Consider the following 71,624-nt stretch of genomic DNA (forward strand, 5'->3'; position numbering starts at 1 on the left):
CTGAAGGAAACTCACGGCAGAGGATGGGAAAAGAAGTACAGTTGCATCATAAAAGCTGTCAGACAAGTGTGAAGGGAGCAGTGAATATTTTTGTAATACTTCTTTGGAGAAATAGGTTTACTAGGAGAACTTTCAAGAATGTCGATATGTTCACCAAGAAGCCAGCTTATACAAAGAGAGGCTTTTATTCTGCAGAACTTATGCATATGTTTAACTTGAAATGGAACAAGCCAAGAGCTTGAAATCAAGCACACATGCACAAGTCTTTGCAGGCAGTAGGACTTTGCAGATGGTATAAGCTAAGCACATACATGGAGTTTTACAGGATCAGTACCACAAGGATCACCATTTCAGTAAGAGTTCATTGCAATACACCACATCTAGTCAAAGACTTCACATATTGTGAAATGTTTTCTCTTTAGTCTATGCACTAATATCTAATGCAGATGCTGGATAATCACTGCATCTCTGCCCTGTTAGGCACATTTCTAGTTTCCGTTAGGAATGAAACCTCTTATAAAAAGAATATGATACGGGGAAAAAAATAAACTTCAGAAATGGCAAGGGAAATAATTGTTGTTGGATGCAGAAAAGGATTTTAGTCAACTTCCATTTGCCGTGTTATTTCCAAAAACAGTGCAGTGCTTTCAAAGCTTATGCCTCTCTGGACATTTCTCAGATGCTGAAGTACTGAAAAGCAAGACTGGGAGCCATGAAGGTACTTAAGTGGTTACAGTTTAAGTGAGAGTTGGTCAACTAAATACTTAATGCATCTGGGCATGCATATCCCACCCCCTTTTACATAAAGTCTGTGGCAAAACAGAAACTAGATATCAAATTTCTCAAATTTTAAGTTGCCTTATAAGTCAGCCTACCTTTCACACTTCGTTAAGGGAAATGTTTCCCCTTTTTTAATGGGCTTAGCTCAAGGTCTGAAGCTGTCTCTCAAGATGGGAATAATTTCAGTATAGAGGAATGGCACCAAATCACATTTCTGACTACGTCCAGGCATGCGTACTTCCCTCCGTGGAAATGAGATAAATGAATGCATGCTCTTATTGAAATCTGAATATCTGCCAGTAGTCCCATGTTAAATATTAAGAGTAACTCAATCAAAATCATTCTCTTACCCGTGTGTTCAAACTTGCCAGGTACTATCCTTGCAACATGTGTGAGTTTTGAACCAGGCACTTTGACAACAAATGACTCACAAGTGATCTTACTGAGCTACTCTCTATTGCTTGTGGCTATAATAATTCAGATCCTCCAGTGCTTGTTTTAAAGCTGCTTTTTTCAGATAACATTATCATTGAGTTCAACAATAAATAAAAAGTCATTTACATCATTCATGCTATTTCCTTACATTTTAGCACAACCTTCAGATTAGAGGGTGGAAACTAACCTGCCCGGCTCCCTCTGTCACTTTGACGGTAACAGCACCACGCTGTAGCCTGTGCGATGTAAACACGGCAGAGCTGGTGTCTGCACTCAAGCAACCAGTGATTTCTCATGCTGTTTCTACTATATTGCTTGGGGGAAAAAAAAAAAAAAAAAAACAAAATAGAACAAAACAAACTCTTCCATTCGTTTTTCCCTAAGCATTTTATATGGCTGCCTGTGACTATACTGTTTGGATGCGCTCCACGTTAAATAGACTGGCAGTAGTGGAGTCCATGGTGCCTGACTGCTAAGGACAGCTCTGCTTGAGGCAGAGATTCCTCTTCAAATGGATGGAAGGGGAAAAGATGAAGAAGGATGTTGCGGTTTTACTTACGGTGGAAAAGTCTGATCTGAGAAACTTTTCAGTCATTCTCAAAGTCAGATCTGGGTGCATTTAACCTCCTTTAAGGGATGTAAATTACTAATTTCATTGTGCCCTTTTTGGCCTACATGTTGACTAAACTTCGCAACGCCTAGTTTTGCAAAAACAGGTAGTATTCCCATAGATGAAAGTGTGTAAGGCAGAGCAGAGCTCTCAGGCAGCCAATTTACAACTATTTTGACAGGAAAAACTTCTGAAACAATGTACCTAACATCATAAAGCTTCTCAGACATTTCAGAGGGCTGTAATATTCTCTTCCCATAACAAAATCGAATCCTTCTATACCATAATCTTTCAAGATAGGAATGATATAACTGAATATACAAACTTCTGTTGACATCAGTGGGACTACTCACATTAAAGTACCTATATACATATTTTAAATCCAGAGTAAAGGAAAACTGTAGGGATGCTATGATGTAAAAAAGAGGTTTATACCCCAGCTGTCCTACGCTGTGGATCATAGGTTTGTCCCTGTCCTAATTACATACTCCATCTCCGTGCATTAGCATGGAGCCTAGGAAATCTGACTCATCAGTTTTAACAGTCCCGGCGACCCGAGGCAAACACACGCGCGCTGTTTCTCACACACACGCACACGCTCTCCAAACATCCCCAACTTCCCCTAAAGCAAATAGCTGATCCTATTCTGCCTGGCAGCAGAGCCGTCTTGTTCCTACATGTGCAAGCAACTGCCTCAAAGCCGCTGTTGTGTGTGTGTGTGTGTGTGGGGGGGGGGGGGTTGTTTTTTTTTTTTTTCCTCCAGAAAGCAATTTTTTCTCCAGATAAGCTGCCCGCTCCGTGCACCTTTCATCAGCACCAGCCGCATATCGTCCCTGTGCATTTCGGGGAGGGGGGCTACACTGCAGGAGGGCCTGCAGAAACCCGGGCGAGGATGCGCTGTGAGGGGCTCTGCGCCGCTCCTCGCCCAGGTCTGCAGCGCGGGGGGATGTGCGCCCCCCCCCCCCCCCCCCGCCGCGCGCCCAGCCCCTCCGCACCTCACCGCCCGCGGACCCGCGCTATTGGCCAGGGGAGGACACGCCCCGAAGGGCAGGACCCCGCCTCCGGCTCCAACGCTGCCCAGAGACGCGGCCGGCCCCGCCCCTCCGCGGCGGTGGCCCCGCCTCCCTGCCCGCCCCTGGCTCGGAGGCTGCCTGGAGATGGGAGCCGGCGACGGCGCTGGCGATTGGTCGGCGCCTCGCATTGGCCGGGCGGCGCGGTGGCGGGCGTGGCGGCGGCGCGCTGATTGGCGGAGAGCGGAGGGGTGTGCGCCGGGGGAGCCGGCCCCGGAGCGGGGTGCTGGGGCAGCGGCTGGAGGATGGGGGCGGCCGGCGGCGCGGGCTGCTGAGCGGCGCGGCGCAGCGCGGAGCGGAGCGGAGCCACTACCACCCCCCCCCCCGGCCGGCTCCTCCGCCGCTCCCGGCCCTTCCCCCCGGCGGAGCGCAGCGCTCCCAGCCGGCATGAACAGGCTCAGCGCCGGTCCCATTGGCAGCGGCAGCGCCGCCTCCGCCGCCGGCCAGTACCGGGTGTGCGGCAATTGCCGAAAGGTGCCGAGACAGGTACCTGGGGGTCCGGCCCGGGGGGGGCGGAGGGGCCGCGGGGGGGGGGCGTCGTGACGGGGTGCGGCGCTGCGGGAGGCCGGCGGGAGTGTGGGGAGCGGTGGGACGGGGGGCACTGGGGGGCTGTGGGGAGGCAGCGGGGGATCTGTGAGGAGAGGGACTGGGGCTATGGGGGGGGCAAGGGGGTGGAGGGGCTGCTGGGGGCTGCGGGGAGAAACCGGGGCTATGGGGAGGCAGTGGTGGAAGCAAGCTGTGGGGGGATTTGGGGGGAAGCTGGGGCTGTGGGGAGGCGGTGGGGTGGGGGGGGTCTATGGGGATATCTGTGGGTGTGGGACGGAGAAGAGGAACTGGGGCTGTGGGGAGGCAGTGGGGTGGGGGGGCTGAGGCAGTGGGGTGGGGGAAACAGGCTGTAGGGAGGCAGTGGGGCTGTGGGGAGGCAGTGCGGGGGCCACTGGGGCTGTGGGGTTGGGGCCTGTGGGGGGGGATCTGCGAGGAGAGGCACTGGGGCTGTGGGGGGGATGTGGGGCAGTGGCGGAGGAGCTGTGAGCGGGGGGGATGTGGGGCGGGGGACAGCAGGGGGGGTGGGAGGGCCCCCTGCAGAGGGGGAGTCATGTCCCGCAGCCCCTTGGCCACCATTGCCATGGGCTGGTGGTCACTTGCCCCAGCCATAGGGCTGCCCCCTGCACCGGCTTGGGGTGCGCCTGGCCTCTGCGTCGGCGTGGGGCTTGTCACGGGGCTGATCCTCGCCCAGGGGTGGTTGGAAAGTTTACCCACGTATCATCTCGGTAAAATTCAGCACTGCGATCTCCAGCAAGTCTTTGTGTTGGGGTCATCTAAAGCTTTAAAAAAAAAAAAAAAACCTAAACCCCAAACCATCGTGTTATTACCAGCCCCCTTGAGTGGGCTCTCTGTTCTTTAGGAGTAGTATAATCGGTTTACCACCTCCTTTCGACATCTGCTTAACTGGGAGCATTAGTTGAGGTGCTTTTTGTTTGTCCAGTGCAAATGAATTAAAATTGCTGAGCTGTGCAAATGCATCCAGTCAGAGAGACCAAGATGAATGCAATGCCGTTTTTTTTAATTCAATCTCTCCTGATACATTTTTCACCAGGTTTGTTCTTGTACATGCTAAGAAAGCCTGTAAGTCAATGAGCTCAAATATTTGCGCTCTTTGTCCAAAAACTGTTTTTCTTCCTCTGTGGGTCAGGCCAAGTGCCAATCAAAGTTGTTTTTCAAGCCTCTCTTCCCTGCAGTAGGACTGCTTTTTTTTTTTTTTTTCTCCTTTAAGGGTTTGGTTTTTGGAAAGGAGGTGTGTATTTAGAGGAGGGGGGAGGAGAAACATTAAAAATCGGTCAGAGAGAGAAGTAAATCTTAAAAATCATGTTTCTAGAATATTTTAATGGAAACAAAATCTTATTAAATGTGCATGCTTCGTATGTGCAGTTATTTTTTCCATAAACTCTTGGATCATATTACAGTTGATACTTGGTGCTCAGCTCTTAGCTCAGCTTGTGAGAAATGTAATGGATCAGAGAAGTGCACATCAGCACAGTCTGGTTTTAACCATTTCATTACGGGATCCTTTCTTGGCTGTAACTTACTAGTATTACTGCTTTAAGAAAAATACTTAAAGAGAAAAGTTCTGAGGGTTTAAAGCCTAAACAGCTTCGGACTTGACATGTGCCTGAAGACCTACAGATTAACCAGTGCCAAACATGTCTGTGGAGAAAGCAGGGAGGGAGCTTGCTTTGTTCTGCCAAATGATCAAAATGTTTTGTTGACGAATAAAGTGGTGCTTGGCAGCAGTTTTGTGATTAATATTAAGTTTAAATTTATTTAAATTTTTGAAGCTGTAGTCTTATCCTGCTAGGTAGGTCTTTTTTTGTATACCTCTTTAATATCAGCAGGGGGTGGGGGAGACGGTCTAGATGTTACTTTCCTGGTAATAGGAAACTTGCTGGATTAGGTGTTTTTCCAGTAATATAGGGAGAATGAGGATTGTATGGCAATACCTAGGAACCTGGTTGGCTATGTTGAAGAAGACAGCTCGGTACTGTCCTGGCTTGTCTGTGGTCGGTGAAGCTGAGGCAAACTCTTAACATACAGGTATCTTCTGTTTGCATTGATTGTAGGATGAGTTTATTGCATCTTTTCTTAGACTGGATAACAAATGTAGAAGTACAAAGCTTCTGACTACATCTGTAATCATTTAAAAGTTGGTATAATAAAATCACTGTGAATTTTAACCTTTAGCATTTCATTGGCAAGCATGCAAGTAGAAAATAGGAGGGGGAAAAAAAAAAAGCTTGGTGGAAGTGAGATGCAAATTTGACCTGAGTCTCAGTGTAATAATCTTCAGATAAGTGCTGACTCATCTGTTCTTTTGATGATATTTTTTTTTAATGCTCATGTGATAATATACTGGAAAAATGATTGGCTTTAAAGCGTTTTGAATCTCTTCTGCCCTCCTCAGTTTTAAGGCTTTATTTCAAACCACAAGAATGCTTGCTGTTTAGGTACTGCTGTCATTAGATGTTATAAGGAAGAAAAACAAGCCTTCAACCTGGTGGCATATAATGAAATTCAGAATCGTCTAGCAGATTTTGAATTCTCATGGGTGAGGGTAGAATTTCTCTTTCAACAATAAAAGAAATGCTAGATGCAGCACTCGAGGTTTCTGTTAATTTCAAATTAATCAAAGTTATGTTTTATTAAAGAAGCTCTGTTAGGGTAGTGTTAGAAAGTTGCTAAACATCCCCCTAGTTAAATTTGCCTATGAGGAAGATCTTTAATATTAAAAAGATAAGAAGTTTCCAGTTGTATTTATTGTTACAGAACACTTTAAATAATCAGATATACTTGCAGAACAATTACTGCTAATCATAAGGGCTTAGATATTCATAGATGAGAGAGCTGAATTATTATTTTTTATCAAATAATGACAACCGGTAATAGGTGATGCTACTTTAGATTTTGTGAACAAGCATCTTGAATAAGACAACCAACGGTAGTGTCTTGATTCAGTTTAAAATACATAGCAGAATGAACAAAACTAGACCTATAGTTATAATCCTTGGTATTGATGGGTAGACTTTAAGCTGTGGTGTTTTGATTGCTAGAAGTAGATGAAAGTACTTAAAATGGTACATGATTTCTGTAGCTAAGTTTTCCATAGAGGTAGCTGAGAGCTGTTGTCATTGCTCTAACAAATAGTAATTGCCTAGCTCTACACTTTAAAAATCCTGCGTGTGAGAGAATTCAGTAAGGAAGTCACCTGGGCTGGAGACCGTAGGGCCTTAAATCTGCAGGAAAGCGGGAGTGTGTTTGAAATCCAAGAGTCTTACAGCTGAAAGGAATCTATTTCCCAAGCAAGACAGGAAGAAAAAAAAAAAAAGCATAGGTAGAGCTCAGTATTTATTTGGGCAAATAACTCTCTTGGGAGGGATTTTAGGAATAAGCAAAGAGTCTTCAGAGGATGGAAAAAGTCTGATATTTCAGGAAATGTAGGAACAGGGGGAATGTGCCAAAATGTAAAGCTTAGTTGCATACTGTAAAGCACATGAAGCAAAAGGTTCTTTTGTATATAAATGCAGGTCATTGTTCAGTGACAGTAGGATAGAACACAAAATTAGTAGGAGAGTGGATCCAGAACGAAATATTTATTTTGTGTTGGATTTCAGTGAGAGGAATGTAAGGGAAACAGCTAAATGGATAATGGGGAAGCGTACTTTAGGAGCACCTCTTACTGTTGGCAAGGTGGAATTGCACCTGAATTAGCTGATCCTCCTGGTTTGCGTCTGTGTCTGTGTTAAAGTCCTGGAAAAAGCTGTATGAAATCCTAGATGTAATTCTTGCCTATAATAAACCTGACAAATCAGGGGGATCCTATGAGAAGGAAGTAGTACTGAATATGATTGACATAAACAATTTTTCAGTGCTCGCCAATCCCCGTGCCAGTTGCCTCCTTTAACACAAATCTCAACACGGCACGAGCAATTAGAACCAACTTTGAAGGAAAAGCATTCCACGTGAGGAAAAAATGACATGGTGCCACCAAAAATACGTCTATGCTAGACTAATGTGGTAGTCTTCTGCTGATAAGATATCTCCTCTAGTGTCTTCTTTTAAAAGCTTTAGAACAGTTAAATCTAGACTTATTTCAGATGCTTAATGAATGAATGTCGAATATTGAATTATTTGTTTCACTAGCAAGTCAACCGATATTAAACTTTGAGACTTACTAAGACAAAGTGTTCTACGTATGAAAAATTGAAATAAGTTTAAGAAGTAATTGGGCAAATTCATAAAGGAAAAATTAAGAGACCTGTAAATAGGAGATGGTGCCTATTGGAAATGCGTTGCTGCATGCTTTCCTGTTACACTTCTGTTATGGCCCCCTGTCAGTGATAGGTTACTGGACTATATGGACCTTTGATCTGACACATTATGTCTGTTGTTATGCTCTTGTTAATTAGTAAAGGAATGGTAGAGAACTGATTGAAGTGGAGATGACAATGGGCCCTGCTGAAAGGGGAAGTCATTGGACTGAAAGCAGGCGATCTGTGGCTTTTTAAAGGATCGGTTTTGAAACTATTTTAACTTAACACTTTCGTGAATCGTGATGAGAATGACTATTATGGAATATGTTCATGAGACAGATGTGGTAGATATTGTCAGTCCAGGGAAAGACTGGAATATTTCTTAGAAAACTGGGAGACGTTGAGCACTGGAGTGGTTGGAATTGGGGTGAAATCCAGGGACATGAAATGTAGAGTTATAGTCTAACTATTTGTTACTCATAGCTTTTGGTAAAATCAACTCTTTGTAAAGGCCCATTAAGAGCAGCTTAATGTCAGCCTGCAAGGCAACTTAGCTGGAGGGGAAGGAAGAGAAAAAAAGTCAGGAAAGATGGATCCAAACTAAACAGGCGCGGAGGTGAGCTAATTGGATGCTTGGACAAATAGACCAGCTATTTTGCAGGAAACTAAAAAGAGTTTGCTCTTTTAATTCAGCAAAACCAGAAATGTCTAGAGTTGTGAGGCTGTGGAAGAGTTTGCACTAGGTCTACTGCTGTCAAAAACCCACCTACTTCTAAGATAGAAAAGTATGTGAAGGTTGTTAAATAAAGCAGTGCCTACAATAGCATGAGCCTGGACTCGGTGAGGTCATGTCCAAAAAAAAAAAAAAAAAATTGCTTTATTGTGTTCTGTGTAGGTGAGTAAGCAAGTAGCCCAAAAGTGAACCAACAACATTTGATGTCAGGTCTCATAAATTTGTGTAAGTTAAAATATGTCACCATGAGTCATGAAGGTGAACGGAGATGCCGATACCAGTTCTGCAGAATTCAAGAGCCCTTTCAAGGATGTCTCAGCTACTTGAAGAAAACTAAACTTGGTAACTTGGTTCAACCTATTCTGAACATATGCAAATTAAACTAGCAATATCTGCTTGAAAAGTACCCCAAATTTTCCACAATATCTTTGTGTTGTCAAGTTGCAAAGTATATTTTGCTTTAAAAATCTGAGTATCAAACTGACTGCCACAGAGAATGTTTTTTTGTAAAATTAAGTAATATCTTCCATCCTTTTGACCACTTTCGTTAATAAGTCTCGTCACTCTGTAGTTTTAATTTACGATTGCCTAGATCACTTAGTCTCTGAGATGCCTCTTTCTAAAGGATTTCTAAAAATGATTTGCATTATTTAACATGAAAACCTACCTCTATTTGTATCAGTTCTAATTCTACCAACTTTCTATTTTATTAAACATGGTATACATTCAATATTTTTGTATTCTGATCCCTTGGAATTCTGCCGCAATGAAACTTCACTCCGGCCATTTCTACTACACAGCTAGTGTGCACGGCTCGGGGCAAAAGATTGGAAATGCTAACTCTGAGGGGTCCAAATTGTAAACGTAAAAACAAACCCAGCCTTTTTAAGGCAATTTAAGATTCTCAGCAACAGGCCCCTCACTGCCATCATTTATTTATGTTTTTCTGGAGATATTTGTAGGGGAGGGGGAAAAAAAATAAAACAGAACAATGTTCCTCTCATGAAATAAGTGCAGTGAAAGTCCAGTAGTGATTCTGATTTCTCTCCTTGCGCATCCTCACAAGTCTAGCAGTAATCTGTATCTTTTAGATTCTGACCCTTTCCAATAATTGTTCTCCCAGCTCTGTTTTTGTCGTCTGCAATCAGAGAGAATGATTATTCTTTTAACGTATGCGCTAATATTGAATGTTCCCATGTTCTTCCACTGTTATCTTAAATTAATGTAAAAGATTTTCCTCATCCTTTTCTAGTCTGAACTGCTGAAGATGAAAACGTAACTATTACATTTTCAGTAATGAGAGTGACATGAGTGAAATGAATCTCGAGGGAAATATTTTGAAATGAAAAGCTGTAACAGTTGGCCTTGTAGGAACAGCACTCATTTACAATAGTCACATTTTCTAGGTCTTCCCTGAATTACAGGAAATGAATAGAGGTGGAAAAGAATAGAAAGTGGGGAGGAGGATTCTCTTCAAAAGAAACCTTGAGGTTTAGTGTTTAGAGTGGGTTAGTCAAGCGTGGAGGTTGTCCTCTATCACTGCTTACTGTCGCCAGTTGGCGCGGTGCGTTCCATCAGCCACATCACAGGCTGTGGTTAGGAGATCAGGGTTTTGTGAGCATTTACTTTAAATTTATGCATATTACTTAATGCTTCAAATTTCTCATCTTTATAAGTGAAATCTAAAAAATACATATGTATGTGATTCATTAAGCATCCTTGGTTCTTTTCCTCTCTTCCATGTTGGTGATGGAGCTGTTAGTACTCGTTCAGTTCTTTCTTTTAAACATTTTTTACTGGCTTTGGAATATTTGAGGCAGAGAAGATAGGAATGTAATTCCCCACGTCTTTGCTTAGCTAAGGGAGTTGGTCTAGAGGTTTCATTATCAGATTTCCAATTCCAGCACTGGATAGTAAGTAGATCAGAAGCATAGTTTGCTTGATTTTTTTGAATATTTGCTCTTGCCTAAGTGGGTCAGGATAGACTTGGGAGGAGGGGACACTTTTAGTAGAAAAGAGATTCAAATTATCAGGAGGGATACTTGGTTAATGAGAAATTGCACATCATCAACTGTACAAAAACCTACGTGGAAATAATCTTTGTACTTGATTTTTCTGTTCTTTACAGGTATTCCTGTTTGTATGCAGAGGTCCTTTCCATTGTTTTCTCTGCAACCCAACCTAGTTGTCTGTGCACTTTAATAGAAGTTATAGGAAGCGTTTTGCAGATAACTGACAGACTTTATTGAATCCCATTACAGGGAGGCAGGAATATTCCCCACAAACAATTTTTGCTGATCGTTTATCGGTCAGTACATTGAATGTGCTAGGCATACTTCAGGAAATTCTACAGTGTTCTCAGTATGCTACCCTGGGCAAAGTAGTGTTACTGATAGTAGGAGAGGCTGTGATCAAGGGATATTAATTTTAAATGTCTCCACTAAACATTAATTTCAAATTCTTTATTATAGAGTACTTCTCACGTATCAGACTTTGAATAACTATCAGTTGGGGCAAAATACCAGTGCAGACGAGTTACTATTGCATGTTTAGGATGCTGAGAAACTTTGTTGTTCTTATAGAGTAATATCAGGCATTGGTTTATTAAAGTATCTTTGTTCTCACCTGTTATTGAAGTGGAAAGAAAGATATTTTGAAGCACAGACTTTTGGGGGAGGCAGGGGGTGGAGTGCTTTAGACAACTGTGGACTTAAACAGATGCAAATTGGGAGGGGGTGCTGAAAGAATATAAATGATAGTATTTTAAGTAAGAGCACTTACTTAGAATAAATCGATGTTCTTCATCTAGATAGATGTCTTAAATCTTAGTTCTGAACTTCCCCAGTTGCGTGAATTAGAGTAAGAAAAGTAATTGATACAACCTCCTGACTGAACATCTATTTTATCTTGTTGATGACTCCCTTGCATTTCTCTCAAGATAAGCATCTTGTTTTGATAGACCAGCAATGGATTTGTATGTCATTTTGAACTCAGCAGCCAACGTAGTGATTTTGGTAGTATAGTGTGAGGATACCTACAATCCCCTTCCTCAGACGATAAGGTGAAAAAAATTATTGAAATGGAGAGAAAAACAAAATATTTCTAGTTTGGTTTGTTGTAAGCAAGCTGAATCTGAATGGGTAAGCCTGCATCACATAAGTTGCTCATGGACTTATTCCATACGGTGCTGTTGAAGAATGGACCACCATTAGAGTTGTGGCTTGAATCTTCCTGCATGCGCAAATGTTAGGTTAACACACATTAAGGTCAGGAGATGTCCAGGAGAAATTACCTTCTTGAGAATTTTGTGGAACCATAGCTTTCTATTATCTCTTCAAGTACCAAAGACTTCTGAAGATGACTTTAAACTCAGCGTTTTCACCTGCTCAGAATGAGCAATTAATTCATAAATAACAATCAATATAGCTCAGTTACTGCACTTTGCAATCAACATGCGTAACTATATGTGTTTTCAAGTGTATTAAATGTGAACTTCCTTTTGACGTGAAACTAGAGAGATCCGTAAGCTCTTCTAAAGTGAATTGATCCTTAGGAAGGAGGAATGGCTACAAAGATGACTTCTTGCTTAACATTTTCACACACAAAGGAACATTTTGTGTGACTTGTAGGTAACCTGGGAATAAAGAATTTGTGCTTCTTAGCAATTCCACGCAGGCAGAGTAAAACAGAGCTATGCTGATGACACTGAAGAAGTGCTACCTCTCTTGTTCTAAACCATTTTCAGAGCAGTACAGAGCTGCTTACTTAAAATCATCTTTTATATATCCCTGGGCTATTACTGCGTGGAATTTGCTCTGGCTGATGTCGACAGAACAGAATTCCAAGCCAGGATGTGTCCTCTCTTCTGTATGACTTGTGCAGTTAAAAATTGTTTAATAAGACAGTATCTTAACAGCATTGAACTTAATTTAATAGCCTGTGCTTGTAAATATGTCTAATATCTCCTGCTTTAGCATGTGGTGAAGGGAATATAGTTATATTATTTGCTAAATATATCTGGAGGAGTTTTGGCCATATGGTTCTAAATCTGTTTTAATATAATTATCCCCATTAACTTAAAAAATAAAAAATATTCCATCAGAGTTGATTGACAGTCTTCTCAGTAAAGCACCCTCATTGCTGATTAAAGGTGTGGAAATATTAATATGTTCTAGCATTTAGAAGTCTGATTAGACCTCTAATGAAATGGAGTGCCTACACACTGTCTAAATAGTCTACCTGACACCAGTTGGATCTCATCCAGCGTGGAAGAACATTTGAAATGTTGCTTTACTATAACATGTTTTGTGTCTTGAAGTCAGCGGTGCTGCCTGCGTGCAAATACCCACTGGCTGTTCAGCAAGCAAGAGTGAACCTTGACCCTTTCTGGAAGTCAGCATCGGGATTTGATTATTCTGCTGAGCATTCACTACCTTACTGCAATAACTAGATTAGAATTAGAAAATTAAGGCGTTTGTTTATGTAGAAACACCCATAGTACATAGCTCTGTAAGTTAGACTTCAGAATTGTTCTGTACATATGTTACATGTCGTATAAAGTATAAATAAAGTAAAAGCATGCTGGTAAGACTCAGAAGCTGCCGCTGTTCTTGTATACTAATAACTTGATAAAAACACAATATAAGTTAAAATTAAAGTTTTGCAACTACCACATCTCTTTCCTTTTCATGAGTTGGCTTGTTCTATTTCCTCCAAAGGTTAACCGAAACAAGTGGTGGGTGTCTTGACAGCTGTTCCAGCACCCGTGTTTTATGTCCTCTTTAACTCAGGTACACGTGATTTTTGTTCCAGGACTCTACTGCTGGAATACTGTGAACTGGGGATCTTCCTTAGCATCCTGTAATAGAAGCGTTCAGTCCTCAGTGGCCGAAAACACCTTAAAACAGCACTTCTAATGCATGATATTCACTAGTCCACAGTTCATTTTGATTGATTCGCTTCCCACTCTGTGGTACAGCAGATCGACTCTAATGCATCTGGACTGGAATTCTATATAGCTTTTGTCTCCTTCTCTGTAGCCTTTTCCTCCGTTTTCTCTGCCACTGGGCACTTTAATATTTTTATTCTTTGCAATCTCCATATTTAAAGAACCAAAGTAGAGGAGTGCTGAACCGAAAGAACAACTGATTTATGCCAACTTAATGCTTCAGGAGACTCCAGAAACTATTTTCCTCTTCCTTTCCTTCCAGAAACCCCAAGCAACCTGTTCAATTACATTGGCAGTTTAAAACTTGCCCGCGTGATCTTATTGAGAGGATAGAGGATGACAGCTGTTTAGGCAGTGTCATCAGACATCATGCAAATAGAACCTACTTGGAGATAAGTGATTTTTATTCTAGCACTTTAAAGCTCATTGCTTCACTCGAGTGTAAGTGCTGCACAAGTCCTCGGAAGAGGAAGTGTGTTAGCTGAAAAGGTTAGCTGTTAATTAAAGGCTGAAGGAACCTGCAGTCCGGGTTGCAGCTCTTCAGGGGAGTCAGTGTGTGAAGTTACTTGTTACACCTAATCCAAGAACATGTGGAAAGAGAGCACCCTTCAAGGAGAAGGGATAGTATGCTCAAGCTGTCTTTCACTTACAACTTAAAAGAACAAAATAGGAATGGAGGTCTCCCTCCATGTCCCTGTTATAGGTCACCTATGCAAAGCATATTAGATAAAGCTTTAGTTACTTGACCTACTTATCCAGCAGAACCTTGCAGTACAAGCAAAAGCAGTTTGACTATGCAGTGCTGTTGCTGTTCTGCATGGGACACTCCTTGGGTTAGGCTGTGCCCTGTGAATGTGTATAGGTGGCATGCAGCCATCCAACACGAGTAATTTGTCTTATTTTAGAAGCTAGGTCTATGGCTTTGGTTCGTATGTCCCAGGACTCTTGGAATACGCATTGCATGGTCTAACTTCTGTCAGGGTAAAGCTAACCTGGGTAAAAATAAAGGCTGTCAATTTGTGTCTTGGGAGTTGGGCTTACTCTGATGCATAGTTTTGATTTGGTTTCTTCATACAGAATAAGATCAAGTATTTCTACAGAACAGGTTAGCCAGGCAGGATATAAAATAAGTGGTTTTATTATCTCTGTATCATGGTAGTTTTGTTGCTGGTAGGGTTTTTTGGTTTAGGGGGGAGTTTTTGGAGAGTCATTAAGTCACTAAAATGTAGTCAGAAGTTTTTTTAGTAAAAGAGTAGACGGTAGTCTGAGTTAGACAGCAGAGTCTGTGAAATCTAAAGTTGGAGGTAAATTTAAGTTCTGACAAAAATAACTGCATATAACTGCAAATAACACTTCCTACAGAAATAACTGCTCTGTCTCTGGACATGTCTCTATATTTACATGCAATAAGTTTTCTATATCGCTTGTGAATTTTTGTTTTTGGAAAATCAGCATTTCTTTTGAGCTTTGGCAGGAAAAAGTATGAAGTTTTTATCTTAGGTCGTTACTTTTATCAGCTCAGCCAAATTAAGTCAGTGTATTTGGGAGATTATATCTCAGTAATGACTCACATAGGTAAAACCTAGGTTAAGATGTAAACATGCTTCTTAAAAAGAAAAAAAGAAAAGAGAATAAAGAATTCTGCCTGACTGTCAGTATTATTATGGCAGTTCTAGCGAGTGGATGGCTTTAGGAAGCGCTGCTGAGAATGAAGCCTTTCGTTTGTTGTTCTCTTGTCCGAACCTATCTCAGACCGAACAAACATAAAACAGTTTGTCAGCTCCTTGTTCTCTGTGGAAGAATCTCTCCAGTCTTTGCAAACAAGACTCCTCGGTGAAATAATTTGCCCTAATTGGTATCTCCCTGAGGAGTTCCCATCATGTAAAGAATGGAGAGGGCTTGCCCCTGCGCGGCTTTCCCTCTGCGGCCCTGTACCTGTAAGAGCTGTGTGCGTTCCTTCTAAGGAGACTGTGGAAAGCTACGTAAGAACACTTATTTCAGTAAATGCATATGCATGGTGTGGATATCACCTCCTTCTGAAAAGTGCTTTGGAGTCAACTAATCAAGAGACTAAAATGCCTGGCTCAGCCAGTAAGGCACTTGCTCTTAGAAACTGTACCTTTAGGCTAGAGTTAAAGCATATTAGTCAAGGAGACTTTATTTGTTTTGCACATTCTTTCTGTTCGAGTTGACAACCAATTGAAAATGGCAAAAAGCACACTCCTCTTAAAGTAGGAGAATATTGTTCCTTTTGGCTCTCTGTGGGGACTATTCCTTTCCAAGCAAAGCTGGGAGAAGAGCATCAGAGTTTCTTACGCTGTTGGAACTGTAACAAGGATGCAGAACATCCCTCAATTGTGAATGAGCATTTGGCTGAGAAACTTGTGCTAATGGGGTTTCTCATTTTTCAGAAAAGCTTTTCAATGGATTAACTTGTAAAATTCCATGGGTCATGTTAACATTGACTAAATGGAGTTCTAAGGCACTCTGGAGTTTTAGGCCTCAGACTGAGTTTTAATGTGAATAGCTTAGCTGCAGACCTTCATTATGAGATAGCATAGCCAACATCTGTTATATTCTTCTAAGTAGATGTCAGTCTAAATAAATATCTTCTATCTCTCAGTGGGGTAGGGACAGTACATACGTATATTGTCTACATTTTTTAACTCCTCAGAGATTTTTTCCTTGTTTGTTTTTTTTTTCCTTTTTCTCTGGTGTAAATTGATGTAAATTCTGATGAAGGGCATTCAGAAAAGGGAAAAACAGCATTTACTGTATAAGAACAGTATTATTAAACAACTAAAGCGTAATGTGGATGTAACAGTACTGAAGATTACGAAGTAAACGATCTGGTACCATTTATGTTGAATAGATAGTGCAATAATGTGCTCACTCGGGTAACTAAGGAGCTGTGTATAATGTGGACTGCGTCTTTTAGACTGGATTAGCACAATGTTTATTTTTACAACAGTCCCATTTAACTAAAATGTCTCTCCATTTTCAGGTGATGCCAATTCATATCTATGTTAGAAAATACATTCGATTTGTATAATAGCCTTTGTAGAATGAATAATAAATTTATTTAAATAATAATAATATTTATTTATTTTAAATTTGAATTGTTGCTGTAGCTAATACAAGAACATTAGAGCAGCTCTAGGAGGTGAAATCAAAGCCCAGTGTCCTGTGTCTGACATTGGCCAGGAGAAGGTGCCAAAACAGGATGAGTTTATCATGGTGCTTCTTCTGAGCTGTCTTTGAGTCTCCAAGCATTTGTAGCTTGAGGACTTCCTGAACTGGAGGTTATTTTCTCCATGTTTAATAAATGTTCATGCATTTCTTTTCCATGAACTTGAGCAATCTACTTTGAACACATGCAAACTTCAGGTGTCCGTGGCATCTTGCGACAAGGATTTCTGCAGCTGGTTGCATGTTGTGGAAAAGATTTACAACCTTTGTTTGAGCTTGCCACCTACTAGTCAGTCCTAATCCTTCTATTGGAAGTAGTAACAGCACAGTGTACATGGACTGTGACAGCCAGGAGGCTGAGGCAATCAATTAAAATATCTTGACAGGTTTGTGACAGCAAGCTCAGCAGTTCAGAGTCACTTTCCAAGACACAAGCTACTGCAGTCCTCTGTGAAAAATATGTCAGGAAGCTAGCTGTAGGAACTCCAGTACTGAACTGAACACGTTGCCCTCTGAATGAGAAGATTTGTTCTTCTGAATTTTGGCAAGTTGCTTTCATAACTCCTAAGATAGTTCTTGCACGTAGATCTAAAATAACTGGTATGATCGTTTTGTACATAAAGTCTGTGGAGAAAGCATGATTCTGCCATCTGCATGATTTTCCTGTGTCTTGGAATAGAACTTGGTTTTATATAGAACCTAGTAAACGAAGGATGCTTGAAAGCTTTTTTTTCTCCTGCAGCACTGTATGCTGGGGCAGTATTCATTTGTTCAGTAGTCATTTTTATCAAGCTGAAAATGCTAGACAGACACACCAAGAGGGAACGTTGGCTGGGACACATGATGAATTTACTTCTTGAATGTGGGGCTTTGGGAATTTTACCTTTTCCTTCAGATGCAGTAAAAAAGCATCTGTTTGATACCTTCTAAATAATCAAATATTTCCTGTGTAGCAGATATACTACTGTTCTAGCAGGACTCAAACATTCTGGTTAAACATCTTGGTTAGATGGTTTTCTTCAGTTGGCTGAACACTGGAAGCAGCGGTTCGCATTGCCTTCTGCGTTTTAAGGGAACAACTAGAAGAAGCAAGAGCTGTAATTGGACAGCGACTATGGTGACCTGCCTTGTAGTGAAATATTTGGTGAAAAGTAGTTGGAAGTGACTGGGAAGCAGGACAGCATAGTCTGACGTCTCATAATTACAGTTCAAACAGATCTCCTGTCTTTTCGCATTAGAAAGATAGTCAGCCTTTGCCTTCTTGTGTTAAACTCCATGGTGGATTTCCACGCTTCACTTGTTAAGATTTTTCTGTATTTGATAGTAGACATTATGCAGTGTTTGACAATAGTCATGAGCACTATTTGACTTCAGCCAGTAAAATGCTTTGTATAGCCAGGACATCGGTGCAGCTTTGTTACTTCCGATTATCTCTTATGCAAGTAGTTGAAACTAGGAAGGAAACAATTTTCGTGAGGTGGTACAGAGGTCAGAGCCCAGTTTCCTCCCTGCAACTGCATGGGGATTGAGATGCTAATCAGAGGAGGGGATAATTTTTTTCATTAAATTGCAAAGATATGACTTTGTATACTTGCTGTGAACAGACCTCTTTATGACACTGTTGCATCTAAACTGTCTAGCTTTGTCATGTCGACTGAAAACGCAGCAGCAACTGAATTAGCATTTGCCTAGTTTCTCAAGCAGGTTGTGCAGACAAGGTCCATGAGCCTGCTGGACTTAAGTGCTGTTAGCCAAGGACCTATTTAAAGCTAGCTTTAAGTATTTCTGGAAGAGCTGCAGCTGTGCTAGTGACCGCAGTGCAGACTAAACCTTAAGAGTCTTATCTTTGTTGAAATCTAAACCTTAATGTTTTAAGGCACACCTTGCCTGAATTATATCTCTCTGTGCTCTCTGTTGTAATCAGTGCGATGGCAGTGCCAAAGAGGAAAGGCGAGAGAATGCAGCCTTGATGCCAGTCTCTGTTTAAACAGTCTATCTGCTTTTATAGCAACTTAGAGCTAAGTGCATCTTGCTATAAATCCTTGATAATGCTGATGATTGCTGGAATAGCATAAGAGTTGAAGATGTTTCCATGTGAACTGCAGTGAAGTCTGTTAAAGATTTTCCTTAAAATACGTCGTTGAGTATTTTGCTGTTTACTGCTCTTATATTAATCTCACATTTTGAACATTTAGCATATTGGAAATACATTAAAAAAAAATTCACCTTTCTTCATAGTAGAAGGATGCCATTATGTATTTACAGTATGGATGAATACCATTCAAATTTGCTTGCTTACGAGGCATGTAACAATGCTTCTGTTAAAAATTCAGTTGAGCACTCTTAGGAAACAGTTCTGCCAGAGATACGTGATGGATTTGCATAACCCTAGGGGTCTGTCTTTTTGTTGTTGTTGTTGTTGTTGTAATATATCCACCAGTTATGCCTCTCTGATTGGCAGTATGCCCATTAAATGTGTGTATTTATGAACTGAAGTATTTAACCATTCCGGTGCTGTATGGTAAAGAGACTTTGCTATCAGTGGTTAATTTAGGTATTAATTCAGGCCTGTCAGAGCAGCTTCTGTTTTATCTGTATGTTCTATCAAATGTTTGCTCTGCCTGCTGGCACTGGTTTGCGGCATGGATGGGACAAGGAAGTCTGTGCATTCTCTCTTTGCAGGACAGCTGCGACCGCATGCGTGACCACAGCGCTGTCCTTGCCCACTCTGAACATGCAGCTTCCAAAGCGTGCGGGACCCGGCTGGCAGAGCGAAACCAGGCTTGATTAGATGGAGTGTGCACAGGCAGCGTGAGGCAGCCCTGGTGCGCGGGAGGCAGGTTAAAGGATATGCCTGGCTGCTTCAGAGGCTGTGCTTTAGCAGCACTGATGTCCTTACTGATGAGACAGATGAACTTGATGCAATTTTGCCAATGTAGTGGCTAAAAGCTACATTCTCCAAACTAGCTAACGTTAGTCTGTCTCAGGATGTCGGACTTGGGCTAAATTTGAAGGTGTAAGTGAGCCAGTGTACAGATAAAACAAGTCCCAGTTTAAACCACTGAAGTTTTTCTCTGTAACTTTTGCCCTTGATATCTGATGCTATTGAAACATAGAAGATGCTCCTCTGCTGTGATCTTAGGATTTTGAGCCGTCTTCACAATCACTAGGTCATCTTCTGTCCAGAGGGCGTTTTTGGGGCAGCCTACAAACCTATAGTGCTGACGATTTACTGTTGGGTGGTGTTACGCATCTTGCCTAGCTTTAGATCGTTCCATCTGACGTGATTACCCCAGCTTCCTGTAGAGTCTATGGACGAAAAACAGGCCTTTCTCTGGGACAATTGATCTCATCCTGAACTAGACATGAGCTTTCTTTTTCAGTTATACGCAGTGCCTAGCTGACTAACACTGATTTGGATACGTGCCTTTTAGATGTCTATCTGATCAGTTGACTTTCACCCTTGGTATCAGATGATGACTGGGGCATGGATACAAACTAATATTTTGAGATTTGGCTCACATTAGATGGAAGTGAATCTCTAGCAACAAGTAAATTGAAGAAGTGGCTGTGGTTATATCTCTCATCCTTTCCATGTGTTAATAACTGATGTTTTGGCTTGACTGTTAGCACATTTAAGTTGAGCAAATCTTAACATGAAGATTTTTCTATCTGTCTGCTCAGGAGTCTGAGCCTTACTTTCTCAGATGTGTAAAGATGCAGCTGTCTTTTACGTGACATGCTCAGGTCTATTCTGACAAAAAAGCAGAATGCAGTTTGACTTCTTCAATAAGGAAGTGTTTTGCAGTAAACCCATTACTCTGATGTTTGACTTGCACTCCTTGCCTGTCTGCTTCCAGATGCAGTTGAATGTTGGCTTTCGTTAAGAGCTGTAAATAACTTGGAAATTACCTCCAGGACAGAGAGAGTGATACAACCCAAGTATGACAGAAAGCGGATGTAGATGTAGGTTTTATTTATGTAAAAAAGAAGACAGGCTTTTCTGCCAGTAGCTGTGTGTTCACGTCTGAGCTCTTCTCCTTTAGGTTGAACGCGTCAGATACCTTTCAAAGACTGAGAAACTCCTGTTGGTCTTCTGCTGCCTGGCCATCCATCGCAGGCTGGGTAGAATTTGCTGCCCTTTGGTTTGTAGCTAGTGTGGACTGTGTTTAATAGCGGGTAGAGGGATGGGAACGTGGGATAGGCTTCCTTTTATTGTGTGAAATCCAAAAGCCCTGTAACCTGTTACCATAACAAACCTTCCACACTGATTGTGCTTCACTGGCTCTCTTCCCAGCTCCCTGCACCACTTCGTCAGATGTCAGCTACAAAGATGCCAATTTCTTATGTTAAAAGTGGCCGTTTTAACTGTTTTGAAATGCTGTTCCATAAAAACAGTCCTACAGTTTGACTTCCTCCGATAATTTTCATCTTATCGCTTAGTTTGCATTTTTGGAGTCTGTTAAGAGGAAGAAAACATTGCAAAATCACACGAAATACCGTTAACAAATGACTATATGCCAGGGCTTCTACTTTGTGAACTCTAACATTTTGACATTGTTTGCTCTGAACATGTCTTTTATTGCTTCTAGAGATATGTCCTAGGTTTATTTATAGGAGTGGGTTAGTCTTAAAGAGGAGTTCATACACTGTCAGATAAAATGTTGTGTCTCACTTGAATAATTCCTTTTTTTTTTTTTTGCATGTGTTTTGAAGAACAGGACACTGGCGTTTATGCTTTTAATGTGTATTCAAATTTTTTGAAGTTGCAGCACAAACCTTAATTTGAGGTGAATTGCAGATACGTATGCTGAAGCTGTAAATCTTTTTTTTATGAAATACCATAAACACTTTTCTTAAAACTGATACATCGACAATTATTTCCTAATAAATTTCAAAATTTTACAGCTTTGTATCTTCTTTTTTGTTCTTGTTAATTAGTACCTCCCAGTAATACTCAGTTATGAAGACAAGTGGGTTTGTTTTTCTTTCTTAGTGAGCAGGGCTGTTTGTAGCTTTAAATCTTATACTAATCCTCTATAGATTTAGGAAAAGTATTGAATTTTCCTCTTAAAATGAACTGAATGCTTCATAAACTTCTGCCAAATTCCTGAAACTGTTCTTCATTTGATGAAGTTGGATGGATAAATTAAAAAGCAGCTTGATATATGTAGAAATCAAAAAAAAAAAAAAATCCTCTCTCATCCCAAGAAAGGATTTGAGTAATAATAGAAGTTATGACACAGTCAGTGTTCAGATAACAAAAAAAAACCATTTTATCTTCCTTTCTGCCCTCTTCCATGAGAGTAAAATAAGCAGGCAGTATAGGATAATTCTATAGGTGCTCCTGAAAACCAGAGCATTTGACTGCAATCAGAATAAGTGGAGATATCCTGTTCTCAAGCTCTAAGAACAGACACTGGAAAGGTATATACTAAGCAATAACAAGGGTAGTAGAAGCCATTTTGGAGGTAGGTTTTAACCAGAAGCAGCAAATTATCTTGTCGGTGCCATATGAACTAAAAAGCAAAGCGTTTGTGTGTGTCAAAACCGAACGCAGGGATCTAGAGCAATGAGTACATGAGATAGAGTTGGTACATTTGGATTTTGAAGAGCTGTAAGAGCTGCCCAACATGGGCTTTAAGTACCATTTGAGATGCACAAGTTATCCAAGACATCTTGGGGACCGGCAGATGCTCTGCAGACCTATGGAAAGCCCCTTCCCTCCTGGTGCAGTGGCTGGGAGCCCAGCAGATGCTCTAGGGTGTCTCAAAGGGCACCAAATTCATGTTTGTGCTACTGAGCCCTGTGCTCGCTCCCTGTTGTGAAAGGGGTTTAAGCACCTAGCTTAAATGTAGACATCAACATTTAGGTGTCTTAATCTGAACTGAGTCTTTCCATTATTTCCTAAGATAATAATGTGCATCATAAAGTTACAGATCACTGAATTTAGATAACCAAGATCCTTAGAAGTGCTAGATGGTAGCAAAATTACTAGTACATTGCAATGTAAGAGAAGGTAGAAACCTTCAAGAAAGGTCAAGAAAGGAACCTTCCCCTGTCAAGAAAGAGGGGAATATGAAGTTTGTGGCTGCATAATATTTTTGCAAGAGTACATTACAGGCCTCTCAGAGTAGTTAGTAATAAAAATTTGAACATAGAAGACTGCTAGAAAACCCTTATTTTTCAAAATTTGAGCTGGCTGAACTTCTTCAAGCCCTGACCAAGAGCTAAAGCATTTTATTAATACCATAAAGTATTACTTTTTAGAGCAGCATGTCTTGGTAGTTGGAAGATGCAACTAGCATTACTGGGAAACTATCAACTAGATTAAGTATTTTTTTTTCACAGAAAAACCTTCTGAATAGTACGTATTGAGACTGAGTAATGAGAAAGTATATTGCTCCCTCTTTAAAGGTCTTCTTGGAGGGAAACCAAGAGACACAGTTACTGGCTGGACGATGTCAAATTGTCAAAATTAGCAGCAAAGCCTTATTATAAAAAAAAAAGTCACTTCACTAATTATCAAATGTATTTGATTCTTTTTTTTAGTTGAATATCTCTTTTAAGTAGCAATCAGAAGCTAATACAGGATATAGGTACAGGAACATAACTGAGCAACAGTGACAGCAGTACACGCTTTGTTGTAACTGAGCATTCACGGCATAGAGTACTTTTGGGAAATTTTTAAAGGGCAGATGTTTACTATCTAAGGAAAATGTTTCTCAGCATGCTTAATCACAAAGATTTGTGTGTGTGTGTGTGTGTGTGTGTATGCACATTTTTATGAAGTGTAGAGTGACTTAAGAGGCAATTTAGTAAATTGCATTAAAATACAGACGCTTTTAGTGCTTTTCTAGTGGGAAGACAATAAAGCATGAATAGGTAAATACCCTTAAACCAGGAACTTCTGTAAGATCCTATGCTGGGAACTTTCAGGTATGCAGAAATGACTTACAGAAAGTACCAGGAAAACGCAAAAGATAAATCAGAAGTGGGAGCAAAATCCATAAATGTAGTAAAATGCTTGAAATATGGTAGATGTGAAGGGAGTAGATGGAGTCTGCTGAACTAATAGAGATTTAATTTAATCTTTGTCCTTCAGCGCAATAGCAAACTGTAAAGACTTTACTATTCCAAAGGTACTTTCTACGCAAGGTCAGAGAATGGCCTTGGCAGAGGTAGAAATATCTGAGGAAGAAGTATCATAAAGCAACAGAAAAACAGGGTAATAAACCAGAGGGTGGATTGTATTTATCCCTTGGAAACCTCAGAGGGAAAGCCTAAAAGAGAACGTCAGGAAATCTGGATATGAAACAGCAGACTGACTCTTGGAAATTGGAGAGCTTTTAATGATTATTTTATTATTATTTTTAATAAATAATGATTACCTGGATGCCAGAGGGGATCCTAAAAGTCAGGTGGAGAAATACAACCTCAGGCCTAGTATGGCGTAAAGGCAGAAATAAAACCTGACAGGGCCAAGCTACCATAGCGTATGTGGGGTGGGGGTGGGGGTGGGGGGGACAGAAAATAAGTAAATATAATAAATAGGAAACGCACATTCATAACTTTTCCAAAAAAACCCTCTTTCTTATTAAACAGAAACTTTAAAAGGTGTCTGTGGCTCCTGAGGAGAAGCTGATTTGGGGATGCTATTAGGATTTATATTTGAGTGCTATTTATTAGACTAACATCTTCATTGTGGTTGTATTTCAGTTGAAGTAATGAATCTGAGCCATATTACCAATATTTGTGCGCCATTTGCGCTGCTCAGGTAGAGTAAAGGGACGTGCAGCTGAATGTGCTGCAGCTCACAAATTTCGCTCTTGAGGTACCAAATGTTTCCCTACAGTGATGTTTTTTTCTTTTTCTTTTTTAAGTCACAGCGTGACCATCTTGACGTCCAGTTCAGGATGAATTCGCTTTTATACCCTACTTAAGTGAGAAGTCTCCATACGTAAGGATCAGTGCAACAGCTTTCTTCTCACCCGTGCTTTTCATATTCATGGGTATTAAAGCCCTTTCTCAACCAGCTGTTTGATCCGCTCCACCAGATAACAGCTCCGTTTTGTTCTGCCTCAAATAAAATTAGCCTCCTTTTTACAGCATTTGCTAAAAATAGCCGTTTCTTTTAAAGTCTCAGAACAGAGTGACTCATGTGCTCGAGAAGAGGAAGAAAGCTGTATTTCTCTGCACCGAAGGCTTTGGAGAGGAAGCTCGCGGGACGCCCCGCGAGGCGGCTCGGGCTTGCTGTTCCCGCTCGCGAGACCACCTTCCAGTTGTGATTCACGATGACTTTTCCAGCCAAGGGCTTCTGACTTTCCTCCCTTTACTGGCACCGGCCGCCAGCTCTTTGAAATGCAGATACCATCTTCCTCTGGCTCTTGACAGAAGGTGCACAGTCACTGCTGTAACTAAAAATAAAACTTGGAGATGGCATGTCGCAACTTTTGGCTCGGGGACGCGTTGGCAGGGCTTGTCAAGGATGGAGATGTTCCTTGCGGCATGGTGCAAATTAGCCGCTCCAAGGGGAAATCGTTCTGCTTTGCAATTGTTAAATTCACGATATTGGGCTTGCGACACTATTTGAAGTTTAGCTGAAGGACAGAAAGCAAGGCACAGGGAAAATATACCCAGATCTGTTTTTTGTGCCTGCTTGCAGTGGCTCTTCTGTGGTCTGTAGGGCCATAGCTCCGTCCTGCCTTGAGGGTGCTGCATTACGGCAAAGGTCACTTTCTGGGCCCATCTCTGGGCAACCCTTCCCTGACTCTGTTTTCTCTGCTTCTCTTTGAAGCTCTTCACTGTCTATCTCCTTTCAAAGAAGCACCCCCCAAAGGCTCTAATTTTAATGTAAATGGAGCTGATTGCAAACCTTTTAAGATAACTTATTCGTTCAACAACAATGTATTTATGGAGGAACATGAAGCAGAAAATGGCTTATGTATGTGCATGTGGTGTTTTGGTTGCTGAGCAACCTTTTTCTTGGTTCAGTCACTTAGCATAAGAATACAGTTTCAAATAAGATATTTGTGGACCCTGCTTAACTTAGCATGCAGTAGCGAGCTTAACCTGTAAAGACGAGTCAGACAGGAAATTGAATCAGCTTTCTTGGGAAACAATAAGCTTTGCGAGAAGAACTTTTGTTACGAAGGACCATATATCTGAAATGTTGCTTTCTATCCAATTCCCACATGCATTTTTTCATATTTGAGTTCCTGGGTAGATCTTAAATCACTGCTCTAGATAATGGGTGCCCAGAAGCAGTGGCTGTTATCTAAAGTCTGAGAAAGCCAACGTTATCTTACTTAATGCTTGTAAACTTCCCATGTTTTTATTAATAGTAGCCTGAGAACTTGTATAACTAGATTGTGTTTGCTCCTGTCCTTTTGACAAGCTTGTTTTAACCAGTTTTACTAAAGTACATGCTTTGGCATGAAGGGAGAATAATCTTCTGTGTTGAGGGAACGAAAGAGTATACCCTTCTAATATATATGTATATATTTGTATATGTTTATGTGTGTGTGTGTGTACACCAAAGATATATTAAAAAAACTTCTTAAAAGCATACCATGATTCAACTCATTAGCTTAGATTATCTTTTTCTTTCCCCCTCAGAATTCATCTTTTTCTTTTAGAGTTGCCAGTACCCAACAGGAGCTAGGTTTTGTCCTTTACGGAGTATATTTAATTCAGCTCATTTTTCATCTTTTGACTATCTATCTCCTTTACTTTCTGTTAGCGTTCACATAAATTAATTGGAGAACCCTGTATACGTTCATTTACCCGAGTACTCTTTCAGCTCCATTCATTCTCAGCAGTAGCCTGTCTAAGGTTCAACGGAATAACAGTCACGTTGAATGGGGAAAGTGGGCAATGAAGCCCAAAACCTGCTAAACAGAGTATATGCAATTTTTTGCCCAGCCTAGCCTAGCTGACCAGCTTACAGAGCCTGAAAAAGCAGGATATAGGTCAGACAGCAAAATGGATAAAGCAGTGGTTCAGCTCTATTTTAGACCTGAGCTTCAGCCAAAGGCCAAAGACGTGCAGCTCTCCAAGTTGTCTCAGTCGCGCAAGCTGTTTCCTCCAGATTACTCAACGTGAAATGAAGGTTTTAAAAATCTATTATTGAGATAACCTTCATAAAACACGTAACATAAAATGTTAATAGAAATCTTGGAAAAACTTCTTTTTAGATGTTGACAAAAATAGCTTACTGCTAGCAAAAATTTGTGTTTAAAGTTAAGAGATATCTTCCTGTGCCTTGTGTAGCTGTATGAAAAACAGGTTGCATGTGCATATGCCCAGTCTCCATACTTTAGTTTAGATTGCATACGTTTGATTTTATGTGTTTTATAGTATTAGGTATAGATGTATTTTATAGTATTGTAGGACTGTGACAGTAGGCAGTTGTTACTGTAAGTCAACTTCTGACTACTTGATTTCACACAATGGATTCAGATTATTTTAGAAAATGAGTAAAACACGCATGAGTACATTCTTCATCTTTTAACAGCTAATTATTCCAAAGTAACAAATGTAACGGTCAAGTGAGAGTTTGTTTTGAGGTATCTTTCCTGAATAATCTGTGCTGACTTTTGCCTGTTTTCTCGTACACTAATTTTGAAAGGAGAGGATGTTTTTTGAAGAAGTAGGACAGTAGTTATGTCTTTCTAGTGTCATATTTTCCTGAGTGGAAGTCTGTGGCACACTCACGCTCAGAGCAGTGCAGTTATTTGTATACATGGCTGTTAAACTTAAGCCCCTCTGGTAGAATTATTGAGATATTTCAGGGTCAATTGGTATGGAAAAGCTTAGGCTTTTTATGTTAAGGGCATGAAATATTTGGTATGCAAATGTGATACGGTTTCTGATGGATAACTTATTAAAAGTCACTAGCACTGCAGTGTAATTAGTGACTTCAGAAAACGCGCAGCCAGAGTTTCCCAGAGCGTGGAATACGACTGTAAAGAGAAAAAGAATAAAGACAAGCGGTGCCGGTTTTATATTACTGCGAGGGAGATTTAGGTTAGACGTTAGGAAAGACTTTCTAATGATCAGAGGAGTTAGTCACTGAACGAAGTGACCTGGGAAACTGAGGAATTGCTGCCGTGTGAGGTCTTTAAGAACAGGTTGGACAGACGTTCGTCGGGAATGCTGCAGAAAGTGCTGATCTTGCCTTTGGGCGAGTCAAAGAGCCAGACAGCCTCTCAAGGTCCCTTTCAGCCCTCTTTCCGTGAGAGGCAACTGTATTAAGACCTCCAGAGTTTATCTTAGCTCAGTCTCTTTTTTCTAATAAATTAAAGAATCCTCTACTCCTGGTTCCTGCTGTCTGCTTATTGTATACGAAATATATCATCATCAAAGGGAGTTTAGTTTTTTTTCTTTCTTTCTTTTAGGCCCTGGTTCTTCTTTTAGCTATAGTTTGTGCCCAGAGGCTTGTCTCCCATGTTTTGTTCTCTTCTGGACTTGACAGCTAAACACATAGTCTTTTTGTTGTTTTTCCAGAACAAGGTTTTTAATTGGTTCTTGCTGTTTTGGGGGGAGGTGGGGGAGTGAGAGTGCTTTTCATGCAAATATTTGGCACATAAAGTGCTTATAATCTTCCACACGCTTAGAACCTAATTAGATTGTGATACTAAAGAAAGCTGCTTCTTGATTTCATTTCCCGAGTGTGGCCTTTGCACATATAGTGATAGATCTTTTTTTTCTCCTCTTTGCTCTCAGTACTTTTGTTCAATCCAGTAAATTGCTAATTTCAGCCTGGTGGCAAATTTTTGATTGCTATTGCTTACGTACCATCAACCTGGTCTATAAAGCAATCACAATAAGATCTTTTTTTTTTTATCTTGCCAAAATTCATGCAATTCATTAGAGCAAAAGATGGGGAACGCTAAACTAATCTAACTAATGTGGTGTGATAGCCTCACCTGCTCAGTGAGCTGTAAAACATGCAGGTGGCCTTGTGAAGAGAACTACTAAGTCAAGGCCTTTCAGATCTAATCTGGTAAGATAAAGCAAGTTAATATGTTATTCTTGATGCTGATAGAATTACGTGACTGTTTTGCAGGAAAAAAGAGTGCAAGTCTCTCCACCTTTAACAAGAGGACCAAGTGCCTTTATACCAGAGAACGAAGTAAGTGTGCAGTTAGCTGGGCTGGGTGTGCGGTAGTTTTTAGCAAGGAAATGCTGAAGGATATTCTGATGATGGAGCCTTTTTGCCCAAAACGGTCCCCAAATGAGTCCCATTGTGAGCAAAAGGGACGGTTTAGCAGGAGCAGGCTCCCGGGGCTGAGAGCGAGCCTGTCCTTTCATACAAGTGGTACTATTTGACTTACTCTCCGTTGTCAGTGCTCCCCTGAGACACACACACATGCTGCGTGTGCTCTTTTGATTGAGGGTGATCAGTTATTACTCTTAATGTCAGGCCTACGGGGAGGCCTATCCAGTATTACAGCATTATGATTATATAACTCTCAGAGCAGCGTCTGACCTTCAGTTTGAGAGAACCTGAAAATATGGCTGACTTCATAGATCACATCTGTGGCTCTTAAGAGAATTTATGGTTGAAAGGTACAGTCTGACTTCAAACTCAAGATTTCTGTGTATGATTTAATGTTCAATTTAAACCTTGATTTGCAGCTTGCTACAGTAAATAGAAACTTTCCTGCAGCCTCGTTCTTTTCCCATGATATTAATCTCTACAGAGTATCATTTACTGATGAATTATTTGGGGTTGCAGACTATAAAAACAGGTCCTTTTTCTGTTCTGCTTTTGAGTAGTTGCTAAAGCCAGACGATTCATGTGCTAGAACAACAGGGCCAAAAAGAAATTTTTGAAAGACAAAAGGTATTTGCTGTTCTCTGAATCTCTCTCTCCATTTCTACATAGGGAAATTATGAACCTAAAAACAGGACAAGTGTAAAGCCTGGAAACAAGAAAACATAAGCAAAACATAAGCAAAAAGGGGCAGAGTTTAAAATGAGTCTTCTAGACTTGGGAAGAGGGGTGGAGGAAAAGAATGAGTTCCAGCTAGCTGAACTTGTGAAAAGGACTTCCCTTACTTTGTGAAATATGTACCTGAGATGCCAAACTGCATAATGACTTAAATTTTCTCATTAAGATGAGAATTGTGTAAAGAGCAGAAAAATAAATGTAATGAGAAAGATTGTGTATAAGGTTTTGAGAGAATTGTTAATGAATTTACTGCACAAATGATACGCTTGGTAATTGGTGGCAGCTGAGGATGCAGAAGGAAAGCGCTGTATGGCCTTTAGAAAGCAGTAAGCCCAGTAGCTGCCCCAGTAGAAAAATGGAACCTCTAGCTGTGTTGATGAAACAGCTATCTGATACCAAGAATAAGCGTTGAATACTGTTTGTTAAGCAAATGACTAGTTTTTTTCCCCTGTTCCTTGGCCGTTAAACAATACAGTTGATAGACAGGATGTAATTGTAAATTAGTAACACATTTAATGTCTCACAAATCTTGATAAGGTAATAACATAACATTGCTCTTATCAAAGCCTACTCTATTTTAATAACGGAAAGATTTTGATATGGACAGAGTAATAACAACTTAATTGTAAAGGTTTCTGTTAAGGTGTCATAAGGCTTTACCAGGAGAATTAAAAAGCATGCTTGTGAATCCATGGATGGTGATAAATCAGGAGGAGGTACACATACAGCATGAAGAAAATACTAATATAAGTGGAGAAATTTCAGAAGGAATAGTGCTGCATGTTGCTGTGCCTAACATAGCAACCATGCAGTTCTACAGGATTGTATTTCAACTTTGTCAGCATAATTTCTTCTCTATAACTTGTACTAAGTTACAAGGAAAGCTCCTGACAAACCGGAGAAATCAGAAATCTTACCAGAGCAGTAGCAGAACTGAAATGTAGTTTCCCTAAGAAATTAGTAAATGAGACAAAAATCTCTGAAATGGCTGGGAGGATGCACTTGCTGAAGAATAAGGGGCATTACTTACAGTGGAGTGAGTGATATGCCATAATATATAGGCTTGATCTCTAATGTGTGGATAAGTTTCTGGTGGTAAAAGTAGTCTTAATGATAACTGAAGAGGCATCTTTTTGGTATAAAACATGGAAAAGATGTTGTATGGAAGAGCTATACATGTAAAAATTATGGGGCTGCTTAACTGGCTAGTTGTGCTTCTTCCCTTTCTTTGTGGCCCCACAAGTTAAAGCAGGGAAGTACAGTAGTGAGAAATGAAAATGCAGTCACTTGTTCATGTTACTTTATATATAAACTTTAACATAAAACTTGATTAAAAAATATTTGAGATACAATCTGTTCATTAGCCCATCATGAGGAAGAATAATGTACTTTAAATAGAATCAAATTCAACAAAAGAATAGTGTTTTGATCGTTTCAAGCACTTTCTAGCTTCATGTGCACTAAACTAGCTGAAATGGTTTCCCATTTCATAGTGCTTGCTGGTCTGATACTGGGCAGTTTAAGAATAACTACTGGGTATTCTAGTCTTTTGCTTGTAACTTTAATGATGAACGTACTTCAATTGGCTGTTCTTGCTGATAAACACTGAGCAATAGCACCAATACTGTGTCAGAACTTGCAATTCAAGAGTTACTTACTCTTTTACTATTGCATTTCATCTTGTGCCCGAGGTCCGGTTGGTTGGAATAATTAAAGAGCAGCTGTTGTTTAAAGAAAGCATTAAATTCCTATTCTAAATAATACTTGAATGTTATGGGCAAATTAGCATTTGATCTCCTCTTCTTATACAAACACAGAAGCAGTCGATTGCTAGACTGTTTCTATAATTTGATTACGTGACCTAGTCCCGCTCCATTAATTTTGAAGTCTGTTGTAGGGCTGAGTGCTCTGGTGGAGTGTGTCTGTACAGACTGACTTCCATAAAGACTGGAAGTCAGTGGACTTCCGTAAAGTCTTTCCATTTGACTTCTGCTTCCTTCTAGGTCTTCTTAAAGATTTGACTTCAAGTGTCTGAGTTTAACCTTTTTAGAAAGATCTACAGAAAAATGTTCTTAGTTTTCATAGGAGTGTATTAACATAACAAGTGTGCAGTGTTCATCAGTTCTCAGTACACAAGTGGCATTTGTATGTGTATATTCACACACGTGCATGCATAAATCTTTACATGTATGCATCCAGATCTGCAGAACTGGCTGCAAGTTTGTACAAAAGCAAACTTTTCATATTGCAATATGTTTCTGTCCAGGGCTAAAGCTGGAGAAAACCTCTTTCTCAGTTAAGTTTCTCCATCTTATTTTTAAGGTTATGCAAGCAAATGGTTTGGATGAACGTACTAATCTTCTTGTGGAAGAATACTCTACATCTGGTCGCCTGGACAACATCACGCAGGTCATGAGTATCCATACTCAGTACCTGGAATCTTTCCTCCGCAGCCAGTTCTATATGTTGCGCATGGATGGGCCCCTTCCTTTGCCCTATAGGCACTACATTGCTATAATGGTATATACCAACAAGCTATACATTTTCTTCTGTCACCTTGACTTTCTCATTTAAAAAACAAAACAGAAAAAATGAAAAAATTAAGAAAGGAGGGACTGGTGTGGTATTTTAGGTAAACGGGGTGTTTGTGTCTGAATGTTTTTTAAAGCTGATTTCCATCTGAGTAAAGCATATCTAGCCACAAGGTTTTCAATGAGAAGAGAGAATTGGCAAAGTACGCCTTTTCATGTTAGTATCCCGCAGTGAGACACTTCTCACATGCCCACAGAACGGAGATTTTGTGGACAGCACTTAAAGCTGTGATACCTTACTGGTGTGATTATAACACTCAGTGCACAGCAATAGGATGAGAGGCAACGGGCTCAAGTTACAAGTTTCAGGTAGACACTAGGAAAACAGTTTTTACCGTGAAGATAGACGTGGGGTCGGCAAAGATGGAGATCTTGTCTGGACAAGGTTCTGAACAACCTGGTTTAAGCTGGCCCTACTGTGAGTTGGGGTTGGACCAGATGACCTCCAAGAGGTCCATTGCAACCTAAATTAGATTTGGTGATTCAAAGTAAAGTAATCAAGCTTTTTTTTTAATTGTAGAACCCTCCGTACTGGTTAGAAATGCTTCACGAACCAAAACATGGCTCTTTTTGCAACTAAATTGTGTTTTCATGTTGTGTATGTATCCTGTTTTTCACCTGCGGTGAAGTCAGATTATACTCTAATATTCTGCCCTTTTGCCTCTGTGTTTAATTATTTTAGGCTGCTGCCAGACATCAGTGTTCCTACCTGATAAATATGCACGTTGATGAGTTTTTGAAGACTGGAGGAATTGCAGAATGGTTGAATGGTTTAGAATACATTCCACAAAGACTGAAAAATCTGAATGAAATAAACAAACTCCTTGCACACCGACCCTGGCTAATCACAAAAGAGCACATTCAGGTACCTGTTAAATAATGCCATTGTGACAGCAGTAAATGTCCAATAATAAGAACTGCTAAGAGCTATGCAAGTGTATGATTAGGTTTCGTTATCCTGAGTTAAAGAAGTCAGGGAAGTACTGGAGTATTGAATAATCCAAGAAAGTCTTCTACGTGATAAAGCTAACAAAGTTTATTTTTTAGGAATAGCATTGAGTAGAATAGCACCAATAGAAAAGCAGTAATATATTAGGTCTCTCTTTTCTGAGAATTTGTGTGCAAGAGAAATATGGTATTATTGGAAAAAAGGAGTCGTTCCCTTTTTGACATATGTGTAAGACTCATGCAAACCTAAGGGCCAAAAGAAATTTTATATTTACACTTTTTTTATTCTCGTTTCAGAAACTTGTCAAGACTGGAGAAAATAATTGGTCTCTTCCTGAATTGGTGCATGCTGTTGTCCTGTTGGCACATTATCATGCCTTGGCAAGTTTTGTATTTGGTAGTGGCATTAATCCAGAGAGGGATCCGGATACATCTAATGGAGTCAGACTTATAGCAGTCAACAACTTCTGTGTCTGTGATCTTGCCAATGACAACAACATAGAAAATGCATCCCTCACAAGTAGCAACTTTGGGGTTAGTGTTGCAAGAAGATTCTTTTGCTTGCCTCTGTTTTGCATTAGAAAGCTTCCTTCCATTCTTTCCTGTTTAAATATCAGTGTAGTTTGAAAGTTTTTTTGTCTGCTTTACTGGAATGCCTGGGTCTGCTAACTCTTATGTTAGCTCTAGCAGTTTGCAACGTAATCTGTTTCAAAACCACATTGAAAGAGAGACTTGTAGTCAGAATATTGTCATTTTAACAGATAATCTCACAACCCATTGAGCAAGGCTAAAACTTTGCTTCCAGTTGAAAGATGAAAGTTTGAATTTGTTCAGGTAGTGTGTAACTGGCTGAAAAAAAAAAAAAAAAAAAGGGAAGGGAAAAACCCAGAGGTCATAATACTCATTTTGACTTCAAGGCCTGCGATCTCAAAACATGTCAATCTTGAAACAGTTCCTTGTAGATGACAGGAAAAGGTCTGAAATAAAATAATCTTATTCTTCACACTAGTATTCTGGTCTTGAATCAACCAAAAGAGAAATTTGATTCCCAGTTAATTAATTTAAATATGGAAATTTTCCCTGAAAGTGGCTTTATAGTGCTTTTAAGAAGAGTCCTTGAATTAAACTACTGATTGCTGAATTAACCTCATCTCCTTTGATGGAAGATAAGGATTATGAGCCAAGTCACTGGATAGATTTTTAAAATTAGCACTAAGCTTACAACGTGAGCAAGTGATCAGTCACTTCTATGATGTAAGGCAGGCTAGCTTAAATCACCAGTATTTCTTATTATGCATTTGTAGTGAGCTAAGGGCTTCTTCTGGCTGTGTGCTGCTTATTATTAAGCAGTAAATAACATGATATAAAATATTTTTAGCTGTGGGCAGATGATCAGAATCAAAAGAAAAAGTTGGAGAAGAAAGACCAAGCAATTTATCTTACGAAAAATCTGAATGATCAGGGCAGATCACAGAGTGCCACAGAATGCCTTTGATATATGTGATATATTTTGATATGTTCTAGTGAAGAGGCACAAAAGGAAGAAAAAGGTCCATGGAAAAGTTGTTTTGAGTGCACAGAAAAACATAACAAAAAGTAAACAAAAAGAGTATTTATTTGCTGTCTCAGGTTGTGTTTCTGTGTTGCAGGGTTACACTGTATCTCTTCGGTAAGATATTTTGCATTGCCAGTTGATTGAGAAAAGTTATCTTATTGTTGAAAGTTGTTTTCTGATACATGTGGCGCACATAGGTGGCTTTCTCTGAGCCGTCTATGTGGTAGGATATATGTTATAAGCAACTATGATTTCCACGTTGAAACATCACCTCTTTCACTATTAATCTTATTGCAGTGGAATGCTTTGATAGATCAAAGCAAAACTTACCCGCTCCCTTCTTCTGACTTTCTGAAAGCTGTTTGTCTGTCTTATATGTGACAAAAAGCATTCTGGCTTGGATTTTCATGTTTGCTGCTGATTGATAGCTTTTTTCGAGAGCATTTACTGTAGAGCATGAAATCTGAAGACGACACATGTTGTCTATCTTCTAATTTTCCAGAATGTCATGGTGTTTTTGCAGATTGCAGATTCTTTAAGTGAGCTGGAGGCCTTAATGGAAAGGATGAAGAGGCTGCAAGAAGATAAAGAGGATGAAGAAGCCTCTCAGGAAGAGATGGCAACTCGCTTTGAAAAAGAAAAGAAGGAGAGTCTGCTAGTAATCAGTGGAGGTATTTGTACTTTTCCAGTTTGTGCTTTGTAAGCACCAAACACTTGAGTTCAGTTCAATGATTACAGCTCTTCCTATCAGTTTCTTTATTCTGGTTCTTGCTTTAGCAAGGATGGTCCTGTGACTTAGTTCATCTGCTTAAGATTTCTTCATTGGCAAATGTTGCCACCATTGTTGCTAGTTGAAATTTAGCTTTTTTATTTGGAAAAGAATCCCGTTGGCTTCTTGAAATTGGGTGTAAATTTCTATTTCTTTGTGTGCTCTTCAAATTAATTCCTTTGTGTAAACGTTCGATAATACCTCACAATTTTACATTCTGCAATGCTTAGAAGATTTATGTCACTCATAGGTAGCCTTCAGATGTGATGCTTAGTTCAGAAAATAGATTGGGATAGACCGATAACGAAGAACTCTACACTAATGCAATGAGACCTGATTTTTTACTGTTTGAATTACTCCCCCCTCTGGAAAGGACATCTCAAAATGACTGTTTTTGAGTAATCATTCTGCTATGCTGTTTCTGTTTCCTGTATTATAATAGAGATTCCTTAGCATTCATTTTATTCTTAAGTATTGTTCAAAATTAGGAGCTGAAAGCCTCTTTTCCTTTAAATTTATGTTCCGAAGGTTTTCATCTCTAACAAACCATACGATGAAATCTGTTTCATATAAACCATAGGATTTTTTTTCTTCCAAAAAATGTCTTAGAAGAAACAATGTGATGAAGACAATCAGAATCTCCAGCCATCTCCTCATATGAGAGGCTACCTGAAGACTGTAGCTTACGTCTTTTTAAAAAGTGACCTGTAAAATGCCCTACATTTTCCCAGAATGCTGCTTTGTGAATTTAGGTCTCAGTAGCTTCAGAGAGAATTTGGGAAGAAAGCTGAAAATACAAACTAGTAGTTAATCATGTCTAGTTGTTCAGAATACAAGCCAGACCAAGCATATTTGAAGGTATTTAAGTTTCTGTGCGCTGAGCCCAAAAGGGAGAAAGAATGTACCGTGAATCATTGGAGAAATTCTGTGGCTGTCTAAGAATACTCAAAATTTCTGAAAGGAAATACATTCAAAATCATCATTGCTTTTTTTTTTTTTTTTTTTTTAAATGGACATTGTCCGTTCTCATTCAATTTTTCTATGGTCAGGTGGTCTTGAGATAGTGTAGACAAACTAATAACCACTACAGTTTCATTATCAAACTAGGACTTCCATGAGTCTCTGCAACTTCCAGCTTGTTAGGATGAGGTGTTCTTTGGGACAGGAAGATTTCTCGAAGGGGTTGCTGGTAGTTTTGTTTACTTTCCTCCCTTCCCTCCCCGTATGACTGCAGATTTTTTATTCTTCACTGGGAATTAGCTGTAGCAGCTGCTGTGCAAGCTTCTTCCTACACAGTTATATTTTGATTGTTTAATGAAGCAAAGAGGAGATAAGCACTTCTGCAATTCTTAGATTAACTGACTTTTTAAGGTGCTAAGAGAGGACATATGGCAACTGTTCTGTCAGTGCATGTGGAAGCAAGCCAGGATATTAACATGAGGGTCAAATGCAGTCAGCTATACCATAGTCAACTCCTGCAAAGGTAGTTGCACAAACAAGCCACCTGTTTATTCAGGAGGGAAGGACTGATTCCTGATAGAGAACCTGCACTTGCTTGGTGACACGTTTTGAAGCTCTTTGAAGATGCTTAGTTACTAGAGCTTCTGGCGGAGTTTTAGCCTGATGTACTGTCGAGTGCTTTGCTTTTATATAATCTTCAAATGATATTTGCAACTGGAGTGTTGCATTGCTTTCTAGTGACTTATGTTGTGGGTTATAGAGTAGAGCTGGTGTATTTCCTGGCACCATACGTGCTCGACATAGCAATCTGGTTGTTGAGTGTATGTTCTTCTGTTTCTCACCCTAGTATAATGGCTTTACTAAGCCATGATGCATGGCTCCATCCCAAGATGGGATGCATCTTGCCTAATTTAAGATATCTAGCCTCCCTCAGAAGTTAACAGAGAGAAAAGCATATCTGCAGATAGTAGTTCAGCCCTTGTCTCCACATTTCCTGGAAGGATCTTAGATGTCTGCTTTAGGCTGACATTTTGGTGGCTCGATGGAAAGGATGAATCCCATACAAGCAGATGGGCTAAGCGAAATGCAGATGAAGTGAAATTTTTCCTTCTTTCATTCCATTCTCTTCCTTTAGAAAACTCTTAAAATCGTTCTCTAGTCCTTTAGTAGAGTGGTAGTATTAGTGCTGACTTCACTGTTTTTTTACAGCATTTGATGATGAAATAGTTTCTACGGATGTCTCCCGCTATATTGAAGATCCTGGGTTTGGGTACAAAGACTTTGCAAGGCGAGGAGAAGAGCATCTGCCAACATTCAGAGCTCAGGTAGTGTTTTTTTAAAGTATCTTTGCTCAAATAATAATACCTATTTCCTTACTGGACAAATAGCGTAAAGTAGTTGTAGTGGAACACGTTTGTCGCATGCTGTGTTTTTTGCCACGGTCCATTAAATAGCATGCAGGCTTCTACAAATTTATGAGAGAGGAGTCTTCTGCCATTTGTGGACAGACAAGGAAATATTTAACTTTCAGTCTTACTTCAAATATTAAAGGAATTAGTGTGTGAAGACTGTATAGCTTATCAGTAGATCTGGAATACAAGTGAAGGAGAGGAAAGGAAGAATTTCTTTTCCTTTCCTCCAAATATAGAAAAATTCTGCTTGAATAACGCTTCATTTCTAACACGTTTTCAAGTATTCCTTGCCCAGTGGTTATCAATAAATGGCTGTATTTTTGTTTGTGAGAGTGATTTGGTGAGTGTTGTTTTCATATATGCACCAAATCACTGAGTTTTGAATGTCTGAAAAGAAAACGAATACTTGAATAGGATTACTGCAGCACTGAAATGTTTGGCTATATGTGATTTTTTTTTATAGTGCCCTTGAAAGAACTGCCCTTTTGTCTGTATATTGTCCAACATATTGGGACTTCTAACCATGGCTAGACTCATAAACATCTTCTTAATATAAATAATAGCAGGCAGGTTCTAGGTGGTCCTGTTCCAGGTTGTAGAATAGATTAATCAGCAGTCTAGTAATAAATTGCAGGTAGTGGAAGAAATCTTGCACCAAATCAGAAAACTTCCAGGAAAAAAAAGTAGGTTCAGGAAAACTCCGTGACCAGAAGATTTATCTCAGACTGAAGAATAAAGAACCCATGATCACTTTCAGGAAATGTATTTAGCTATATAGCAGACTTTGCTGATCTGGATGATTTATTCTGCGGTCTTTGTATGAGCCTAAAGTAGGTGGATATTGCCAAAAAAGTAAGGCACAGTCAGTGCCTATAAATCAAATATACTGCTTAACTACTTGAGAACAGCAGGCTCTTATGGAAAAAAGCTCTACAGAAGTTGAAACTGGAACTAAAATGTCTCTGCACTTAAATACACAGGACAGCTTCTGGCCTACTTTCAAAGGAGTCACCTTGATAATTTAACTTTATTAGTATGTCCTGCTTTCAAGCAGTTAGATGTATACACCTGCAGGCTCCCAAATGCTCTATTAACGCTATTCAAATTACAATAGCATCCCAAAACCCTCTAATAAATCCGGTCATTATTCTCGATAAACCGTCTTTATCTCTGTGGTTTTAAATTCAGTAATAGAAAAAGGTATTCAGCACACAGCAGAATTTAAAAAAATCTTGTTCCTTTTTTGTGGTTAGTATGGATTAACTGCTGTTAGTAAATGGTGCTTACCCCTCCTGGGGCTTCTGGTTTTCAGAGGATCATACCCTAAAAAGTCCTAGTTAGTAATTTTTCTACTTGAAACAAACAAAAAAATTCACCTGCTCCGGTCCACCAGCATTTGAGAACCATGATACAATGCCATGAAGCAACTTCTCAGATGAAGGCGTCAAATTAAAAATATATATACGTATATATGATCCTCAGAACCTGCCACATACTTGGCACTGCAGCGTGGCTCCTGGCAACTTCACGATTTATGTTTTGGGGACCTGAAATCCTGTTTCTGATCTGACCTAGGTCATGTCTACTCTGGGCAGCTTGCATAATAAGATCCACATGTTAGAAATCCCCTGAGGCTTCCACACAAGAAGCTCAATTCAGTTGAGTGAATGTCGTCGTGATGCTGTAGGGTGTTCTAGACATCTGTGTAGGGCTGGTAGATATGGAAGATGTCTCAAGTCTCACGGCCTTCTGGACTGGCAGCTGGAGGCCAAACATGATTTTGTGAGGCATTTCAGATGACACTGAACGCTTTTGTTTAGGCAGATCAATATTGTCGTACATACTCTCCCCTCTGTCCCAATCAGGGGTTCAGTTGAAAAGATGTGCTCTAACGTGAATCTACAAGGGCCCTTGCTTAGCGGTACTCTTTGAAGACAGCCAGACACAGCAGGAAGTGGAGATGATGCCCTTAGCTGTAAAGAGGGCATATGATTGAGTGACTGAACACTTGCCAAGGATGTGGGCAAACTAACGTGTTCTCTATAACCGCAGCATGTAGAGTGGTTATACACTGTTCTGAAGCAGGATAATTCTCCTCTGCTGTTGATGCTGTGCCACTGCTTTTCAGAGAATTCACTTTCCTCATGTGAGCAAGCTTGGTTCTACCCTTGCAATCCAGGTGCTTGCCTAAGACCAAGGCAACCTGAATTTTAATACATTATTCCAGGACTTTTCAGCAATTTACCCAATGATTGTGCATTCTGGGTGGAAGTAAATGATACACCTCTGCTCGGAGCTAAGTGTCAAAGCCTGCAAGAAGAATAAGTTTTTAAACTTACAGGCCCATCTCAGTCAGAATGACACTGATCAGAGCGGCACAGCAGACAGTGGCAAGTTGCCTCAACACCTCAAGAAGGAAGGTGGTTTTTTTTCTCCACGTATATCCTGTAGGCTAATGGTATCCAAACTGAAAGTGAGGTGCAGCAAAGTGATGTTTATTGCCAGAAAGCCTGGGGAAATGGAGCAGGTGATATGGATGGAGGATTCAAAATGGACGTTTTTTTGGAGAGAACAAAATTTTAACTAACAGACAGCAGAAACTATTAAACTGTAGAGAGGACCAAATAAGGACTTCCCTTTGCTTATATATTTATATATTTCTTTCTGCTCCTGCAGGACTATACTTGGGAAAATCATGGCTTTTCCCTTGTAAATAGGCTTTATTCTGATATTGGGCATCTCCTCGATGAGAAGTTTCGGATGGTCTATAACCTCACATACAACACTATGGCAACACATGAAGATGTTGATACAACTATGCTGAGAAGAGCTTTATTTAACTATGTCCACTGTATGTATGGAATCAGGTATGGAGCAAAATGCGCTGGCTAAGGAGTGCATTTTAAAATGTGTACACACAGAATGAAAAATTAACCACGTGGAAAGCATTACTTTAGAATCCAGATGTTAAAGTGGATATGATACCTCAGTCTGCAAGTTAGAGTGGTTTTGCTGGTATAGTATTCATATAGCTTTTGATTTCAGTGAAGAAAATGATTATGAGTCAAGACAGAAGTTATTACAGAAATGTCTTATCAGAGGCCAGCCTGTATTCTCTGTTAGCAGGCTCTGTTTTAGCATATATACTAAATGCTTCAATAGCGGAACTTTTAACATGCTGCAAAGAATTATATTTTTAAAGACATATATCCAGCAGAGTAATTGCCTCTGTTGTTTAGGTATGATGACTATGATTATGGAGAAGTTAATCAGCTACTTGAACGCAGCCTGAAGGTTTACATAAAGACAGTGACCTGCTACCCAGAGAGAACTACCAAGCGCATGTATGATAGTTACTGGCGTCAGTTCAAGCACTCGGAGAAGGTACGTATTTCATAGCTAAACTGACTTCATGGAGACTCCAGTGCATTTCAGAAATGAAAATACAGTGACTCCTAAAAATGTTTATCTCTCTCAAACTAATTGTTTTTACCCAGATAAATAAACAAGATTAATTCAGTGAGTGTTAAATGTCAGTTTTACAAAAATACTTCCTAGTAGACTGGAAATGTTGTTGCTCCTTCTCTTTATTTTAAATGACTTCTCCATAAAATTGAATTGACATCTGAAATAGAATAGTGTATAAACTTGGGAATGCAGAGATGGTCAACCATGCCAATACTTTCAATTTTAGGACCAAAAAAGAGTTTATTTCATAGGTATAGTTTTCATGGTGTTTTTCATCAATAAACAATGTGAGCGTGTGTACGAATATCTGCGTTAAATGCTTGCTAACAGGAGTTCAATGCTTGTATGCCTTCTAGCGTATCTGGCAGATGCACTGTTGTTCCTTATACTGTGCAGTGTCGTGGTTGTAGGTGGTAGTAAACAAAATAGAAATACCATTCGTTAAGAATTTGTACCATTAGGATACAAAATTGCTTTATTGGGACTTCTCAGATAGAAGGTTGTTTAAAGTGGCAGTTAAGGATAGTTACTCGGAATCCTAAAATGTTGTCTGATATTGGATAGCTATTCCAAAAGGACTTGGAGTCTTGCAGCAGAGTGTAGCAAGAAAAGACCTTATTTCTTGCTGTGATAATTTACTAAAAGTTAAAAATTTTAGCCTACATGAATAAATGATGATGGATTCAAAGGCGAACTAAATGGCTGATTTAATTTTTCACAGGTTCACGTAAATCTACTTCTAATGGAAGCTCGTATGCAAGCAGAACTTCTGTACGCCCTTCGTGCCATAACTCGTCACTTAACCTGAAGCATTCACTGGGAGGGAGTAAAGGAATTTTTACTGAGTATGTAAAGACCTTTTGAAATAGATACACGCCAGAAGCTGTTTGTGATGTAGCATCAGGTTATTCAATTCTCTAGTGTCAAAGTTTAGCCGTGCTTCTTGACGGCTGTAATGTGCAATGACGTGTTTTATTTTCTTGATGCTTAACATTACTAATGATAACAAAAATAACACTGAGGAGCACTACTCTACATTGTTTCCGGTTGGATTTCTGCACAATGGTCAGAGTCCTAAAACTATTTTTATTATACTCATTTTTAGCGCTTTCTTCTTTAAGCACTGGAATAAAGTGCTTAGAGACTTCTTTTCCAAGCAATCATTTTTCAGATTAATGGAATCCAGCAGAAGATCTGTTTTGAATGTTCTGAGAACTTACCACAGAGTCATAACTCTGATAGAGATGCATGTGCTGTGTTAAATTGAATTGCCCACTGGATTCTTCTGTGTCTCCTGGAGACTGCTTGCCAGTCACTGTCTTACTACAGCAATTGAAGGTGATGTGAAATGTGTATGCAAATATTGACCACACTTTAATGTGAAATTAATCATGATAAATTCTGCGGCATGCTACTGAAGTACAAAATTCATCTGTTTTATCTTGTCTCTTCCCCAGAGAAGAGACTTCACAATTTACCATTTCAGCTAAACTTACTGTGTTTCAATCATGCATAATCTTGTTTTACTGACAGTCACCCTCAGTTGTCTTTACAATATCCATGCTCATCACATGTTGCAATTTGTTTAGTTGGCACCTGTAAAGTTGATACTCAGACTGACCAAAAATAGGATTGTGTGGTTTTTTGCACTCTCTTCTTTCTCAATGTTTAACTAAGGAAAGTAAAGGAAGGCTAGCATATCTGTTCTTTCATATTGGATGTATAGAAATTTATTTCCCATAACTTTTTCATAGCATGAAATTTTAATATTCAAAGTTTTACAAGTTTCTATGCATTAGTGTGAGTGAACAAATGAAAAGTGCAATATTTAAAAAGAAGCAAGCTTTTTTCCCTGTCCTGTCACTGCTAAAGTGTCCTTCTTCGTATAGCCATAAAGAAATTTTGAAACCAAATTTCTTTATTGTCTAAGGCCTAGCAGTTTTGTTTTTAGCTTTTGTGGCTTAAGACAACCTGATACTGAGATGCCAAAGCATCCCCAAAACAAAGCATTCTTGGACAACCAATAATATTGGGGAAGGGAAGAAATAAGCTGCCAAAAATGTCACAGTTTTGTGCTGTTTCTGTTACTTCTGACAAATTTTTAAGAGCACAAAATGTTGATATTTATAGCTTTATTTTGTATTGCATTTAATGAACCAGTGAAGTGCCTAAAGAGATGCTTAAACTTACCCAAGAGGATGCAAGTTGTCACTGCTTAAGCTTTTGTCTATTGGTTTCGGCTTTTCGTTTTACTTTGAGGAGGGTGACCGTTCTTTCTCTCACATACATTCAAAACTAGCAGGATAGATTCATTTTTTATATTCTATTGAATTGTAGAAGGTGATATAGGATTTTTTTTCCATTGACAGTCGCAGAATAGTTTTTTAAAATTACAATATTATCAGCCATATCTTAACACTTTTCGTTGACAAAATCATGGACCAGTATACTACTAAAATTAGTTTTCTCTCTTCTTTACTTTTTCTGATACCTTGCTGTGAATTTGCATGTTGTTTTTTTCACTTTATCTGTCTGTTCCAGATTGGAAAACTAAATGATTGTACACTTTTTCTGCACTTTGAGACTGCAGACTCTGTGCATGAAAAACTTCTGAGGAAGAAGTCAGTAACTTTTTACAAACTTTAACATTAGCTATTGAGAAAACTACCCAACAGACAGCATCAGAATCTCTTCTATAGGGAGCTTTGCATAAAACATCAGATTTATTTATCTGTGCAGTTAGCTATATAAGATTTCTCAGAAGCACTGAGATGTTGATACGTATGAACTTAGATTAACTTTCTAAGTTCTTAAAATCCTTTTTCCTCCCTATTGTAACTGTAGTGGCCACGCTTAATAGTTTTTGTGCATAAAACGGTTCGGCTGAAAGAACTTTTCATGCAATAGTTTTGCTTTTTTTTTAAGTGATGGGAACTGTACAGTGCTACTTTAAATTCCTTTGTTACGAAAAGTCAAGTAGTTCTCGAGAAGCACAGTTGAGCTTTGGAAAAGAGGTGAAACTAGATTTAGGTAACTAATATGACCACTTAGTTTCCCTTCAGAAATGCAGACTCTTAGAGTAGGTTGAGTTTTATGTTTGGAAACATGAGTGCCTTTACTTCTTTCCTTATGAAATATACTTGCCTGCTCAAATGCCTTCTGAGCAAAGTACATGAGTAGATTTGAAATATAGAAACCATAAATGGATTGCTTCATAAAACTTGTAGTGAATCAGTAATTTTTTTTAAGATGCCATATTGAGTCAGATATGGCCTGCAAGACATTCCATCATAGGAAATGTCATTTTACAAGTAGTTTGCTATAACTTTTTTTTTTTTTTTTTAATAGACGATGTAAACTTGAAACTTCTGAAAATGCTTTCCAGGTGGCTTTTTTTTTTCTTCAAAGTATTGCATTTACGATGTAACAATTTATAGCCTAGTTTTTATACTCAAAATTATGATTTTTAATAGATGTTTGTTCAGAATAGGTGTTTAAAGTCATACAGTTATACCATATGTTTTACTCACACTTTAGGTGCACATCGTGCCAAATTTTAATGTGCAAGTGTTCTTGGATTTTGGGGGGGGGGGGGGGGGGGGGAGGGGGTTAAAGCACTCATGAATGTGAATCCTCACACTTTGCTCATTAATACTATTGTTAAGAGTACCATAATCATTGGATACTCTCCCTCTGTGTTCCTTTATTGAGATTCATCTTTACCAGCACTAGTCCACAAAATCCCAGCCATGACCAGTTTTAAACAAAGTGTACAGTCTCCTGTCTACTGAAGAGAAAGCTTGTTAGGTATCAATGAACTCGCTATCACAGGAAATGCTGTCAGTAGGGAACAGAGCTTGTGAGCGTGGACAGCTTGCTAACCTTGCAGAATCGCACTAAAATGTGTGCTCTGATGGGGTGCACTCTCTTGGAAATCACTGCGGTTTTCTGGTAATGAAGAGAAGTGAAAAAAATTACAAATTGGAGAAGGCATTTTCATTTTCCATAACACACTGCCTGCACCTGGACATCACAGGAGTGTCATCATACAAGTACAGAAACCATTTTACACTAAGGTACAGTTTGTGCAAATAGCTATTAAAACTAGCCCTGTGGTGTCGTATCAGAATTCTGTTGAACCATAGAAGGATTTCTTCTTAACAGTTCATCAAGACTGAGCTGAAGCATGTATGCTTTGTCCTAAAGCCTTCATTAAAATGAGAAGAATGTACTTCAGACTTGAAAAATGAAAGAATTGCCGCTATCAGCCCTTTTAAAAAAAAACACTTTAGGGACAGGGGAAATCAGTGATTATAAATAGTTATAATTTAGGTCTCTCCATAAATTTATAATGGATTAGAACTGAACAGAAAGGAAAACATTTTGCTTCTCCGTTGCTTCATGAAAGGTCAAAGCACCATATTCTTCAAAGTATTTTTGTTCATAGCAGTGCTGATAGATGGTTTAATGGGATTTGGAAAAGCAGCTAGTTGCCTGAATTTCAAAGGGAGCACCTAGGCACTTAGCAAAATCCTATCAGGTACTCGCTTGCATTTTGAGTCATATTTTTAAAGATACTTAATCATCTAAATTCAAGAGAATAGAATCAGTTTCCATAGAGATTAAAGGAATAATATGAAGCAGATACATGTTTTGCAGATTTGCTGCAATTATTAATGAAATAAGTTATTTTGAGGCCTTAATATATAATTAGAAAAATCTTTCCAAAAGAAGTTAATCTGTAAGCTGCTACTCTTGCAGAACAGGTTCTCAGTGTTTCTCATGCGTGTGTGTTTTTCATGAAGACGTGCATTTCAGGCTCACATTCAAGAGTTTGGACTCTGTTTTAGAACTGAATTATTTAACCTCTGCTTGGAGAAAAGATTTATTGGCATCAGCAAGTGTGGAGTTTGTGCTGGGTCTTAAAATTTTTGGCCAGAAGGATATATTCCACATCTTCTTGATTTCGACTGATGTACTTTCAGTTGCTTTCCTTAGAGGTTCAGATTCTTTTCTCATAAATAAGGGGTGAAGTTGCAGAAGATAGGGGGTGGGGAATTTCTTTGTAGATGAATTTTCCCAGAACTGCTCTGAATATAAAGCTATTAAAATTGGTTTGCCTTTAGCAATCAATCCATGAGCTGGACAAAAAAGTCAATTTTCACAATCTGAACTTCAGATTTATCCTTCCTAATGTCCCCCAGCATATATATATATGTGTCTAAAGAGATGCATCCGCTAGCTTCTTCACATTTGGAAAGGGTAAATGAAGCTTTTTATCCCCAACTGAAAATTAATTTGTCATTCTTACCTACTGCATAGATCACAGGTGTGGAAGATGGAAAGAACGCAGTAGTATGAGGAAAAGTTAGGACCATCTTGAACACTGTTGATTTATTTCATAGAGCAAGTTTTCTTGACCTGTGGTCATGCTGCTGCTCCCCCAACACACATCAGGTCTCCCCTGCAGACGTTTTCTCTTCTCACGAGAGGCACAAATTGTCATGTTACACTGCCACTACCACTACTCCCTGCATCAAGTGCTTCCTGTTTTTCTAACTCTCAAACCCTAATAATCTTTGAGAGACAACCTCCTAGCCTTAACCTCATAAAATAACTTAAAGTTCCCATGTTACCATTCTTTATTGAGTTCATAGGATCTTTCTTATGTTCAGAAACACTTAATTCCAGTATTAAGTTGTTTCTGGACAGGAAAATTCTAAATCTTGTTTGAAAGTATGGTACTTAGTACGTACTTAGGATATTTAAGTAGTACTTGCTAGTGGCGTATCAGATTCCATCTCTGGAATTACAATAAAAATCCAGTGAATCCACTAAGAAAATGCTTTCTTTGGCAAAATTCCCCTTGCTTGAGAGCTTTTTAGCCATGCAAGTTTCTTTTAGGGATTTCTCACAGGGAATTTTGAGGTATTCTTTTGTAGAGTGGATGGTAGTAAAGTGGATGTTAATGGGCTTGTTCGTCTGGACTGTTCCTCAGACTCCTCACAGTGGGACAGACTGCAAATGGCCTTTAGAACAAACTGGTTTGGGTTTTGTGTTTATGAGATAAATCCAAATGCAAAATTTATGTAGTGTTTGCTTGAGACATAGCCACGTTTTCGCGTTCCTACTCACACGTAATACTGTAAGACTCATGAATTTTAATGAAAACAGAATCTGAGTTCTGCCCTTGTTCTTGACAGTAGTTAGAGTCAGTATTTAAGACGCCAGTGAATAGACTAAATGTGGGCTTAGGCAGGCAACAACTTACACTGTAAGCATCTGAAAATAAAAATAACAGGGGACACAAGCAGCATCAGGGGAGATCAACATTTTTGACCATTAAAGTAGCTTTACTAACATGTCCAAAAGGTTCTTCTGTATTTCTGTGTATGCGAGAGACAGGAGAAAAATACCTTCTTGCAAGATTTCCGGTGAGTTTCTGTATAATGAAAGATGAGACTCCGAGCTGCTGTGGAAAACCTTTCCCTTTTATTATTCTGTTGGTGTAGAAGGGCAAGTGTAACATTTCATTTTTGGCTGAGTAAAACACGCTGCTGTTGAACTGCGTTTTCTCACCTCCATCAACTCTTTGAAGGGAGTTTTAAAACAAAATAGATGAATTACCAGTGTGTCTCCAGCTCATGGTCTGGGAGACAATGACAGCAGTTGATCCAAACACACACAGTCTCAAACTTGATCCACTGTTTCTCACTTGCCACTTCATGCTCATGTTGTGCCACCAGATTTAAACCTGGCCTTCCTTTTTACTTGCCTCCCAATTCGCATGCTACATGAGTGGGTGGCTACTAGAAACGATCTGCTAGTATTGACAGGAGATCCAGCTGCTCGAACGTCTAAGGCAAGGAAATTTTCCTTTAAAAAAAATTAGGCTGCAGTCTTTGGACTCTGTGGGGAAATGTAGTCACAAGTATTTCATGATTATGACCGGAACTGGATATAAACTGTAGCTTAAAAAATAGGAATTTTGTAAACTTGAAATCTCTCAGTTTTACCCTTTCTCTTTTTGCTGGAAAGCTACATAATGAATGTATATGCTTTATCTTTTTATCTGACATAACTGAAACTCCGACTGCCAACTTCTTGTTTTGTATTAGCCTTTTTTTTTTAAGTTTGTGAGCAATATATGTAGCATGCTGTGAACGTCTGTTTTGATCCTTATAGTTACTCTTTAATTCATCAGTATTAACACCAGTTCTTTTTTGTGTTTTCTTTGGTACTTTGTATCCAGTGTAATCAGAAGCTGTGATAGGCTTTGCAGTCCTGTGCTTTGTTACTGTAAACACTTTGATTTATATGAAGCAGGTGACTGTGGGCCAACCTGAGGCAGACAGTGTGACCTTACATGACTGCCACTTTTCAATCTCTTGTACTATGTATAGTTTTAAGTAGAATAAGCTTTTTGACAGAATATTGATGCGGTTTATGATTCACACAGGCTGCAAATGTCTGATGTGTGAGAGTCTGTGTATTTATAGTTGTTGGGTTGTGTTTTTTTTTTTTTTTTTAATTCATAAAGTAGCAAACTTGATAAACATAGCCACTTTAAACTGCTCTTGCTAAACAGACCCTGCTGTAGATAAAATACCACTGTATATATGGGGAGGATTACTGGCAATGTAGGGAGACCTCTCTAGACTGTGGATGTGCTGAGCCCCTTTCTGGGAAAAGTATGGTAAGATGTGTAAGGTCCAAGCAGGAAGACTGCAATGCGTTTGGTCACATTTGGACCCAACTGCTGTGAAGGCCATGGCTTAAAGTATATTTTAACCCTTCTTGCGTGCAAGTGAGCCATATGTTGCCCTCTGCAGTTCAGTGACACGGTCAGTGCATGTGCAGCCTGGGTTTCATGTAAGCATTGGATAGAGTGGAAGGAGAGTGGACATATGGCCCAGCCCTTGGACTGGCCTGCGTGACGGAAAACTTGGGCACAGTACTTCTGCAGCCAATAGACTCCAAGCCTCTCTTAAGTACAAAAATTAGCATTTAATTTGATATCTAAAAAGCCTTGCTTGTGAGGGGTAAAAAGCAGTGTTTGCTCCCAGTTGACATAACTTCTCCAAAGATGGTTGTGAGTCTAAGCCTTGTTAACGTAAGGCTGGATAGTGCTATAAGGATCTGTCTGGAGTAAAGGGCAGTGATTTGTTGATCATCCCAGGAGGGAAATTGTTTTGTATCCAATTGCAACTCTCACCTCTCATCTTCTGGAGAGGGAGTAAATTGTACCAAGTCCCTGCCTTGCAGCTGTGAGCTTCTTGCTTTGTGTTGTCACAACTGCATGGGCATTCTGGGATGGAGGATTAATGACAAAGCTCTGATCCTGCTGCTCTCTCCCACCACCATCAGTGAAGTGGGGGAAGTGTAATCGCTCTGAAGGTCCCACGTTGCCTATCGCGTTGCTACCTATGAGATGATAGCCAGCACAGGGAGTTAGGGGCACTTTACTTGTATCGCCTCTCAGGCCACCACATGCCTGCAGCTCCAGTGGGGTCTTACAGGGTCCTGTGCTTTTGCAGGTGGTTTGCCTGCTAGATAAGTCAGCCGCTAGGAGTTAACCGTGGGATTTCACCGCAGCTTGTACCTTTTGTTTCTTTTTTTTTCCTTTTATATTTTTTTCTTTTTCTTTTTCTTTTTTTTTTTTTTTTTGGCGGAGGACAGACTGACCTAGTGGGATCCATTTTTTTGTGTGACTTTTTTTTTATTTTTAAGTTACCCAACTTGAATTTATCTGAACAGATGCAGAAGGAATTTTTTTGTGAGTTAAGAGACAAAAATGCATTTTTAAACAAAGGAATCATGTATTAACATTTTAACAGCAATTCATAAATCTGCACTTTTTATGAGGTTTTGAAAATTCTATTTATAGGTACGGAACAATGGGGTTTGTTTAAAACTGTATCGCATTTATACTTGCTGAAATTACTTTCATTGTTATCAGTAGGAATTTCATTGGTTAAATAAAATTGATAAAACCTGTCTCTTGTTTGATCCATTATTTGACATGTGCTCAGGAACACTTCATTGCAACAAGACATACTCTGTTTTGGAAAGAGTTGCAGTCCTGTAACTGTCCTTCCCTTCCACTCAGCTGTCCTGGTTTTAATCCAGTTCTATTTCTAGAAGGTGGTGTCTTTTAAATATGCAATTGTTAGTGATTGGGGATGGGGATGGACATCATGATCTTTGCTCTTGATATGGGGAGGTAATAGTATCTTCTTCAGATCTGATAGACCACAGAGAGAGGAGTAGAGATCATCTTTTATTGGACAAGAAGCTTGCATGCTACATCACAAATTAAAGAAGTAAACACTAGCCCCTGACCTTCAGTTGTCCAAAATAAGCACTTTCTTGAGGTAGGATTTTTCCTGCCAAAGGATTTCGTTGTATTCTCCTGGGGATGGGGATTTTACTCCTACACCAACACACATCTAGACTGGCTCTTTAAAAGCTTCTTTCAGTTCCTATCAAAATCCACTGGGTTTTCAGTCCGGGGAGCAAGGGAGAATTGCTGTGCAGGAAGGCTGTTTCACTCCCACCCTTCTCCCACTGCCATTCAGAATCAGAGAACGGTTGAGGTTGAAAGAGACCTCTGGAGATCATCCAGTCCAACCTCCCTGATCAAGCAGGGGCCTCTACAGCATATTTCCCAGGATCACGTCCAGACGGGTTTTGAATATCTCCAGCGAAGGAGACTCCACTACCTCTCTGGGCAACCTGTTCCAATGCTCTGTCACCCTCACAGTGAAGAAGTTTTTTCTCAGGTTCAGATGGAACTGCCTGTGGTTCAGTTTGTGCCCGTTGCCTCTTGTCCTGTTGCTGGGCACCACTGAGAAGAGGCTGGCCCCATCCTCTCGACACCCTCCCTTCAGATACTTGTACACATGGATCAGATCGCCTCTCAGTCTTCTCTTCTCCAGACAGAACAGGCCCAACTCTCGCAGCCTTTCTTCAGAGGAGAGATGCTCCAGTCCCCTCATCATCTTGGTAGCCCTCCGCTGGACTCTCTCTAGTAGTGCCGTGTCTCTCTTGGACTGGGGGGCCCAGAACTGGACACAGTCCTCCAGGTGAGGCCTCCCCAGGGCTGAGGAGAGGGGCAGGACCACCTCCCTCCGCCTGCTGGCAACACTCTTCCTCCTGCAGCCCAGGAGACCATTGGCCTTCTTGGCCACTAGGGCACATTGCTGGCTCATGTTTAACTTGTTATCCACCAGGACACTCAGAGCTGCTTTCCAGCAGGTCAGCCTGCAGCCTGTCCTGGGGCATGGAGTTATTTCTCCCTAGGTGCAGGACTCTGCACTTGCCTTTGTTGAACTTCATGAGGTTCCTCTCCGCCCAGCTCTCCAGCCTGTCCAGGTCCCTCTGAAGGGCAGCACAGCCCTCTGGTGTGTCAGCCACTGCCCCCAGTTCAGTATCATCAGCAAACTTGCTGAGGAGGTGCTCTGTCCCTACATCTAGGTCACTGAGGAGTATGCTGAGCAATACTGGACCCAGGACTGACCCCCTGGGGGACACTGCTAGCTACAGGCCTCCAACTAGACTCTGTGCCATTCACCACAACCCTCTGAGCTCGGCCATCCAGCCAGTTCTCATTCCACCTCACTGTCCACTCATCCAACCCACACTTCCTGAGTTTATCTATGTGATAGGAGACAGTGTCAAAAGCCTTGCTGAAGTCCAGGGAGACAACGTCCACTTGCTCTGCCCTCATCTCCTCAGCCAGTCATTCCATCAGAGAAGGCTCTCAGATTGATCAAGCATGATTTCCCTTTCGTGAATCCACGCTGACTACTCCTGATCACCTTCTTGTCCTCCACCTGCTTAGTGATGGCCTCCACGATGAGCTGCTCCATCACCTTTCCAGGGATGGAGGGGAGGCTGACAGGCCTGGAGTTTCCTGGCTCCTCCTTCTTACCCTTTTGGAAGACTGGGGTGACATTGGCTTTTTTTTCCAGTCCTCAGGCACCTCTCCTGATCTCCAGGACCTTTCCAAGAGGATGGAGAGTGGCCTAGCTACAACATCCGCCAGCTCTCTCAGCACTCGTGGGTGCATCCCATCGGGGCCCATGGATTTGTGGATGTCAAGTCTGGGCAAAAGATCTCTAACCCGATCCTCCTCCACCAAGGGAGAGTCTTCCTTTCTCCAGACTTCCTCTCTTGTCTCCAAGGCCTGGAATTCCTGAGGGCTGGCCTTAGCAGTGAAGACCGAAGCAAAGGCAGCATTCAATAACTCTGCCTTCTCTATATCCTTTGTCACCAGGGCACCCGCCCCATTCAGCAGTGGGCCCACGTTTTCCCTAGTCTTCCTTTTGCTATTGATGTATTTGAAGAAGCCCTTCTTGTTGTCCTTGACATCCCTTGCCAGATTTAATTCCAGCTGGGCCTTAGCCTTTCTTGTCGCATCCCTGCACGCTCTGACAACGTCCCTGTATTCCTCCCAAGTGGCCTGTCCCCTTTTCCACATTCTGTAGACTTCCTTCTTCTGCTGGAGTTTGGCCAGGAGTTCCTTGCTCATCCAGGCAGGTCTCCTGCCCGCTTTGCTGGACTTCTTCCTCAGAGGGATGCACTGATCTTGAGCCTGGAGGAGGTGATGCTTGAATATGAACCAGCTTTCTTGGACCCCTCTTCCTTCTAGGGCCCTACCCCAGGAGATTCCCCTAAGTAGGTCCCTGAAGAGGCCCAAGTTAGCTCTCCTGAAGTCCAGCGCTGCAATCCTACTCACTGCCCTGCTCCCTCCTCGTAGGATCCTCAACTCCACCATCTCATGGTCACTGCAGCCAAGGCTGCCCCCAACCTTCACATCTCCAACCACACCTTCTTTGTTTGTTAGTACAAGGTCTAGCATTGCACCTCTCCTCGTTGGCGTCTCCACCACCTGAGTCAAGAAATTATCATCGATGCTCTGCAGGAACCTCCTCGACTGTTTGTGCCTAGCTGTGTTGTTCCTGCAACAGATGTCAGGGTGGTTGAAGTCTCCCATGAGAACCAGGGCCTGTGATTGTGAGGCTACTTCCAGCTGTCTGTAGAAGGCCTCATCGATGACTTCCTCCTGGTCAGGTGGCCTGTAGTAGACCCCCACCACAGTGTCGCCCATGTTACCCTGCCCTTTAATCCTTACCCATAGGCTCTCCACTTGCTCTTCATCCACCCCGAGGCAGAGCTCCACACATTCTAGTTGCTCCCTCACATAAAGAGCAACTCCACTGCCTCACCTTCCTGGCCTGTCTTTCCTGAAAAGCATGTAGCCATCTATGACAGCATCCCAGTCGTGTGAACTATCCCACCATGTCTCTGTCACTGCAATGAGATCATGGCCCTGTGACCGCACACAGATCTCTGATTCTTCCTGCTTATTCCCCATGCTGCATGCATCGGTGTACAGGCATTTCAGAGGTGATTGAGCATGCAGGTTTCCTAGGAGGGGTGCAAGAGGATCCTCCTTAGTCATGTCCCATCCCTCTGCAGCTGCATGCACCCGCTGGAGGCGTCCCAACCTGAGCTGCGTTTTGCTGAATGCCCTATCTCTATAACTCTCCCTTCCCCCATCTTTCCTAGTTTAAAGCCCTCCTTACCAGGCTGACCAACATATTGGCAAAAAGACACTTGTGCCGCGCTTGGTGAGTTGTATCCCATCTCTCCCCATCAGTTGCTGCTCTTCAGACAGGGTCCCATGTTGTAGAAACCAAAATCCTATTGCCAGCACCAGTGGTGCAGCCAGTTGTTAACTTGGAAAACTCGTCTACTCCTCCTCCCGTCCTTTCCCCTCACTGACAGGGTTGAGGAGAAAATGACATGGGCCCGCAGACCCTTGACCACCATTCCCAGAGCTCTGAAATCCTGTTTGATGGTTTCCAATTTGCCTTTCCATTAGTGCCCACATGGAAGGCACTAATGCACAGCGTAATAGTCTGATGCACGGACAAGCCTTGGCAATCTTTCCATGACATCTCTTATTCAAGCCTCTGGCAGGCAACAAACCTCTCTAGACAGGAGGTCTGGTTGGCAGATTGGTGCCTCTGTCCCCTGCAGCAGGGAGTCACCCACAATAATCACTCGCTGCTTCTTCCGGGTGTTCCTGCACGGCACAGGGTCTGGCAGGCCAGCTGCTTCCCTTGAAGCCATGCCCAACTCCTCCTCAGCCTGGAGGGCACTAAACCTAAACCTTCAGGAGGAGTAAGAGCCTTTCTGCTCCTATGAGAAGTGACTAGTTTCCATCCTCCTTCAGCAGTGTTATGATGTACCGTTCCACACGGCACAGGGCTCTTCAGCAAATCTACTGCTATGGGGGGTTAGGAGCCCTAGAGCTGCAGGATCTCCGAAAATACTCTGTCTATCTCTTGCTCATCTTCTCGGGTGCTACACAGCCTACTGACTCCTTCCCGTAACTCCTTTACCTGATGACACAGCTCATAAACAACAGCACACCTGCAAGAGAGCTGACTGTCAGCCCAGGCCCCACGGAGAGGTCCCAGGCACTCCCTACAGCCTGAAACCTGCAGAGCTGCATCTGCTGTCAGAGGGTCTGTCTGGGTTAAGGCTTCTGACACAGCTGATGCAGTGACTCCAACAGCTACTGGGGAATGTGCTCTGTGGCACATCAAAACCATATCTGAGGAAGCGTGCACTACTAGGATTGGAAACGAAGGAGCCTTCTTGTGCCCTTGTGCATAAACTGCTGTGTCTGTTCGCTGCCTCCGTTACCTACGCTCTCAGCCCCTCGTTACTGTCCTGGCTGCATGTTGCAGAGGGAGCCCAGCAAAGCCAACACTTGCTCTGAATGCCACAGGCCTCTCTTCTGCTATCACCTGCTACTAATAATCTTTCATTTAGAAAGGAACAATTCTGGAGTTTGTATGTTTAAGGGTTAGAGGAAAGGAGAGTGCTGGTGCAGTAACTCTGGCAACTGGATTGATCTCAGCAGATGTCTTAACACTTGCTAACAAGGGAAAGCGAGGCAGCTCGGGAGGCAGAGCTGGTGGCTGGCACCTCTGCGCCGCCACAACTTCTGAGCCCTGTGCAGGCAGCCGGGTTTGCCCTACCACTTGCTTTGCTCAGCTACGTGCGTCTTTGCTACTACCCATTGCACCTCTAGCAGAGTTTTGCTTGTGTAGTGACAGTGGCAAAAAAGAAAGGTCTGCTACAGCTGCCCAGAAGGAGTGGACGTTTCAGGTCTTTGGGCACCCAGCTGTCCTTCCTTCCCTAGGCACAGGGTCTGTGTTACCATGGAGTGTGTAAAATGGATTTGGGGTCTTCCTTACCTCTCAATCACTGTTCTTTAATACTGCGTGCTGGGGAGACCTTAATATTAAACACAACCTTTATTTTCTCTGGAGCTAAATACCATAGCTAGTGGGGTGCTCCCTCCCTCTTCCAGCGAGCTTTGAGCAAGCCTCAAATCAGCAGTGCCTGCAAAGTACCTCTGGCCTGGCCATATGTAAGATCCATAAAACCATGAAAGAAATGCAAAGGAGAAAAATACCATGTGCCAAATGTGCTGGCTCCTGGCAATGAAAAAGTTATCCAGCAGCTGAATTGCTCACATTACCTTTTTCTTTCTCCCTCCCCCCTCAGCAAAGTCCTGCCATCTATCCAATACAGACCACAGGGAGGGGCAGCTTGTTGTTAAAGGACCACTAAAGGGTTGTGTCCTGGGTGAGTCACCCTTTTCCCCTCCAAAGACACAAAAATAGTTAGTACAAACTGCTTAGTTGTGGGTATCTTTGGTATATCTTATGTTCCAGCTGCTGAAATTAGGTTGATCTGTCATCACCTCACCATGCCCGGGAAGCTTCTTCATTTCCATTTCTACCTCACTTAACTAGAAAAATAATCCTGAAAATCAAAATAATTCTGTAAAGTAGTGTGTGTGTGGGGGGGGGGGGGGGGGGGGGGTTAATATGTGCCCTGAAAAAGTCTACAGCTTGTGTGGTTTTTACTAACATGTAGATTGGCTACTTGCATCTTCTGTTTCAGTTTTGTTCTGTCCTGAAAAATACAATTATCACAACAAAACCAGCAGATCTGTAAATACATGAAGGGCTCTTGGATTTGCTTTCAGTGGGAGCTTAAAAATACTGAAAAACCCACTGTCTCCGATACATAGCCTCTCAGTGTCCAGGCAGAGCCCTCCACTCCTGCTCCCTCGACGTTGGTGTCGTCGGTGTCGCAGGCAGAGGCCCAGGCCTCCTTGGCTGGCAGCCTTCGCAGCTGTGACGAAGCAATTGTTCCAGGCTAAACATGAAGAAAACCACCAATCATCTTATACTCAGAAAATGCAGCTGCAGGGTGTTGGGTCGGAGGTGTCGGACACTCTAGGGAGGCCGAATCACATGGAAACCCACATCATGCTTCGCTTAAGCAGGCAGCAGTGAGCAGTATGGAAACAGGGCCAGGATGCAGAAATAACCTTGCTTCTTAAAATGCAGCTTTTCCTTCCCTATGGGTAGGGAGCAAAGCTTGGACTATGGCCGGAAAACTGCTTTTGGAGCATTTCTAGCTGCCTGCAATGAAAGCGGTGGCTCAGTTCTGCCCAAGGCCACGTGGGGTGGTGAATGCTGTTGCCACTGCTCATCGCTGCTCTGGCTCCGGAGAGGGAGTCGCCTGGCGAGACCTCTGCACCCGGTCCCCCTTCTTCCTCCCCACCGTGCCATTCCCCTCTTCCTTCCCAGTACAGGATCCTCCAGGAGAAACCAGCCAGCGCCAGGGCAGGACAGTGTCCAAACTCACCCATCCACCCCTGTGGTCCAGCCTGGCCCAGTAGGCACGAGCCACCAGCATGTCTTCTGGTAGAGTTTTGCTCAGAAGCAGCTCATGATCCTTCAGGCACACTGGAAACCCCCACAGGCAAAATGAGCCCACATGGCAGGGTCTGACCCATGAAGCAAGTTGTATGGTCAGGCTGGAGCCTTTCTTTGGGTTGCTGAAGAGTTTCTGCCCCTGGAGCAGGGCAGGCACAGCCCTGATTTTAGTCCCTGAATCAGTCCAGCTTGGGAGCAGAGTCCTGCTGCCCGACCAAGCCCAGGCGAGGTAAGGGCAAGAACTTTCTGTGCATCCCTTACTCTGGTCCCTGCTGGTCCTTCTAGGAAAAAAAAAAAAGTTTCAAAAGTGGCTTTTCCACTGGGCTTTGAAAAACACTAGCAGGACAGCCCACCTCAGGCCTGGCCAGCTCCTGGGCCAGCATCCAATGGGATGACTGTATCATGAGACAAATTCCTCAGATCTCTGCATCTGCCAGAGACCCCACCGAAGTGACACTATCCAGGAAAACAGCCCTGGGGTGGGCCTGGGATAGGCGCATTTGGCAGATGTCTCCAGTGCCTGGTATGGTCCCAGTGACACAGCATCCTAGGGACAGGCACAGAAACAATGCTCTCCAGAGCTGCCTGTGACATACCTCCCGCAGCAGCCCTGGTGCTGCTGCGGCTCTGCTGCCATCTAGCTGTGCTCTGGCTGCAGCTGCTTCCCCCAGGGCTGGTGTGCCACAACCGCACCCAGACGCCCAGTGAGTGAGAGCTGTTCTGGGGCCTTCCCAGCCACTGGCGCCTTTGGGCTGCCTGCCCTGGGATGCTGAAGGAAGATCTTGAGCCCCCCCCCCCCCCCCATAGCTGTGATTTATGCTGCTCCCTGTCCCTGCACCCCCAGCGCAAACACCCAGTGAGGTCTGGGACACAGCCAGTGTCCAGGGATGGGATGAGCAGCCCTCCTGCGTGAGTGGGGAGAGTGGCTGGGGAGAGCCAGTGCTGCAGACCTCAAACCCATCCCTCCCAATGGCCCTGAGGCCCCAAGGGTGTGCGTATCCCTTCCCCGAGGTGAACGCTGCAGAGCAGAGCCATTGACATGTTCATGCTCATGCCATCCTCATCTCAGTAGCGTTCAGCTAAACAATAAAATGCATTTTGAAGGCATGAGCTGCTCCCCTGCCAGCTAGCATCCCATGGGGAGACAGCCAAGGACAGCGTCTGGGGCCAAACAACGAATGTGGACATGGAAACTGTCCGCAGGCCGTCTAAATATTTGCCTAGGAGATAATGGATGCTGCTGAGCCTGAACCATCTGTACCTGGCTTGCTGCTGTGAGCTCTGTATAAATCAAAGGGTTATGTCCTTGTCACACATCTGCTGCACTTTAAAAATCCATATGCAAACAGGACTGAGTGACTTCCCCAAACGTGTCGTGTCCTTGTCGTCATTTGTTTTTTGGTAAAGAGCCTGAGTTCAGGAGTCCTCACGTTTCCCATCCCGGCCCCATCTCTGGGGGATATTGCATCCTTGCTGATGACCAGCTGAGGTAGGGCCTTTTGCAAGGCCTGGGCTCATGCTCTGTCATGGCTGCCCCAGCTCTCCAGCCCCATGGGGAACCCAGCTCATGGCCTGCTGTTTCACTCAGTTGGGATGGCTCATTCCTTCGCCTCCATCCACTGAGTTCTTTTGGGGTGAGGAAATACGAGCTCCAGTCTAAAGAAACAGCGATGCCTTGTGCAGTGGAACAGCGAAAAGGAAGAGAAAAGCAACATCCTGTTCAGCCACGTAACGGTGAGTCCCGACAGTGACGTTAGCATCACTGAAATATGAGCAATACTGTTGGCACTCTCACAAACGTCAGAATCACACTGCAGAGCACCAGGCTGGATCACAAACCTTCATGGGCATTTCCCTACTGATTTCCCCAGCAGCAAGATTCAAGCCTTGTTTCATCTCTGAATGTGTCTTTTCCTTGGTACCATTGCTCACGTTGCTGCTTATGCCACCACGAGTGGAAAACAGATGCCCGTTTACTGATCTAAAAAGTGCCCATCCATCTGTAAGATTGGATGACCTTGATTTCAATTTTTAATGAGGACTCCTTCATGGCCAGCATGGAAGGGAAAGTGGAAGAGGATCCCAGTTCCCTTCCCAGCACTGCCTCTGGTTTCTTGCTGTGACACTGGGAAAAAAGTTATAACTAGTCTATGACTCTTATAGGGCAGATGATGGAACCTCTCTACCGAGCATCTATATTAATTACTGCTGACAAAGTGTGGCCTCAAATCCACCAGCAAATGACTTGATTTCAACTCTGCAAGCTAAATTAACTCAAATTATAGGCCAAGCGTGAGCTAGCACAGATTAGTTGCTCCCCGCCCAGTTACTTTAACGGTGACTAAGCAGTCTGGTGAGAGACCTGGACAGGAGAGCAGTGGTTATACAAATGCAAGATATTATTATAATTATTATAAATGACATCATTTATCACACTAACTAGCTCATCTAAATACCACTGACTTTCAGTAAGTTTTTCAATGAATAAGGAAGATAATCACTGGAATTACATTTCCTGTTTGACTAAAAAAACACCCTCTGTAGTCTCCTCATGTGGTCTTTGTGCTCCAGCTTTCCTACAGCCCTTTCGATCCCTGTGTATCTGAGAATATGAGCCTAGAATTACTGCCCAAAGAGAACCTGTCCTCACTGGCTGAAGCAAGCCCTTGGGAAATGTCAAGAAAGCTCTTCCTATCTCCAGAGAGAAAACATCTCTTCTGAAAAAGAATTGAAAATCTTTAATCTGCAGGAAATGGGTTTTCCAGAACTGAAGCATTTCTTTTCTACCTGAGTGGAATTGATATTTATTAGCGCTTCCAGGGAATAGAAAGTTGCCCAAAATGGGATATAGAAAATACAATAAAACGTGTGATTTCAGCTGAAACCGAAGTGTTTGAGCAGTTATGACCTTTAGCATTCACTTTTGACTTGTTTTTAATGTGTTGCTCAGCGTGAGTTCACCAGCAGTTTTCTGTTGCAGTGAATGAGCCCACAGAAGAGGGTTCGGTTTGCCTGATGCTGCCTACTCAGCTCACATCCCGTGTTGTCTTCACAGCCTTGTGCCTGCCTCTCGTGATGCACTGAGAGCTCCAGCAGAAGAGGTAGGCCTGGGGAGATCACACCACGTGCATGTAGACATCTAACTTGTCTTGGCAGATTACCTAGCTAATCTGCATCGGCTTCCTCAGCACCGTCGGAGAGACAGAGAGACTCCATCAGAGGGAGAGATCTACACTGAATCATTTTATGGGGGAGTCTGATCTTCCTCCACCCTCCACGTCATGGGCAATACAGCTGGGTTGCAGCATTCAGCTTACAGAAGATTAAACTACAACTTACATCTGCAATACACTACAGTAACATTCAAGAGATCAATTGAAAATAGTTTTATTAAATTTAAACTAAATCCTTTTTTTTTCCATTTTCCCTGCTGAAAAGGAAAAAAACACACAATTTTTGCAGAAATGGTCTTTTCTATTGGAATAGAAGTTTTTCAGATGAAGAAATCCTCGCTAGTTCTAATTAGTAGACCTTGTTATAAATTATTGCCACCACAGAGGTCCAGACACTCATTGCTGTCTTCCTGGGAGTCTCAGTTAATGCTGGGAAAACACTTTGTGGGGATGTGCTTGGTGCTGAGCATCTGCATCCTCTCATAGCTGGGATGGGAGTGATAGAAAAAGGCTGAGATTTTGAATACACTACTGTCAGAAATAAAGGACAGGGGCCAGATTCCCAGATACATCCCCCTCCATAAAGTCTCAGTCTGACTGGGCTTGTGGGGATGATCTGCAGCATTAGAGGATTTAGGGGTGAACAAAATTACCCTCCATCTCTGGAGTCCTAGTGGCTGTTCCCTAGTCCTGCATGACACTGGGCACCTGGATCATCACCCTTCTTTCTCAGTTGTCCACTGGTGAGTTGGTGAGCCTCAAAGACCATTTATGCCTCTCTGATGCCAAGACACAAACTGCTACCATTCAAACTTCCTCTGCAGCCAGCAGGATCTGTGGTTTCATGATCCATGAAAAGGTAGCCCATTTTCTCAAAACGAAATAACTCATCTCAATTTTACAGAGAGCAGTGGTTTTCCAAGCGCAGGCTATTACCTGTACAGTGCCATGGTGTCCATTTAAACCAGAGGCTCACACCCTGCTGATGCTTCAGAGGTGAAGGTTGTACTTAGCTCCCCACAAATATGCATGTTTTCTATGAACTCAAAAAATGTGGCTCAAGTTCTTTGAGGTATGTGAGCGCTCCACATAGGTCAGGCCAACCTGTTGAGTTTCAAGCACCCTTGGTGGTTAATCATATCTGTTGCATCAAGACCACACACAAATCCATCCCAGTGGCTAAATCTGGCCGCCAGCTTCAGGATTTGTTTCGAGCAGCATACAGGAGGTGGAGTCCCTGTAAATCAGTGCTACCCAGATGGAAGGACCAAGTGACACAAAAGCCTCCCACGGGGCTTTGGGAAAGACCATCCAGCCTGAGTAACATCTTGGGAGATCTAAGTTAATGGACACTTCAGAGGTGTAAATGATGGGACAAGTCCGATTAGCTGTGAGGAGTAACCCTCATCTAAGACCTAGATTAATTCACCTCAGCTTTAGGCAATTAGCTGAGATGCCTAGGTTAAAGCCTAGTGATAATTTTATACTTAGTATAGGGAGTCTGGTGCCTGTAGAGAAGAGATTGTAAATGTATAAAGTTAGGTGGCATAAATCCAGACAGTGACATCTTCCCGAGTCTTCCATAACATTCCTCTATGGCTGCTCTGCTCCTCTCCACAGCTTGTTGACACCAAAACCAAGCAGAGACTGCTGAGAAGTTGTTACTGTTCACTATTTAGCTCCGGGTCATTTCATTTGAAACATCTAGTTGCTGCATTTCTCCCCTCAGCGGAAAGCTCCTGCTGCTCCTTCCTGATGTCTTCTTGCCCATCTACTGTAGCTGCTGGATTTGGCCTCAAACCATTTCTACCAAGTGGGCACTAGGAGGTTCATAAAAATATGTAGTATCAAAGTAGTAAATGCACAGTGACACCTGCTCTAAATGTCCATTTTCTGCCCGGTTTAAATTGGTTAGTTTTTAATAAAGGTAAAACTGCAGCAGAATTTGAAGCCACTGCTTCAGCTTTCCAACTGATCCTGCTGCTGGCTCGGGGGGCATGCTGGGCTGTGAATTTTCAGTGGAGCAGGCTGGAAAATGGCTTCTCACTCTCATAAAAAAATGGTCACAAATTTGATACTTTTTCTCCTCCCACAACAGAACAAAGCAGGGTTCTTTCACGTTAACATATAAGAGAAAACGAGATATAAGCTAGGATGAGCAATGGCCGCAAGAGCCCTCCTTTGAGATGGAGATGGCTATGGTCAAGTACCAGGCTTGGTTTTAGATAGAAGAGAGTACTGAATGTCCTAAACCTCTGTAATCCAGACTACTGGCTGTTCTTGGATGATTCTGGTCCTTGTTCCAACCCGGACCTGAAAAATTTTTTCCACTAAAAATGGCAAATTGCCATAAACATTTCTGCTTGATAAATCATCCGTTTCTGGCAGAATAGATTTCTTTGGAGATTTTCCAGACAGCTGCAATATAAACATTGTTGGAAAGTCTGTAGGCCTTTCTGCTTGGCTGAAACCACCAGTTCTGTTGAAATCAATGGCAGATGTTACCCAGTGTGAGATATATTCATAAACTGAAATAAGGCCAACTGCTCGGAAGACTGCACAGCAATGAGAAATTGTTCCATGCCAAACTCACAGTATCAAAATCTCACTAAGACGCAAGCTGCAGACACACCTTACACTTTATGCTCTCAGGCAATCCTTTCTGCCCAAACAAGTTATGCCGAAATTTATTTTCTGATACCTTTTCTATTTTCTGGCACTGACGAAGCTAAAGAGATAACTTATGAACAAGTACGGCTCAGTTCCCTTCTGAACTTGAGCAGCTCCCTGTCCAGAGAGAGATACTAAGTTCATGACTGGTATCTCCATGCAAAGAAGAGTAGCTCCAAAATGGGCGATGATAGCAGAGGTGTGATCCAGAGGACCTGAACCCAAGCCTGTGATCTACAGGCTGTGGCGATGCTGGGTGGCTGATCCCTCTGTGCCTGTAGGTGAGTGACTTGTTTCTCTGGCCCCAAATCAGAGTGAATTTAACACAGATCAAAGTCACCTTCAAGGGCATAGAAACTCCTTTGCCATAGCATTGGGCAATTTGACTGAGGTGAGTTTATTTTACATTGTCTTCGCTGTCCTATGAGTGACTCTGGGCCAGTATTCATCATCTGAGAGATAAGTACTAATTAGCCTTTCTCTTCTTTGTCCAGCCGTGGTTTAGAGCTCCTGTCAGACGTATTGAACTCCTGCAGATGTAGAAGGAACATAGACTCTTCTAGAGGAGGTTCATCTGCTCAAATAGAGGTATCTCCAAAATGGAGATGCCTGCATCTGGGCTCGGCACCCCAGGCTTTCTAAAAGGTTCCCTTTTAGAGAGTGATTCTTGTTGTTGTAAAGATGTAACAAAGCAGGTGAAGTGAATGGCGTGCCAGAAGAGTCAGTTTCTCCCTGTCAGCTGTGCAGAAAGCCAAGGTGACCTGCAGATGCAGTCACTATGGATCGGTCGCGCCCTTCTCCTCCCGAGTCACAAACTCCAGCCAAACTTGGGAGCTTTTCAAAGGCAAAAGCGAGCATACAGTGCCAATGCCTGCAGCACAGCCAGAGCCCCAGCTCTCCATGCATCTGAAGACCTCCTTTCCCTTTCTGCACTGATCCTTTGTCACCTCAGCCCAGCCCATCACTAGGTAGGTGACAGTGTAGGAGAGTAAATCACTGCTTCGGTGATGCTCCTGATTTACCGTGTGGCTCCTTGCTTTCGCAGCAGGATCATCATAAGCCCCACTAGGGAGTTAAGGAGCTCTTTGCTGCTCTTCAGCTGGGAGCAGACATCCTCACCTGCTCATTGACTAGAGACATGCAGAGTTTCTTTGCAAGAGGTGAGGGATAAATTGGTGTCCTCATTCTATATAGTTTAGACACGTAAATCTTGCCTTCCCGTACCGTCTCAGCTGCTGACAGCATTTTTCCATCCTACCATGATGTGAGTTTTCCGTACTAAGGTGGCCCATCCTGCCTCGTCCCACTAATAGATGCATCTCACAGAAACGAAAAGTCCTCCTTCAGCACATACAGAGCTGAACCTGCTGCCTGTAAACTCCCAGCTTTCACCTACATCTTGTGTAGCTTAATGAATTAGCTCTTTTAAAGTGCTTTGAGAGAGGAAAAGTTTTAAAGGTACAAAAGGGTCATTAATATCAGATGTCAAGGCATAACAAAGAACAACTGTGCTTCTGTTACTTTCTCGATTAGTCAGAGCTCTATGGGTTGCATTATCTCGGCTGCAAAGTGTGACAGAAATGTGATACAAGTCCTTCTTTGGAAAAGTAACTTTTATTTTGTTAAAGCCATACATTTTCAAGGCTAGAGTAAAGCTCACAAGCCTAAGCCATGCCCAGATAAGAATATGCTCAAACAATAGTTAGTTTGTAGCAGGATGTTGCTTGTTCTGTAACAATTACTCAGTGTTTTAGGCAGGTTTCCTATCGCCTGCTCAGACATGCAGCACAGGAGAAAAATGACCTGTGCTGGTTGCGGTTTTTAGTGTTTGAAATCTGAGCATGTTAAAACAATTTTAATGATATTGCTCAACATCTGCCCAAATCCTGCAGTGGTGCAGCCTCTTAGATTTAAAGGACTGTCCACCTTGCAATCAGAAGACATGGTTGCAGCATGGAGCCATGCTCGTGGCCAGCCTGAGCCTAGCTAGGCTGAGTAGCGATGGTGAAGAAGATGTGGTGAGGCAGACCTCCAGGTGCACTGAGGCATCTCATCCTTGCTGCCTCTCAGCATGTGAACTCCCACATCACAGTGACCAGGGTGCACTAGACATGCTGGGTCGTGCTGGGACAAACAACCAGGGAGGGGTTGTGGCTAAGGCCACATATAAGGCATGAGAGCGGCAGCAGTGTGCGAGGCAGCTGCCTCCTCCCTGGCTCTGGGGCTGCACTCAAGAGATGCTGGGACAGCGTGTGCCTCCAGAGGCTGTGCGGACCCTGGCTCTCCTATGCTGATGCCCAAGTCACAGCTCCTGGCACCTGAGCTTATTGCTCTCCTGCCTGGGACTGCTGTCGTATAACCTGAGAGGAGAGCTAAGTTTGCAACAGGATCTCACTCTATTGCTGACGCACCCCCCACTCCCAAAAAGGAGTGGAAATCCAGGTCTGTCAAGACCAGACTCAACAGCTGGCTCCATGGCAAGGAAGGCACATTCACGTGTGTAAAGATGCAACGTTTGGTTTGGAAAGACTTTTGCCAGGCAGCTGGGGGCTGTTTTTCTGCCTGCTGGGAGCGGTGACCTGGACCTTGTACCCAAAATTCCTGTACAAATAGCTTCAAGGCAAAAGAATATTCATAAAATACTGCCAAATTCAGCTGATTAGGTCCCTACTGGCAAGCAAAAATTTTCCTTCCTTTGGGATGAACCCAACACTGCTGGTGGCGAGGCCTCTCCTTCTCCACAAACTTTCCCCTCACAGCCCTGCCCTACCAGCATGCCTCCCCTTGAGAGCTAGACTGCTCAGGCTGAGATGATGAGTTGCTCTCTCACCTCGTCAGATCAGAACCTACCCACCACTGAGCTGCTACTGGCAACATTGCTGAAGGGCGTCTTACCTGGTAAGGATGCACCTTCATAATGTGCTGGTCTGACAGTCCCCTGAGCTAAGGAAACAACCTCCTCTCACTGGAGGACGGGGCAGATATGAACCGGCCAACCCTCCTTTGTCCCCCAACCCAAAACCCTCTGCTCAGTCCCTTCTTTATTCAGTGTGAGGGAAAGAGGCAAAGTTGCCATGTTGAATAATTGGGTTTTCTTCAACTCAAGGTTGGTCATGAGCAACAAGGCACAGATGGGGTCCCCAGCACAGATGGCAGCAGAGTTACCTCCAGGCTAAGAGTGAGTGTTCATTATGTGCCGCTACGGCAGGTTGGGGGATCACAACTAACTTAGAACCAAATGGAAGGAGGGACACAGGTGGGGGTCAAGGGCAGGGGTCGTGCATGTCCTTGTCGAACCCCTGCATGCCTTTCGCACACTCCAAGTCACATTCCTAGTCTGTCAGCCAGATCAAATGCTACTGCTGTCACCCAGAGCATCTCCCCCTCAGAAAGAGCTGCAGCAAGAAATCAGCAGTCCTTCTCCTACCCCCTACCTGACTGAAGGAGGGAGCAGAGCTCAGCGAAGCCCTGGGGAACAGGGCCACTGTGCCCTACTCTGCTATCAGTGTGCATTTCTACTCTCCTGGCTCACCTGTGACGGTGAGGCTGGGTCTAGATAATTGGTGACTGTTCCCTGCTAATCAGAGCTGTTCCCGCACACTCTCCAGCTCTGGTGTCCCAGATGTAGAGAGTGCCCAGGAGTCCCGGCTCACATCAGTGAGGATTGCATTATTACTGGTGAAGCGGTGAAGAAGAGGGATTGTGTCACCTCCCAGCATAAATAAGTCTGCTTGTGGAATGAGCTATGGGCTATCTAGAGAGGTAGTTATGCAGTAGAATGAGTGTTGTGCCCCAGATCTCCCTCCCGCCACTCCTTCCTTTTGACTGTCAATAATCTTCATATGAGAAAGGGGTGACACAAACACTTTTTCCTTTCTCTGGTTTTCAGAAAACAAACAATGAAAGGAGATGTCCAGATCTACCAGAGACTGTGCTGCTAGGACTCAGGTTGAGCTGGGCACTGCTGATTCCTGTAGCTGTGAGAGCCACATCACCTTTCCTCTTGTCTCGGGTGGCAGAGGACCTCTGCCCTGCCACGTCAGTGCTGGCAGGACTTCCAAGTGTAATTAACTTGCCACGAGCATCCTATTCCTTTTGCCATTTCCTTCCTGATTCCAGGACTAACTTCCTCGAAGTCCTGGGCATGGCACAGGTCTGGTTCCTTAGATCACCGCCACTCCCTGGGATGTAACATAGCACCAATGGGAATCATCTGCTCTCCCTAGCACAGAGCCTTGCCCCACTCTGCAAGTCGCCTGTGCTCCAGTGTCTGGGAAACATCTAGGAAAACATAGTAGCCCTCAGTGTGAAAGCAGCAAAATTTCCCCGTGTGCTCCCCACGCATCTCCTCTCTCACGTTCCTTGCATCCCTCTTCATAAGGACTTCTGCTGATGCTGCTGATTCAGACAAGTGAGAAAGGCAGAGCTGCTTTTCCTCTGTCCTAGAGGAAAATGCGGGAGGATCATTTTCTCCATGTGAGCTGGACTTTCAGAGCATGCCTAAGAAGGATGCCTGTGACATTTTTGCTTTTCAGCCTGGGTATCGTCTTGCAGAGATTTCAGGCACATAAATCCTGCTGCATATTTGGTGAAGGGTCAGCTCTAAAAGGAGGCAAGACAGGCTGGTAACCGAAACATGGGTGTTTGATTCACAGCCTAAAGCATGACTCACGCCTCTCTTCTGGGCTTTAAAGCAGGTCAGCCAGAACAAGAACTTTGGTGTTTAGACCTTTAGTGGTCACCAGAGAGCAAGGAATGGTTCAGAGAAAGTGAGCTTGGTATGGTTAAGGGAAAGTATTTTCCCACTACATGAAAGAACTGGCAGCTAGTATTTCCTCAAAATAAGACCCACGTGATTTCAGCTGCCTTGAAAGGCCAAGGCTTGAGAACTATTGCATAAAATACACCTGGCCTAACTCTTCCTTGAGCTCCACCAGTGGAACCTCAATGAAATGAACAGTGCAACAAACAGCAGAATTTAGCTCTGTGTTCCCTTCCCGCTGCCTACCACTCCCCACCATTTCCCAGCCCCTAATTCTTGCACCCTTAACCTTTTCCTTTCTCCAGGCTTAAGAAAACCCTTTGCAACTAAAATTCTCCCCTTACTACCACCTCCTCCCTGATAGGAAAGTGGTTCTGTAGAGTTCACTGCCAGTGCATAGGTCTCAATGTCAACTTAGTCGGAACGAAATAACCTTGTACCACATTTAGAGTGTATCTCCCAGAGGAAGCAACTTGACATTTGCACATCACAGAAACTTTGTGACCTGCACTCATAAAGCTCAAATACTTTACAGTAGGTAGAACTTAAGTTACAATGGTGGTGTCCCCTGATGAATTTACTTTGGCCCTCCCTGTTACTCCCCAATTTGTTCATTATTATTAATGTTACTGCAATAAATATCAGAATAGAATTGACAGCATTTGGCCACATTTCTTAAAGCACTACTCCACTCCTCTTTCACTTTTTGTCTTTGCAGCTCTGATTTCTATTCTTATCAGTCATCAGAGGAGCCCTTAGGGACAAACCTTTTGGCTATGTGAGCGGCAAGGTAGTAAAAGCCATGCAGAAGGGTGGCCGTGGCATCAATAACCAGTGAGAAGGTGCCACCAATCCCAGTGGCTATGTCTTTGAGGACGGAGGGAATGGCACAGATGGAGTAGTAAGGGAAAGCAGCGAGGTGAAGGACAAATCCCATGGGGATGCTCAGGATCTTGTAGGTGAAGACTGTGACATCTTGAATAATTTCCAGAAAGCCCTGCAGGATGTTGATGATGACCTTCCCCACATCACAGGGAATGCTGATCAGCACCTTGCTGATCTCTGTAAGGTAGAAAACCACCCCATTCCACAGACTGTAGACTCCATCCAGAAGAGTACTGCCAACCCGCTTGATAATAAGCCACAGAAAATAAAATATGAATTTCACTAGCTCCACAAACACGTAGATGAGGAGTTCCAGAAGTTTGATGAAAGGGGTGGCAATGATGCCAGCCACTTTTCTCACTAAGCCACTGTCTTTGGCCTCCTGGTTGTCACTTGTTCCTGCTTGTTCTCCAGACTGGATCTGAGCAACAATTTGCCGTATTGCTTCCATTTTCTCCTGGCTTTGGTTATCTTCCCTACAGTTGCCCTTGAACAACTGAACTCCTGCTAAAAGCTGCTTCTCCAGCTCTCCCACTGCTAGCTCTGCCAAACTGCTTTCATCTTTCATTTTCTTCACCAGTCCTAAAGACCATCCTTCTGGAGCATCACAGCATGCTGCCAGCCAGAGACTCTCTGGCACTGACACCTTGCCGTTAACTTGGATGTTGGAAGGAATAGCACCTGCAAGGAGATACAGATGATCCTTCTCGGAACAGTGAGGGACTAGAGCTTGCTCCACTACCCTCCTGATGTCTCTGTGCCAGCTTTTGCTGAGAGACGGGCTCAGAGGAACGGCGTTTGTAAGGGTGTAAGTGGCCATCTGGAAATCTTTCTCATTAAGCAAGCTGGGATTCAGCAGCCCTCTCTCATAACCAGAGCCCACATAGTCTGAGGTCAGGGCCTGATTTGCACCAAGGTTAGCAACAGAGCCATCAATATCAGCTTCATGCACCATCTCTTGTAGCTCATTTTCTGGATCATCAATCTGAAAGAGTAGAGAGAAGAGTTATTGGATGCATTTTACCTTCTTAGAAAGCAATGTGCAAAATAGATCGTAAAGTGCATTTTCCATCATGACTGCTATGACACACTGTTCCTCAGAACACATGCTGCACTCCTTCCTTATTTTCTTTTCAGTATTTCAGAGGTGCATATGCTGTACTTAGCTGTTCTGACAAGCACATAGGTGTAGGGCAGGGATGCTTACAGTTTTCCATTTTGGTCTACAGCACAACACAGCCTTCAGAATTTCACCAGCCATCCTGTACTAAGCCCCTAACTTGTGCCTGTTGTAAAAAATATTTTTAAGAACAATAGATGACCACCTTGAAGATGGTGGTACCTCCAGCTCAACTAAAGCACCTATTGTGGCACTTTAAAATATGAATGAGCAATTCAATTCCTCTTAACTGTCAAATCCAATCCATTCATTGTGCAAGAAGCCAGAACCAAGTAGGGCAACATGGCAGTGACCTAAATTGTCCTTCACAGTCTCGAACATAGGCACTGCAGTGAGCTCACAGGGCTCTCCTAAGACTTGTCATTTACAATCTGAACCTCACCCTCAAAGACCACATACCTCCCAGGGGCAACATGGGTAGGGACACTGTCACCGTGAGTCCTTGGTGGAATCTGTGCTATGTGCCTGTTTGTCATTCTTTTGCCATGGAGTTGTAGGTAGTAATTGCTGGATCAGGCACTCCTTCCAGAGCCTTAGAAGGTCGTGCACCAGGAGGTAATAAGCAGTGGGAGCAAGAGCTCTTAAACACCATGGTACGCTCAGGTCTTTCTCAGAAGGCTGCAGCTTTGTCTTTCTCTTAGTCACTCCTTTTTGACACTGTCTCCAGCCTTTCCACAGGGGTGTACCGCATTGTAATTTTCTTCCCCAGATTAAAGGTTATATACGCATTGGTAGAAGCTCAGGGGTGCAGCCAGTCTCTGGTAGTCACTGCCTCATGTGGTGTCTGCTTAAGATGCCATGGCGCTGAAGTCCCAATGCTGTGCTGGCCCAATTAAATCTGCTGTCTTTGCTCCTGGCCTAGAGACTGTTTACTGCACTCTATAACACATATTTTGGAAATGGATATGGCAGATAGATAGTTCATATCCTGCTTTGAATCACTCTGTGCTCATCCCTCCTAGTCCCTTGGCTCCCCTGTAATGTATTTGAACAGATGGTTCCCACCATTTATGTCCCTGAGATCTTTCATAGGGTTTGCACCCTTTTGGTACCCCAGCTTCCTGCATTATGTCTTGATAGCTGTGATGTCTACACCAGCTTCTGCTAAGAAACAGTGTGAAAGGGACAGTGCTAGTGAGCGTATGTAGCTATCCATCATCCTCATTGTGGGAACTGAGGTTTGACTGGCCTCTTGCATCACCCAAGCCCCTGAAGCCTAGACTTAGGAGTCTCTCTGCACAAAGGCTGGTCGCAGTGCCAGCAATATTAGCCATTTCAGCAGACCACATTACCCCCATTCGCCTGCTAGCTTTCTAGCATTTTGTTTTGAAGCATCTGATGCTTATTGCTACTGGGCTAAAACGAACACAGGCCTGACCCAGGTTAGTGACTCTACGTGCTGATGCACAAATCTTAGTTTTTCTAAACGCATCACTTACGAAAGACTTTTGCCTTATTTTGCACCCTCTTCCTCATGCTCCCTAGCTGCTCCCTGTGAACTACAGCTGTCTAACAAGGCCAGATTTGTTGAGCTGCACTCCATAAAATTACAGCCCCTTCCTTGGCCTCCTCTGTTTTCCCTGTTTTGATGAGAGGACAGTGTTGTGTTATGGGATGAGGGATGCAGCTGGTGTGTTTACTCACACAGTATATATGAGGGGGGAGCTGACACAGGTGCTAGGCCGTGCCTGTGAACTGCCTCTTGTACCATCACCCCTTTAAGTGAAATGTCATTTCAGGGGCACTCATCCACACTTGTTCCCATTGCAGATCTATGCTGCAGCCTCTTTCCTGCCTCAGAGTCCTGCAGCCTTCTTGATAAATTAAAGAAAATGATGGAGGGAGACTGAGATGCTGTATCACAAAAGATGCAGATCTGAGACTAGTCAGCTCTGCCTTATTGCAGAT

At 42.3% G+C, this 71,624-nt stretch overlaps 2 protein-coding genes across 4 annotated transcripts in view; one reads left to right on the forward strand and one right to left on the reverse strand.

Annotated features, from left to right (window-relative positions):
- The first annotated feature begins 3,113 nt into the window (after nucleotides 1-3,113).
- On the forward strand, nucleotides 3,114-45,506 carry SESN3 (sestrin 3). 3 transcript variants are annotated; one of them, XM_068930437.1, is made up of 10 exons: nucleotides 3,114-3,381; nucleotides 28,641-28,706; nucleotides 31,851-32,048; nucleotides 32,802-32,984; nucleotides 33,365-33,601; nucleotides 35,146-35,293; nucleotides 37,561-37,676; nucleotides 40,440-40,630; nucleotides 41,003-41,147; nucleotides 41,953-45,506. In XM_068930437.1, the coding sequence occupies exons 1-10, from the start codon at nucleotides 3,283-3,285 to the stop codon at nucleotides 42,037-42,039; spliced, it is 1,470 nt and encodes a 489-aa protein (XP_068786538.1). In that variant the 5' UTR covers nucleotides 3,114-3,282; the 3' UTR covers nucleotides 42,040-45,506. The 3 variants fall into 3 exon arrangements, with proteins under 3 accessions (XP_068786538.1, XP_068786540.1, XP_068786539.1); XM_068930438.1 differs by having other exon boundaries at nucleotides 3,142-3,369; XM_068930439.1 differs by lacking the exon at nucleotides 31,851-32,048 and having other exon boundaries at nucleotides 3,130-3,381.
- Nucleotides 45,507-64,327: 18,821 nt separating this feature from the next.
- ENDOD1 (endonuclease domain containing 1) overlaps nucleotides 64,328-71,624 on the reverse strand; it is a 12,655-nt gene continuing 5,358 nt past the window's right edge. The window contains exon 2 of the mRNA XM_009690182.2: nucleotides 64,328-69,521. Within this exon, the coding sequence (XP_009688477.2) occupies nucleotides 68,388-69,521 (1,134 nt within the window). The 3' untranslated portion in view covers nucleotides 64,328-68,387. The remainder of the gene's footprint in view (nucleotides 69,522-71,624) is intronic.

Source organism: Struthio camelus, chromosome 1, assembly GCF_040807025.1.
Source record: "Struthio camelus isolate bStrCam1 chromosome 1, bStrCam1.hap1, whole genome shotgun sequence".
In the NCBI taxonomy this organism is placed as follows: domain Eukaryota; kingdom Metazoa; phylum Chordata; class Aves; order Struthioniformes; family Struthionidae; genus Struthio; species Struthio camelus.

Bases quoted from the DNA above. Each gene is read 5' to 3' on its own strand.
- SESN3 (XM_068930437.1), top strand. From the start codon at position 3,283: ATGAACAGGCTCAGCGCCGGTCCCATTGGCAGCGGCAGCGCCGCCTCC. The intron at 32,985-33,364 runs GTACCTGTTAAA...TTCTCGTTTCAG, and splicing joins TCACAAAAGAGCACATTCAG to AAACTTGTCAAGACTGGAGA. The intron at 35,294-37,560 runs GTATTTGTACTT...GTTTTTTTACAG, and splicing joins TCTGCTAGTAATCAGTGGAG to CATTTGATGATGAAATAGTT.